General features: G+C 39.4%; 2 protein-coding genes across 3 annotated transcripts; both read left to right on the top strand.

Annotated features, from left to right (window-relative positions):
* The first annotated feature begins 14,210 nt into the window (after window positions 1-14,210).
* Window positions 14,211-20,970, top strand: LOC149818017 (putative flavin-containing monooxygenase 2). Of its 2 annotated transcripts, none has more exons than XM_089984636.1 (5): window positions 14,211-14,860; window positions 14,937-15,174; window positions 16,643-16,807; window positions 19,884-20,121; window positions 20,368-20,970. In XM_089984636.1, exons 1-5 carry the CDS (start codon window positions 14,396-14,398, stop codon window positions 20,537-20,539), a joined length of 1,278 nt encoding a protein of 425 aa, XP_089840762.1. In that variant the 5' UTR covers window positions 14,211-14,395; the 3' UTR covers window positions 20,540-20,970. The 2 variants fall into 2 exon arrangements, with proteins under 2 accessions (XP_089840762.1, XP_089840761.1); XM_089984635.1 differs by having other exon boundaries at window positions 19,881-20,121.
* Window positions 20,971-39,207: 18,237 nt separating this feature from the next.
* Window positions 39,208-71,365, top strand: LOC149818016 (ATP phosphoribosyltransferase 2, chloroplastic-like). Its single transcript, XM_089985068.1, has 11 exons — window positions 39,208-39,673; window positions 39,780-39,839; window positions 43,292-43,405; window positions 67,755-67,820; window positions 67,925-68,032; window positions 68,206-68,289; window positions 69,723-69,824; window positions 69,921-70,034; window positions 70,116-70,196; window positions 70,688-70,807; window positions 70,889-71,365. Exons 1-11 carry the CDS (start codon window positions 39,392-39,394, stop codon window positions 70,982-70,984), a joined length of 1,227 nt encoding a protein of 408 aa, XP_089841194.1. The 5' UTR covers window positions 39,208-39,391; the 3' UTR covers window positions 70,985-71,365.
* Window positions 71,366-72,089: the final 724 nt, after the last annotated feature.

Here is a 72,089-nt window from a genome sequence, read left to right as displayed (position 1 = left end):
AGCTGAAGGCCCATGTTCGAATCCCTCTGTCACATGGGGGGCTTAAGAGATATCTGGTAGGGGTCTGCCTCTAACCCTAGCTTGCCTTTTAAAAAAAAAATGTATCTTAAATGACCAAAACCATTCAAGTCTAGTGTTTAAAAACATAATAATTTGCAAAAATATGTCTCTTATTGAGAAGCCAAATCACAAGTTAATATATCATGTATTTGAAATGGCCAAGGCCACTCATGTCCAAGGTTTTAAAACCTAAATAGTTTGTAACTTTCTTTCTCTTAGGCCCTGTTTCGCATGTTGAAAAAATATTTGAAATAAAAAAAGTAGGATAAAACTTTAAAGAAAAAAAAACTGGATATCCCTATATTCAACTTGCTTTAATTTAATGTTAAAACTATATATGGTTTTTTATTAATCTAACAAAGTTTAGTTGTATTTTTGAGAATTTTAAAAAACACGTGACATCTTTGAATTATGATAAAAATCAGGCACCAATCTGAAAATTAACCTAAAATGGATCAAATAGGGAGCCAAGGAATCTCATATCAGAAATCCGTGGATCTCTAGTGTGACTCCCTATCTGACTACAAATCTCTGGATTTGGAGAGGAAATTGAACATCTGATATGAAATAGGTTGTCAAGGGAAGATGAGGACCCATGTGATTTCACACTTTTGGCGTGCTGCTGCACCCAAGGACGGATCTAGCAGGGGCAAGGAGGGTCTCAAGTCCCTCTTAAAGTTTTGAAAATTTTCACGAGTATAGAAAATTTTTGAAAATTTTCAACTGAGTAAGTGATGCCCCCTTTAAAAATAAAATGAATTTTTTAAATGTTAGAAACCAGAATTTTTTTGGCCCCGAACTTTAAGCAAAAATTTTTGAAAATTTTCAACTGAGTAAGTGATGCCCTCTTTGAAAAGTTTTGAAAATTTTAAATATTAGAAACCAAAATTTTTTTGCCCCCCTTTAAGAAAAAGAATTTTAAATTTTTTGAAAATTTTCAACCGAGAGTAAGTGATAGTCCACTTTGAAAAGTTTTGAAATTTTTAAATATTAGAAACCAATTTTTTTTTGTCGCACTTTAAGCACAAATTTTAGAATTTTTTTTGATTTTTTTTGAAAATTTTCAACCGAGTAAGTGATGCCTCTTTGAAAAGTTTTGAAAATTTTAAATATTAGAAACTTAATTTTTTTTTTGCCACCCTTTAAGCAAAATCACGAATCCGCCACTGGCTGCACCACCATATGCTGTTAGGCTGCACAACCCACAAGCCATATGACACAAACTTTGAAATCACCACCATTCATTGTAAAATGATGACATCAGCACTTTTTGGTGGACCCCCATTGCTTACGGCAAGGCAATGAATGGTGATTGAAATGACGCACAACACGAGAAATTTGTGTTTTGTCAAATCATTTGATCCATCCTCGAAAGATGAAAGGTGGCACACTAAATTAAATTGTTCAATTAGGCTGCACCTAATCAAGTGTCTTGAATGGATGTCATCCAACCATTAGTGCTAAATTGCTTATATTTCATAATTTTGCCCAAAAGGGGTTTGGCCTAGTGGGATGTGTAGGCAGGTAGTCTAGGTTCAAATCTCTTGGCATAGTTTAAAAACTCGCTGGGTTGACTATGTTACTCGGTTGACTCACTGGGTCAAAAAAAATGTGTTTAACTCGCTTTTTACAAAACCCAACAGAGTCATTGACGAGCCGACCCAGTCATGAGTGAGTCAGCTGAGTCGTTGACGAGTCATGCATATATATATATATATATATATATATATATATATATATATATATATATATATATATATATATATATATATATATATGATACAATACAATCATGGCTAGGGATGGCAGTGGACTGGGGTGGCGGCGGAGGACAAGGTCTCCACCGTCGCTTGTCCTCCGCCCCCTCCCCATTTCAAAATTTTGTCTTTCATCCCCGCCTTCATCCTTGCATGGGTTTTGATTTTAACCTTCATCCCCGTTTCATGTCCTCCATCTCCGGTTCAAACGGGATGAGGCAAGGAGGGGCACGTTTCTCCCTCATCCACTGCCATCCCTAAAGTCATTTTAGTTATTTAACTAATGGGGATCGGGGATGGGGCAGAGGCAGGGCAGGAGAAAGCGTAAGTTTATACCCGCCTCCATCCCTGCATGGGTTTTGATTTTAACCTTGATCTCCACCTCCATCCTGATCCAAATGGGGGTGAGGCGGGATGGACCCCATTTTCTCCCGGTCCACTGCCATCCCTAATCATGGCTGGATAGTTCATGGCTCAGATGGGCCCCACGAAAGTCTTGAGAACCCTTCATCATCATGGATGAACGATCTGGACTCAAGGCAAAATGGGCAGGTCCTTGTGGGATTGGAATATGAGACCCTTCAAGTAAAGATGGAATGACAGCATTGATATATTTTACGTATATTTTATGTCATAGAGCCTACATGGTTGAAGTGTTAATTGGTTTATAACCAATAAGTCTAGAGGTCGAATCCCATTACCTACAAGTTTGAATCTATTATTTATTCCATAAACCAGCCAGTTTGAGCTTGGCTTGGTATGTTTAGGATCCAAATTCAATTATAAAAATTACATATAATTTTTTTTATAAATGAGCTGTCTGGTTTAGCTAAGGCTCATCGTAAGCTCAAGCTCACCCGGTTTGACACAAGGAACGAGCCAAGCTTGAAACCGCCTCTCTGTCCGGTTCTTTTGGCTCGTTTTACCAGCCCTGCGGTTAGGGGTTGTCTTGTATGTCGATTATTTACAATATGCATGTACAAATGGCTCATCGTGAGCCGTCCATCAAACAATTTTGACACTGTCCATCTAAAATATGAATGCTAACAAAAAAAAAAGATTGGGGTCCATCCAAGCGATCACCCTTGACCAGATCCGGTCATTTTCATTCCTGTCTAACCTGCCAATGCCGGCAAATTTATAAAATATTTTTTTCCCTTTTTAGGTCATATTTTATGCAGCGGCGCGCTGCTGATGATCATCCATCTCAACATTTCTCGAGATAGACACCACACCCACATCTTAAAATGCCAAGATGGGTGGTGTCAAGCAGGTTGCAGCATACCCACCATGCAGCGTAGCTCTCTCTCTCTCTCTCTCTCTCTCTCTCTCAAACAAATTGATGATCATTATGAAATTATGAAAGAAAACTAGCCTTTGTTTCCCACGCTAGCACTGGATTCGGAACCCTCCAAATATGATTATATCATTAAGAATAATTTACAAAAAAAGTGCCTAACTTATCATCCATCTATAAATGGGGGTGCCTTACATTTTAATTATTACGTTTAACTACCTGCTTTTCAAAGTTATATTTCAAAAGCACGCCTGATCCCAAAATCAGGCAGTTGACCCTGACTTAATGAAGGAAAAAAATAAAATGCCTTCATTTTTCAAAAAACCACCTGTAAAAGAAGAGAGAGGGAGGGGGGTGATGGTTTTCCCTACAGTCACTACCATCTCTACCTTTAGCCTTGCCATATGATTTCTAAATCCATTGAGCAATAAATGAGGGCATTGGTGGTAGTGGTGATGGGGCTTTCTCAAAAATTGGGGCATTGGTGGTGGTGATGCCCTCTCTTTCTCTCAAAAATGAAGACAATGGTAGTGGTGATGGGCAGCCGGACTTCTCTCTGAGATTGATTTTTAGAAATGAGGGTATTTTGATCCTTTCTTTCATTAAGTTAATGTCGATTGACTACTGATTTTAGAACCAAGTGTGTCTTTTGAAATATAACTTTTAAAAGTAGGTGGTTAAATGTAATAATTGAAAACGCCAGCCCCCATTAAAATAATTGATAAGTTAGCCTTTTTTTTCCGCTTGGGTGGGAACAAGATCTCCACCCACTGCTCATATCAAAATTCCGCCCTCAGGGTTTTGATTTTAAGCTCCATTCTCGTTTCATGTCCTCAATCTCCTGTTCAAACGGGAGGAAGCGGAGCAGGGCCTCGCTTCCCCTCGGTCCAGTGCCATCCCTACCCAACACTTGTTGGAATTTTTTTTTTTTAATTAGGTATTGGAATTGTTAACAGCTTTGGGACCATATTCTTGTACGTAGGGATGGCAGTGGGGCGGGGCGGGGCGGGGCGGGGGACAAGGTTTCCACCCCCGCCCCGCCTCAAAATTTTATCCTCCACCCCCGCCCCGCCTCTGCGGCGGGGATGGATTTTATCCTCCACCCCCGCCTCCATCCCCGGTCCAAACTGGGATGAGGCGGGGCGGGGCGGGGATATTGCGGGGAAAAGTGCACGTCCACCCCCGCCCCGCCTCCGCGGCGGGGATGGATTTTATCCTCCATCCCCGTTTCATACCCTTCATCCACGGTCCAAACGGGGCGAGGTGGGGCGGGGCCCCGCTTTCCCCTGGTCCACTGCCATCCCTACTTGTATGACCTCATTTACTCATTACAAAGAGAGAGACATATACTCAAATGAATTGTCCTGTACAAACAAACAACAACTACGCCTTTATCCCAAAACAATTGGGGTTGGCGATATGAACCAACAAAGAAAATCATTCTGGGTCTTCCACATGAATCCTTCTCCTCCAATCATTTCTATCTAATGCCAAGTCCTCTGTGAGGTTCAAAGCATTCCTATCATTTCCTATCATCTCCATCCAAGTTTTCCTAGGCCTACCCCGACCTCTTTTAACTAATATATTTTCCCATTTCTCCATCCTTCTAACTGGAACATCATTAGACCTTCGCCGAATATGTCCAAACCACCGTAAACGATTCTCTCTTATCTTATTTTCAATGGGTGCAATGCCTACCTTCTTACGTATCTCCTTGTTCCGAATCTTATCTTTTATTGTATTTTCACACATCCATCTAAGCATACACATCTCAGCTACACTCATTTCTTGAATATGATGTCTCTTGGCAGCCCAACATTTCATACCATATAGTAAAGCGGGCCTAATAGTCATCCTATAAAACTTTTCCTTCAACCGCAATGGCATTCTATGATCGCACAACACTCCAGTTGCACTTTTCCATTTCATCCACCCAACCTTTATCCTATGATTTACATCTCCATCAATTTCTCAATACTTTTGAATGAAAGATCCCAAATATTTGAAATAATCATCAACTGGCATTTCTTGCTCACCAAGCTTCACTACACTCCTATCACTACTTCGTTGCTTACTAAACCGACATTCCATATATTTTGTCTTACTCTTACTCAACTTAAAACCTCTTGCTTCCAATGTCTGTCTCCATGATTCTAACTTAGCATTAACCCCAGCTCTAGACTCATCAATTAAAACAATATCATCAGCAAACAACATACACCACGGCACATTTTCTTGAATTGATTTCGTAAGGTCATCCATCACTGTAGCAAATAGGAAAGGGCTTAAAGCAGATCCTTGATGTAACCCAACTGTTATAGGAAAATTGGTTGTCACCCCTCCACAAGTGCGGACATTGATTACTACTCCTTTATACATATCCTTAATTATAATAAAGTACTTAAGAGAAACATCTTTCTTCATCATTGTCCACCAGAGAACGTCCCTAGATATTCTATCATATGCCTTCTCCAAATCAATAAAAATCATATGCAAATCTTTGTTCCTCTCTCTATTTCTCTCAATAAGTTGTCTAAGAAGATGTATAGCTTCCATAGTTGATCTTCCAGGCATAAAGTCAAATTGATTCTCTGATATCATGACAACCTTCCTCAACTTAGACTCAATCACCCTCTCTTAAAGTTTCATAGTATGACTCATGAGTTTTATACCACGATAGTTTGTGCAATCTTGTATATCACCCTTATTCTTATATAAAAGTACCAAAGTACTCTTCCTCCACTCATTAGGCATCTTATTTGTCTGCCAAATGTTGTTAAAAAGATTTGTCAACCATTCAAACCTTTCTCTCCCAAGCATTTCCAAGCCTCGATAGGTATACCATCTAGGCCAACTGCCCTCCTTGATTTCATTTTCTTCAAAGCCTCTGCAATTTCTTTCTTTTGAATGTTGCGCATGAAGTCACAATTCATCTCATGAAAAGGAATTGACAAGTCTCCAAGATCCTGAGCATGACTTCCATTAAATAGCTTATCAAAATAATTTTTCCATCTCTCCTTAATCTCCTCATCTTTGACTAAAACCATTTGTGTTTCATCTTTGATACATCTAATCATACCCAAATCCCTCGATTTCCTATCTCTCATCTTTGCAAGCTTATAAATATCCTTCTCGCCCTCTTTGGTATCCAACTTGTCATAAACCTCCTTATATACCTTATCTCTCGCATTTCGAACTACTCTTTTAGCTTCCTTCTTTGCTATCATATACTTTTGCAAATTCTTATTATCACGACTCTTACTTAGATTTCTATAACACTTTCTTTTAACCTTAATAGCCAAGTTGATATCCTCGTTCCACCATGATGTATCCTTACCTAGCGGTGCACCGCTTTTAGACTCACCCAATACCTCCTTAGCCACATTTCTCATGCCACCCGCTATCTTATTCCACATTGAGTCTGAATCCTCCTCGAGACACCAATCAGCTTCCTTAACTACCTGCTCTACAAACATTCTTTGTTTAGCTTCTTTCAGTACCCACCACTTAATTCTAGGATCTATCCTATGTCTATCCCTTTTGTGACATTGTCTAATTCTAAGATCTAAAATTAAGACTCTATGTTGTGTAGCTACACTTTCTGTAAAACCCATGAATTTTAAGGAATTTTCAATGAAATAAAAATGTGTGTTTATGTGAAATAATATAGTTTATGAAATATTCAATATGATTTTGAGGCTTGCGAGCCAGTAGAGCGAACCCGGTAACGAATACTAGAAAAGGTACTTGGATCTGAACTTTAGCGAGATCCGATGATCCGACCCGGTTCACGAGGCCAAGTGGAGAAATCTGATGTTTTCAAGATAATAGCGTGAGATCCGAAGCACGTTTATGGTGAGAGAGTGCAAGTTTAGAACCAACGGGTGAAAAACTCACTTGAAAATGGAAGAAATTCATCAACAAGGTAAAACGTCCAAATATGACATAAAAGGAATTTTCTTGCAAAAGTAAACACCAAGTGATGGTGTGGAGTAGTGGTAGGGCACATGATTGTTTGGAGTCACAACCCAAGTTAAAAATTCATGGTGCGCCCATGTAGAAGTGAAAAACATTATTTTTTTATGAAATCCGGAACGAAATTGAAAAGGTTATATACAATTTAATTCACACCCTTTGCAATGAAAAACAACATAGCACAAGTGGTGGGGCTCATTACTGATTAAGTTGGAAACCCAAGTTCAAAATCCCATGTGCACAAATTTTTCTTTTTACACACACAAGTTAAAAATTTTACAACAACAACAACAACTACGCCTTCATCCCAAAACAATTGGGGTCAGCGATATGAACCAAAAAAGAAAATCATTTTGGGTCTTCCACATGAATCCTTTTCCTCCAATCATTTCTATCCAATGTTATGTCCTCGGTGAGGTTCAAAGTATTCATATCCTTTCCTATCATCTCCATCCAAGTCTTTCTAGGCCTACCCCGACCTCTTTTAACTAATATATTTTCCCATTTCTCCAACCTTCTAACTGAAGCATCATTAGGCCTTCGCCGAATATGTCCAAACCACCGCAAACGATTCTCTCGCATCTTATTTTCAATTGGTGCAACACCTACCTTCTTACGTATCTCCTCGTTCCGAATCTTATCTTTTATTGTATTTCCACACATCCATCTAAGCATCCGCATCTCAACTACACTCATTTTTTTAATATGATGTCTCTTGGCAGCCCAACATTCTGTACCACAAGTTCAAATTTTTACTTGAAAAAAAAATATAAAAAGAGAAAATCGTGGGTGAGTTAAACCCCTACTTTCTAGATTCCCTCCCACAATAAACGTGTGGGAGTTGGCCTTTTTGCCTTCTCTTTTCTAAGAAACATGGAAAATCCCCCCAAATGTGGTGGAGGTACCAATAAAGCAACCAAAAAGGAGAGTTAGAGAAGCTTTTGCTGAAGGGAGGAGGGGGAAAAATTGGAAGTGCATTGTACCCACCTCAAAAATCGTGGGATTGAGGTTGGGTTTGCATTTAAAAATCAAAAACTCCCTAAGTAGTGGAGGAGTTAAAATAGAGCACCAAGAAAGAATCGCCAGCCCACTATTGACGTCTCTCTCTCTCTCTCTCTCTCTCTCTCTCTCTCTCTCTCTCTCTCTCTCTCTCTCTCTCTCTCTCTCTTGGGTGATCAGACCTCCATAGTTGGTGGTGGAGTTTTCTATTGCTGCACGACTGGACCTCCATTGGCAAACGTTGTGTGCTACTCCAACGAAAGGAAGAAGTTGTAGTCGCGTCATCATGAGACTCCAAAGAGGTAAGGGGTGTTATGCTTATATGTTGTATTCCTTGTCGTGTGGTGCGATTATGAGGATGGTGGTCACCAAAACCCAGTATGAAACCACACCCACCGTGGTTGGTTTATGAGTTCCCAACCAAGCACGGCTAAACGTGGGTTCTATATATATATATATATATATATATATATATATATATATATATATATATATATATATATATATATATATATATATATATATATAAAGAAAAATGACAAAATCATTAAGCGAAGAACTGGGTGACGAGGATAGGGTGCAGTTCAGTCCAAACGGCTGATGAAAGTGTTTGGGTGTGGACGACCAGCAGAGTGTTGGCCAATGCAACCACCGTCAATGATAGCCTATTAGCCAAGATGGTCAAAAAGATATATATATATATATATATATATATATATATATATATATATATATATATATATAAAACACGTAGATTTGTGTTGTGACCATGTATGGCCCTGCTATACATTCACGCACGGGGCTGAGGAGCGATGGTGCGTAGGCTGCAAATGGACCACATCTGTTGGGTGATCATATGACGTCGACACAACATGTTCGACTGATTGAAACCGTGAATCACCACGTTGGTGATGCTGGCCTATCCAGCATATAGTTGGATCAACAACCTGTTAATGTTGCTTCCGGCTGAATGTCGGAGTTGTATTTGGAACTCCATGTGAATTTGCCAAATACCACAGCACCCGTGCATGGGTTTGGCAAAAGATTTATTGACCTTGGTCTTTGTTTTTGGTTGCACTGTTGCAACGGATTCCGATGACCTGGTGGTCGTTGTACTCACAGGATGCGGTTAATCATTTTCGCAACCCAATTGACCCACTTTAACCAAGTGGAGGTGTTGTACAACGGGTTTGGATGACAGTTGTGGCGAGGGCCACAATGGCACCGATACGTCAAAATGTAAAGTGTATAAGAAGGGACAACAATGCTTGCCGCCAATATGTTGTTGTTCTAGGGTACAAAAGAGTACACCATAAATGTAAATTGTTGAACGTGGGTTTCGGGCCAAGCCGATCCCAAGGAAACTTCACTCATGGGTGGTGCGTATATCACCCAGACTATAAAAAAAAAAAATCATACTATGTGTGTGAACCCCAAGGCGGGTTCGGGATTTTGAGAATCCTCTGTAATGTGATGACTCGCACAGGAAAATAATTGAGAAATCAAATATGAGATATTGAGGCTCTGGGTATACCTGAAAGAAGGTATATGTTACCGGACCCCTCGTAGTGTGATAGCTCGCACATGGTTATAAAGAAAATGTAAAATGAAATATAAACATAAAACTTTCGAGATTCCGGATATATCTGGAAGGCAGTATATGTTATCGGATTCTGTGGGCTCTGGGTATACCTGAAAGACAGTATATGTTACTGGACCCATTGATCTACCTTGGAGAGGGTCGGATACAATGTCGAATGCTTATGTGTACCCATAGGGTAATGGAAAGATAAACATAAAAAAGTTTACATTGTTCTCGTAGATGTTTGTGAATAAATGTTGTAATCCTTGTAGTGGATCTTATAAATGATAAAAACACATAGTGCATGTAAGAATGAACACACACCTAGTATTTTCTAGTTTCATAGCAAAGTAGAAAGCATGCCTATTTCAGTAGAATTTTCTTTCTTAGCAAGTTATATTGCCTGAAACTTTACAATTATGATATTTGCAAATGTTGCACATATTTGTACACAGGACACTGAGCACAACATATAAATATAATACTTCTTACGCAGACAGGGGAGTCTGACCCTTCTGCATCAAAATTTTTCAGGTAACGCATAATCGAAGCATCGTGGAGTCGTATTTGGAAGTAGTCAAGAGATCTCAGTTTTTCAGTGTTTCCTATTTGAACTTTGATTAGTAGATTTACATTTCTGTTAAGAGATGTAATTAATGACATTAATGCTTTAATTAATGAATGGTATGCTTTTTTGGTACTTCTCTGTTTTACCCTGTAATGCACCCGACTTGTGTTTTTCGCACTTCTGCTATTTCAAAAAAAAAAAATTTACTCCAAAATTTTTACTATAAAAAGTAGGGGCGTTACACTTTCTTCGGGTATAACCTTACTATCAATGCAACAACTCCTATCTCTCTTTCTAAGTAGAAAAAAAATCTATCTGACTCGTATTAACCCCACTTTTAAATGTTACTAGGTGAGACTCTCTCTTCCTAAACCAAGTGTTTGCTAATATCATATCATAGGACAAACCAAAATCTAAAATCCTTTCTCCACTTTTGTTTCTTTCTCCTATACCATAGCCTCCATGGATACTCTCAAATCCATCCCTACTAATGCCTACATGTCCATTAAGGTCACCGTCGATGAAAAGTTTTTCACTATAAGATATCTCTTGTACTACTCCATCTAAATCTTCCCAAAATTGATGCTTAATGGAATCATCTAAACCTACTTGAGGTGCATAAACACTAATAATATTAATAATATCCGTACAAAATACTAATTTAATAAGTAAAATCCTATCACCCTTCCTACGGACCTCAACCACATTATCTATAAACTCACGACTCATAACAATCCCTACTCCATTCCTATTTCTATTTATTCCTGTATACCAAATCTTATATCTCCGAGGTTCTATCACTTTTGCCTTCTCACCTACCCATTTGGTCTCTTGTAGACCTAAAATATCAATCTTTCTCCTACACATAACATCTACTAACTCTACCAACTTACAAGTTAAAGACCCTATGTTCAAAGTGGCTAACCTAATTTTATGGTCTTGGACTAACTTCTTTACCCCCACCCGTCCAACAAAGTGAGGGAACCCTTGCCTATTTGACACCACACCCGGGCGCCGGTGTGACACGTATTAACACCATTAAAATAATATTTAAAAATTACTTTTTAGTATTTTTTTATATTTATTAAAAAATAGCCAATTCAGGAGTGAAGCGTATTTTTTTCTGCCGATATGCACCGATATTGACAACCTTCCCTGAGCTACATTTTTGCAGCCAGAGCACGACCAGATTAAGGTCAGGTACCCAAAAGCCCATGGGGCACCCATCCCCCGATGGCGAGAAAGAGAGAGAGATGTACTTTTGGTCGAAACATCTACACTATACAACCTAATGCACCTAGTTAAGGGTTAGGGTAGGTGGTTTTTACTACTTGCATCAAAGATTTTGGGTTAGGGAGAGGTTGCCGAGGCATTTTAAATGCAATATAAAAAAAAACTGTTAATTTGTTCCTATTCCATAACCAACCCAGGTTAGGGCTATGTAACGTGCAAATCAGAAGTTCTTTTACACAGTGGCCAGTGTCAACAGCTCGGACCTTCAGTGGACCTGGGTGGGCTTGGAACCGAAGCCAACTCTGAAGTGCTGAGACCAGGTTCAGGTTTGACCAGACCCACCAAAGGCAAAACCATACCTGGGTCTTATAAGAGTAACATAAATGAGATCTGGAAAAATACTAATGTTTTATACATTTTACATTAACAAAATGTGGATCTTTGTCGGTCGGTCCTCCTGTTGGACCCTGGTCGGGTCTGAAATTTCATGAATGATACCCAGCTTTGTGTGCTAATCGGATCCGACAGGTCTGACTCACTCGAGTAGTTAAACACCTTTCTTTGTTACCAAACCTTGATCCTTTTTTTTTGAAAGGCAAAAGTAAATTTTGAACTGCAATCTCAAAACAATGGGTTTCGAACTACCCACCTCCTCCTAGGAAGGCTAACACCTTACCCATCTGAGCAAAGCTTATCTAACCTTGATCTTACCATGTCTGGTACAGGTTGGAATCCTATTGTACCTGGCAGTTGGCACCTCTAAGTAGGGGTGGCAATCGGGTCGGGTTGGCGGGTTGGTGTGTCAGCATACCTCAACCCGAACCCGACCCGTTTATTAAACGGGTTGGCTGTGGCAAACACGAACCCGACCCGTTTAATAAACGGGTAACCCGACACAAACCCGCCAACCCATTTAATAAATGGGTTGGGTTGGGTTGGGTAAACGGGTTTTCAGGTTCGCGGGTCAGGTTGGCGGGTCGGGTTGGCGGGTTGACGGGTCGGGTTGGCGAGTCGGGTTGACGGGTCAGGCAGACAGGTTGGCGGGTTGACCCACCCACCTAACCCGTTTATTAAACGGGTCAGCCGGGTTGGCGGGTTGGCATACCCCCAACCCGAACCCGACCTGTTTAATAAACGGGTTACGCGGGTCGACCCGTTTATTAAACGGGTTGGCTTAAGCCCAACCCGAACCCGCCTAAGAGGCGGGTTGGCGGGTCGGGTTGGCGGGTCGTGTCAGAAATTGCCACCCCTACCTCTAAGCTCTTGTCAAATGAGGGTTATAAAACCCATGGGCACGAGAGGAGATCCGGTCATATAGTTTAGGAATGCAAACTGTTTTAGATCTGGAACAGCTAAATACATGGAGATTAGGATTGGAATCCGATCTGAAACAGCTAAAAATTGCAAAATCCTCATCCCTGAATCCGACCCATTTGCATCCTCAATATTGATTTAATATCACCAATTTCTACTAATTAATATCCAGAATCGGATCCTGAGGCGAGGCCCTTGGCTCCTAATGACTCCTTACCAACAACAATAGTAGCTCATTAACTTTTAAGTTAAAGAAACAACAACTCAATCGACATTTATAGCTTATACCTAGTGGGAGCACGAGGATCGATCCTCATACCTTTTACTCGGGATGATAAAAGAAGGCACGTGTGTGGTTCATATTCAATATCACCAGTTTTAGGATGATATTGAATATGACCACAGACAAAGGGTGGATCAGGTGCAATGTGATTGCACACTGTAAGTGTGCTGCTGCATACAGCCTGTCAGCTGTTGAGCCCAACAGCAAATTGTAGGTAACCCATGGGATTTGACCTTCATCCCACTCCGCCAAACCTTTTTCTTTTTTTTTTGACAAGTTGTCATGTGGTTGTTTGTGAGAAAATAATATAAAAGAAAGAATCCTTCGAGTTGAATATATCTCTAACATCTTCCCCGTACAACCTTATTGTCAGTTTTATATAATTTTCTTATGTGTAGTGGCCAACCTTGAATGTCAAATGGGTTCATATCTACTGTTAGATTGTATGAACTGTGTGCTTGTGTGAAATGGTAGGTTGGAGCTTTTAGTTTTCAAGGTTGGTAGGCTACAAACGTGGTCAAGGCTCTCTGGCGATGCCTAACCAATGTGATATGTTCGGGGGATTTTCTAGGAATTTGGGTCAATCTCGTTCTTGGGCAAACGGCTAGGAAAAATAAGTGTTGATTATGAAGGTGGGAAAAGGAGTCACTACAATATGAGAATTGAAAATACGAGAACTACTTTGTGAACCTTGATTTTTATAGTTTTTTTTTTGTTCTTTTTAAGTTAAATCTAATCATAAAGGTGCTACTTATGTGATTGATTTTATAGGGACCAGCTCTTCAATGCATGAACAAGATTTTTTTAAGAATTTAAGATCAACAGCTCATAATCTTAGTAAATATTTATGCAGTTAAAATTTATATTTTTTTCATCAAAAATACATTTCCTAGCAAATTCATCATGCCAAACACATCTATCTACATAGTCGGATTTACAAAAAAAAAAAAAGTGTTGGAACACACCAAAAAAAATCAAGACGATTGGGAGAATTCAAAGTCCACTTTTTTCTTAGAGAAGAAACCACTTTCCCGCTTGGCGGCTTGTGTAACAAACACGTCATAAGAGAATTTAGGAGGTTTGCTTCGACTTTTTCACTTCCTCTATATGTGCACCGAAAAAAGCGGACGACTCGTTGGCCAAGTCCGAGCATTGCAAATTGAAGCCTTTCAATTTTTCCAACTCCTCGACTCCCTTCTACACGCCTTCCTTCCAAACAAAGCAACCCCCTCTCTATATCTTTCAATTATCTTGGTTAGAGCTTCTCCGAAAGAGTATTATATTTCTCGGTTATAACACAAAGCAGAGAGAGAGAGAGAGAGAGACGATGGGGAAGCGAGTGGGAATCATAGGAGCAGGCATCAGCGGCCTAATCTCATGCAAATACATGCTGGAGGGAGGATTCCAACCCACAGTCTTCGAGATCCACAGCAGCATAGGAGGAATCTGGACTCACCCACCAGCAGCAGGAGCAGGAGCAGAGCCTGCCAGGTCTCACAACCCCACCCGACCAAGGCCGGCTTACCAGTTCTCCGACTTCCCCTGGCCGCCCAAATCCAACGAGGAGTACCCAAACACCAACAAGGTCAAGCGCTACATCGAGTCCTACGCCAACCACTTCAACCTCATAGACCACATCAGGTTCAACTCCAAAGTTCTGAGCATCGACTATGTGGGAGCTGCAGATCAAGACCTTCTCTCTTGGACTCTTTGGGGCAATACGGGAGATGCCTTCAGCTCTGAGGGAACATGGCAGATCACCGTCCAAGACACCGAGCTTGAATCCACACATGTATCTTACTCTCTTTCACCGTTTGTTTCTATGCGATTTTTTTTCTTTTTCTGAGGATGGGGATGTTTGTGAGCAGGTTTATGAGGTTGAGTTCGTGGTCTTGTGCATTGGGAAATTCAACAACGCACCGAAAATGCCGGTTTTCCCACCAAACAAAGGGCCGGATGTGTTCAAAGGGAAGGTGATGCACTCCAAGGAATACTTGGCGTTGGACGAGCCCGACGCGTTGGAACTCGTAGAAGGGAAAAGGGTGGCTGTCGTTGGTTCTCACAAAACTGCGTTTGATATAGCTTCCCAGTGCGCAAACGAGAACGGTGCGTCTCTCTCTCTCTCTCTCTCTCTCTCTCTCTCTCTCTCTCTCTCTCTCTCTCTCTCTCGACAGACAGACAGACAGACAGACAAAGCGGCAGACCCCTACCAGTTATACAACCATGGATTCGAACTTGCAACGTCCCAATACAAGGTGACGGTGCACTAACTGTTCCTGACAGACAAGCAGAGCCCCCCGTTGGTTCTCTCTCTCAAAGAGCTTGTCATTAGAGAGAATATGAAAACCACAAGTATGCATTCTAGGCTGCGTTTTGAATTTGAGAGGTTCAAGGAGCTAGAATGGTTTTCGAGGTTGAATTGAGGGGATTTGGGAAGCCCACTCTGTTCTTTGGGAATATTGTTGCTTGGTCGATTTAGATGCCCAAATCTCCTCTCCACTTAGAATTGGGAATTCTGCTCTGTTCTTGGGAGTACTATTGCTCCATTAGATGCCCAAAAATACCCTCTCAACTTAAGGGTCCTCGACTCTGAGGACCCTTAAGTTGAGAGGGAATTTTTGGGCATCTAATTTGGTGATCCCTCTGAACTTGGTGACGCTCACAGGTCTCCCCTAGTTGAAAGGAGCGGTTGTGGTCGGTAAGGATGGGTCGGCTGAGGTCAGTCATTGGATGAGGACGGCCATTGTTTTCCTACTGAGTCAGCTGTCTCCTTGCTGGATCGTCAGAGTCGCGCTATCTAACGCTTGGGAGTTACTGGTTTAGAATCCGGTGGGCTACCTACTTCACTTTCCCATTAATACAAAAAAGAAAGGAAAAAAAAAATGGGATAGGTCTGACTGTGGCATGTGATTTAACTAAGCGTCAAGTTGTATCCTGGCCCCTCCCTCAGGCATTAGTTTGAATCTCTTATTATTTTGGCCGAAATGGTTAGGAATGACAGTGACCCCCTTTGAAGGCGAAGATGAAAAACATGAAACGGAAAATAGATCAAGAATAGATGTGAAAATCAAAACTAGTGCAGGAATTGATTTTACTCTTACCCCTGCTTCATACTCAATCCATATTAATGAAATTACTAATACTCTTTTATTATATTATAAAATGATATTTAAATCTTTATATATGTATATTTAGCTCTAAGTTCCCTACTTCCTAACCCCTTTCTCTCTTCTCTTCTCTTCTTCTTCTAACAACTCTAAAGAAAAACCATTTACCTTGTACTGTACTGAGAGAAAAGGGAGACCCCTCCAAACCTGTCCCATTTGGGGATGAGAAGGAGGACATGAAACTGAGAATGAACCAGGGATAACGGTGAAAAATCAAAACCCGCCATGGGAATGGAGGGCAAAAATTTTGAGATTGGGCGAAAGCGGAGAGATTGTCCCCGCACCCGCCCCGGTCCACTGCATCCCTTGAAATGGTACATACAAAACATGTTCAATTTTATGATCATTCTTTAACTGAAATATGATCTGGAGTTGAACTTTCTTATCTTTTTCCCTTTTGTTTACAGGGTTGGAGAAGCCATGTACAATGGTTATCACAAGCCCACACAGGAAGAATATCTCTAATTTTATTCCCAAGGAGTTGTATGGTGACCGTTCAAATGGTACCATCATCTCAAAGTTGTCCCCCCAAAAGGTCACTAGCGGACTCCTCTCCCTCTTGGGCACCTCTGGTAAGCTAATTTCTTCTTTTTTTCCTTATCAGTATCTTATGACTGATTAAGTTTCTAACTTTCTCCTTTGTTGAATGAAACTAATAATTATTTGGAAACTTTCTACTTAGAGACCATGATTTTTTGCTTGATATTTCAGAAACAGTTCCATGTTTTTGAAAGACATTTCAGACCCTTTTTTTTTAACTGAAACTGTCAAATAGTGCCTTGAAAATAATTTCATGGTTCAGAACTTAAAGTTCATATACAATATCATTTCTAAAGTTTGTGGGTGCTTTACCCATCTTACTATGCAATAGAGACAGCTTTAATAACTTTATTATACATAAACTCATGGTTAACCGGGCTTTCTCCAACTGACGTCTCTGTTTGACAGATTCGAATTTCAATGAAAAGTTGTCCTGGAATGTCTTTTGGAAACGTATGAGTCACTTTCTGTAATATAGGCTGCATCACGTTGAAGGTACCTCTCACGGTAGGTGCGCTAGATACCGTTCATCTCAAGATAACCAAACTACCAATGCGTGGGATGCGGATGAATAGCCTCTCTATTAGTATGATTTCAAATCTCACGGTTGGAGAAAAAACTAATCATATTTTATATGGTTTCTCACACCAACCACCTTTTTTTTGGTTGACCATAAGATTTGGGGTCGTATGAGAATCACCTCATTCAAATGACAGAGTGTTTCTCATGTGATCCAACCAAACCTGTTCTAGTATCTTATTTGCATGAGATTCCAAATCACATGTTTGGTTATATGTGCAAATGAGATTCATTTTCTCATTTTTCTCATTTGCATGCTATTTCAAATCACATGTTTTGTTAGATATGCAAATGAGATTTATTCTCTCATTTTGCATGAGATTCCAAATCACATTCTAATGCAACGTATCGGCAGAAAATCGATAGGCTTCACCCTTAAATCAGTTATTTTAAATAAATGCAAAAAATATTAAAAAATTATTTTTTAAATATTATTTTAATGGTTTTAACATGTGTTACATTATGATTGACAGGTAATCTTTTTTTTATTTTTTTGGCCGATACATAATGATTCACTTGAGTATCGGTATTGGCCGATACAGCTGAATCGGTGGCCCTAGATAGGGGTGTCAATGGGTCGGGTTTACTTTGACCCGACCCTTACCAAACCCTATAGGGTCCAGGTATGGTCATAAATATTAAGAGCCAATTAAGACCTGGATCTGGACCCAAAGGTCCGATTAATACATAGATCTGGGTATAGTTTGTGAAATTTTATACCAGACCCAGGCCCGACCCGAGTTCCGTTTAAGACTCACAAATTTACAATGTCAAAATGATTTAAAATATTATTTTATCGGGTATGGTCCGGGTCTGGTTCATGTAGTTCTTATCGGATCTGAGTATAGTTTTTCTTATAGTAGACCTGATTAGACTTGGGTCTGGACCCGATATCATACCCAAAAATCAAGCCCAAATCTGGTTCTCTACCTGGGTCCCAACCAAACCCGACACTTTGAGATCCTACAACATGGTTCTAAGTTCAAAACTGTTTACTTGTATTCTTTTTACCAGGATGAATGCGTGCTTTTCAATTTTCAATGGACAGTACAAGAAGCTGAATCACGTTTTTCAAGATGATAGATGTTGACTTGGTGTCCCTATTTAACTCATGATGGTGGTTTTCAATTGTATTTGAACCACACAGCAAATCCTCCTAATATTCTTTTGAATGGAGGATTTGGCATCTATCCCTTGATCCGCCAACTTTATAATTTATATAAAATACATAAATATATGTATATATTATATATAATATGCATTATATGATATTTTTATAATATATTTAATATATAATTTTATTAATATATGTATAATTATATATATATATATATATATATATATATATATATATATATATATATATATATATATATATATATATATATATATATCATGACTCGATCATGACTTGGCCGACTTTGTACTCATTTTTTACCCAACAGTCATTTTTCTCTCTCTCTTTTTTTTTTACCCAGAGAGACTGCCCATGACAAGAGACCCACTGCACTGTCCTGGCAGCATAAAACACTCTGAGAGGTTTTCAGAATGTTGTAAGTATATCGGAGATACCATACTAATCTGAATTGATTATTTTTAAAAAATATATTAAAAATTAATTTGTAATATTACTTTAATGGTTTTAACACTTGTCACATTCTCATTGACAAAATATTTTTTAACCGATTCAGAATGATTCACTTGCCGATTCACCTGAATCGTTGGACAAACGGTTCAGGGCCTATACCAATACTGACAATCGGATGGACAGAGAGCAGGTTAGTGTTAGGGATACAGATGGATCGGACCCGGATCAGTTAAATACATGAGAGTCTCGGATTCGGATCGGAATAGCCAAAATTTCAAAACTCCCATCCTGGATCCCACGGATTTGCATCCCTAGTTAGTGATTGTGGCTTCCCATCTTTGTGAGCACCTTGTGGACCTCATGGAAACGACACCTGTTTTGAAAATGTCCCTGTGGTAAGGCACCGAGGGAGGATCTGGTGCAATGTGATTGCGCACTTGCGTTGCTGCACTTCATCACCCACATCTTTGTAATGCAGCGTGTCAGCTGTGGATTCCAACCGAAGATGGTAAGTGAGCAAGTGCAGCGGCGGCAGCCGGGCAAGGGGTGTGCCACTGGGGTTTACACCATTCGGACAGCGACTGTAAGTACAGCAGGCTTAGCCAGCGCTACTAGGTCTATGATTTCGATGATGGTTGCTGTTATAAAATAAAAACTCCAATTTTATAATGATGTAATATTCTTGGGATTTTCCCTTCCTAAATGAATCTATACAAAATCTAATTTCTAGCTCTTACATATCCCTAGACTTTGCATAAAGTCCCCTTCTTTCTTGTTGCTATGGTTGTCATTGGTTGTTGATATTACCCCCCCCCCCCCCCCCTCCAAACAGGGACTTGATCTCAAGATCCCTTGGTTAGGATATAGGTATTTCTTCATTGGATACAGTATACAAAAGCAGCTTCGCCAATGAAACGTGTTTTCATATGTTTCTGCAGCAGTGTCGGATGATTTTTACACGAGAGTTGAAGAAGGAAGCATCATCATTGAGCAATCTACAGAGTGGAGTTTCTGCGAGGCGGGTTTGGCACTAGGGACTGAAGATTCACTTGTGGAAGCCGATGTTGTAATCTTTGCAACGGGATATGGTGGAGATCACAGGCTCATGAGCATGTTCAAGTCCCCAACAATTCAGAAGCTCATTCTGAGTTCAACATCTGGGGAGATTCCCTTCTACAGGTATGCTTCTTTATTCACTAGTGAGAAAAAAAATTGAAATAAAATTTAAGAAAGAGAAACGTGCAAAGTTTCTCTAATCTGGAGTCTAGAATGCTAGTTCGAACCAGGACTTGATTGCCATACTTGAAGTGGGTCTAGATTGAGGCCATATGTTCTTGGTAGCTCAGATCTGCTCGTTTTTTTCTTGATGAAGCCACCTGGTTGAGCTTTTGTTAGTGATTGTGTTAATACTTGATTACACCGCAGTGAATGCATCCATCCGCGGATTCCTCAAATGGCGATCATGGCAACCACAGAAGGCCTGTCCATTATACACAGTTCGGAAACGAGAGCGCAGTGGCTGGTTGAATTCTTTCAAGGAGGTTTCAGGCTGCCTACAATAAAAGAGATGGAAGAGGAGCCAAGCAGATGTGAATAGCCCAAGTATATGATAATACAAGACACAGGCTGCCTTGTGTTCCATAGTGTTTGCAACTCCTTGCTACCACAAAGATATGGCTGCAACCAATGCAACCAGAGAGCAACCACTTTCTCAAAAGCCTTATCCTTCATGCTGATGCTTGTTAAAAGAAATGAACATTGACAAGATTTTCCATCTTTATCATTTATTTTACAAGAAACATTCACTCCCCCTTCTTTTTTGGTACTTTTAATTCATGAAAAAATGAATAATTGGGTTTAAAGCTTCTCATTCATGTGGTGTTCAATTTGCCTTTTGAGGGGGAGGGAAGTGGTCACCATGAAGGCCTGGTTTATCGAGTTGTACTGTAATTATCAATATCCGTGTGGCTGCAAAGTATATATATAAGAAATTCTCATGCTTTATCTTGAACTGGGAATAGTTTTCTTTGAAGTGGTATTTTGCATTTTCCTCTCTTCCTTCTTTCCTTAAGTTGTCCTGCTCAGCTAGCTTTATGGTATCTGAGCCCCAGAGCCTCTAAGATGGTGCTACTCACCATCCAATGTTCCTGTGTATTCCTCAAGATTTCAGGAGAGGTAGAGTGCCTCCACTGAACAAGTTTGGTACCGACTTTTTGTGCTATCTACAACGTTCAATTTTTGGCAGGCTTGATCCAATGATCCCAATGGAACACCTGCATTCTCTTTCACTCCCATGCCTAAACTGGGGTTAGGCTATTTCCCCTACTAGTCTCCATAATAAGAATAGGTTCAGAGACCATCAACATGGGAAACCCAATTGGAAGGCTAACTTTTCAGTCAAATATAACCAACTAATCTCCCAAATTTTATTTCTAGGAGTACAATTTGGAGTTCTATTGAGAGGGTTACCCACTCAAGTATATCCAACTAATAAATTAAACCATGAAAGGTAAAGGGGGGAATCATCATTCACACTCTATTGTGAAATGTGGTTGCACCTGATCTCGAGCCACTGCCACATAAAATGCTTGGATCGCCCTTGTCTTAAGTGGAAGTGTATGATACCAAGAGCCAGGGAGAGTGACCATGCCAAGACACTGAAGATATATTGCCTGATCTGCTTTATGTTTTTTCAATTCAATGTTTGACAAGTCATACAGTAAGGTATCATTTAGTAATTGTGGAAATAAGAAAAACATTTTCCTTGTTCTCTTTTCAATTAAAAACTATTATAGTGTTAGAGGGACAATCCTACCGTACATTCCATCAAAGAAGGTAATCTAAGAAAAAAACTCTATAAAAATTAAAATGTTTATGATTATTCCTTTCTTCTGCAAAGTGTGGCCCATATTTAATGTGGAACACACAAGTCACTGAACATACCCTTGTATGGTTGCTGCCTTAGCCAAATTGTTCAACTTTGCAATTGCTCCTCCAAGTTTGCGCAATTGAATTTCAGTTCAAAATGTTTTTGTGCATGTTATAATGACATCATGCCAGATTAAGTTGACCATTTGGTTATTACTTGTATTGATGATACTTTAATTAATTTCGTGTCAATGTAATATTGATCAAAAGACAGGTAGGGAATTGCATACAGACCTTCACTCAATGCCTTCATCGAGAAAAGAAAGTGATCAAGCAGAAAACTTGTCCAATTCATCACAGGAAATTTTGTGAGAAAACAATACCTTAGTGAGCCAGATAGTAATAGGTTAGAGAGAAGTGCAACTACATTGTACGCCATGAAATCTATGAGTCTTAGAATGCATAGTCACTTAATGCATCTGGCCTTGAAAAACTGACATAATTTGGCTGGTTTATTTAACTTGCGAAATTTTAAATCCTAATGCAGTCATTGGTCTCATTATATTGTACTGTTTAACTCGAATTTGCTCAAATTTTGGAAGTGTTCATGTGTATACGTCTGTGTATGCATGCGTTGGACTTTGGTGTATGGGTGAAGGTGCCTTACCATGCTCGAAAATGGTTGTAAATTCACGTTGGATTCCTGTTAATTGATGTAGATATAAAGCACCTATCAATCAGTCAATAAGTAATGTTGCGTTAAAACTTTATGTTTTTAGCAAAACAGTCCCTTCACCCCTCCTAAGGGTAACTGTTAAGAACAGCAAAGTGATGGTTCTGGCTTCGTTGAAGGACCTTTTTGAGAAAAAAACTAATAAGGCGTGGATGATTTTGCAAAAAAAGACTAAAATGACTGTTTTACCGGGGCAGGTTATATGCCCCCCCCCCCCCCCCCAACATGCACTGTAGCTACAGTGCGTGTTCGGGGGAGAAGACGCAACACCCACTCCTGTTTTACTCTCTACTAAATGTTAATTATATATAAAAAAGAATAAAAGGGATGAACATGTAAAAACAGGCCGCCTGGTATACTGATCATTTTGGATTGCCAAGTAATTAACCATGGTCCTGACCATGGTTCTCTAATGTCACCTTCACAAAAGGTGTCATAACAACAGAAAAGGCAAGTCTTATTTACCAAAACGCACAAGGGAGGGCTTCTTTTAATAAATAGCCAATAAGGCATAGACAATTTTGCTAAAAACCTTAAAACTTTACCCTAAAATGAGCAACCACCTGTTACCCACATGCCCACGCTTCCAAAAGACTCTCTTGGTCCATGGAGTGTCAAAGTGTCGTTGGTGCAGTCTTGCTCAAATCATGCAGTTCACCTGAAACACTTAAAACGTCACACATTCTAAGGCTTTTTATTTGGAACCCTTATGCATGTGTTGAGAGAGAGAGAGAGAGAGGATCAAAAGAAGGTGCAATTTCTTGCTTGTATTGGTGTTTCTAACAGGCCAAGCCATTGCCATTAATTAGCTCCACTACCAACGACTGCACAGATAAATGCCTTCATAACTGCGGGCTCCATATGGGGAGTAGTACTCCCTTCTGCAGTCGACTATGGAACCAGCAGCAGCTGATGATCTCTTCCCACAGCCACAGCACCTCTAGCCCTAGCCCTAGATCACTGCTGAATGTGAAGACTCACCAACTTGCGTCCCTATAGTATGAGGCTGATGGAGATTGCAGATTGCTTGAAGTTTGATTATGGCCTTCCTCTGGAGGGGTTGGCGAGTAACCCTCTCTATCTTAAATAGAGAGTTTTCATTGGAAACTTGCGCCCTCCTGAGTAACCGGTAACTCAGCGTGAAAACATGATAGTTTCACGATGCGAGCTTATCCAGGGTAAAGCGTGCTTCATCCCTGGATAAGGTTCACAACAGGACAGTTTCACCCGTTAAGGAGAGAGTGGCCCCTTCTCTCTCTTTAACGGATGAGATCCTCTGTGAAACATGGCCATGCTGATCTCAATGGGATCGACATCTCCCACTTAGCTATGTGAAATAAAACCAGATACAAGATTTAGCCTCCCACTATTGGAGTATTTCTCTTGCATCAACATTCCTGAAATGAGTCATATTTTGAGTTTTTCATCCAGACAAGTCTTTATTAGACATATCTTAATCCCATATAGGATACATGTTTCGAGAACATTTCCTCTGATATACCCTTTGTTAAAGGATCAGCAATCATATCAAATGTAGGTAAGTAGCTGACTTTGATTTCATTTCTTTCAATCATATCATGAATGTAATGGTATTTTACCATTATATGTTTACTTTTGAATTATCAGCTCCACTATTTATAAGAGCGATGGCAGCCTGATTATCACAATAAATCTGAACGGACCCATTAGTTATTTCTTACTTCAATTCATTAATAAAGCAGCTTATCCAAACGACAAATATGGCAGCTGCATTACATGCAATATATTCAGCTTTCTGAGTATGCTAAGCTACACAACCTTATTTTTTACAATACCAAGAAACTGCTTGTCCTCCCAGGAGAAAAACATATTGAGAGGTGGATTTACTATCATCTCTATTGCCTACAAAGTTAGCATCAGAATATCCAGTTAATTCTAAAGAATCACCTTGAAAACATAACTTCAAGTTTATAGTCCCTTTTAAATATCAAAATACTTTTTTACTGCTTGCCAATGTGGCCAACCAAGATTACTCTGGTAGCGACTAACGAGGCCAACAACAAAGTTGATATCTGGTCTGGTGCAAAGCATAGCATATATCAAGCTTCCGATAGCTTGAGCATAAGGGACATTCAGTCTTAACTGTCCATCACCTAGACTATTATTTTTACTCAACTTGACACCTTTAACCATAGGTGTTCTAACTGACTTATAATCAATCATTTTAAATTTCTTGAGTATACATTTAAATATCTTTCTTTATTCAAGCTTAACAGTTTAGAGCTTCTATCTCGAGTGATTTTAATTCCAAGAACATAGGATGTTTCCTCCCATGTCTTTTATTTTGAACTGAAAATTTAACCATGACTTGGTTTTAACAATCATATTGTTGTCGTTTTCATTCAGAAGAATGTCATCTACGTATAGTAAGAGATTAACAAATTTACTCTTACTTTTTCATACATATACACAATGTCAAACTTATTTGCCACAAACTCTAACGACATAATAGCCTTATGAAACTTTAAGTACCACTGACGTGGTGATTACTTAAGTCTGTATAGGGATTTTTTTAACCTATTATGATCATTGCAAAAATTTTCCTCTTTTCCTTCTCTTTGCCTTTTCAGCCTCTATTCCCTTTTTGAGGGGGAATAAAATATAGAAAAGAAGAGAGAAAAGAAAAGAAAGAAAGAAAGAAAGAAAGAGATAAATTATTTTGCAAAGGTCTCACTTGACCTAAATTTTGAAAATGTTTGAAAATTACTCGCCTCCGTTTTGAAAATTTGTGGGAAAAATGGAGAGACGGGATTCGCTCGTCGATACGAGGTTTGATCATTCCTGGTGCCTTTACCAGGAGTAATCGAACCAAGGATCAAAATTATGCCTTTTGCTTTGCCTAAATATTGTCTAAGAATTTATTCTAAGTCTAAATGCACAAAGAATCATGCTTGTGCGAATGCAAAGATGTATGCTCATTTTGAGAAAATAATTTAAAAATTTTAAGATTTTCCAAGTAATTCTGAAGTAACTTTGATAATGTAGTGAAGAAATGATTTTTGAAAGCTGAAGATTTGACTTGGAAAAGTTAGATTTTGAATATAACTTAAGACTGAAAATAGATTTAGAAGAAGAGACTTGAAATTCAAGTCTTGGAATAATCAGAGATTAGAATATAGCTCTTGAATTTGAAGAAATGAAGAGAAAATGAGAATTTAGGAATTGAGGTAGAATTTAAAGTAAGAATGAGATTTCAAAGTTAAAATGAACTTTGAATTTGAATCGATTTTCAAGAATCGATTTTGAAAAGAGATTTTTTATCTGAAACAAGAGCTGAGTTTGGAAGTTAAATTTAGACTTGGGAAAAAGTGAATTTTGAAAATAGAGTTGGAATATGGATTTGAAATATGGAATCCTAGAGGGAATTTGATCCAAAATCTGGAATCCTAAACGAAATTAGATCCGAAGTCTTGAATCCAAGATGGATTTGAATCCGAAGTCTGAAATCCAAGATGGAATTGAATCTAAAATTTGGAATCCAAGGTGGCATGAGATTTGAAATCCGGAATCCAATATAGAATTGGATCCGAAATCTGGACTGGAGAATGGATTTCAAAAATGGGATTTGGATTTTGAAAATCCAGATGAGACTCAGAATTAGATTTGAGAAATCCTAAATCGATTCTGAAATGGAGATGGATTTTAAGAAAAATCGATTTTCAGAGTGAATACCAAGTTTTGATCTTTTAAAGTTTGATTTCAGACTTAGAATTTTGGAGTTTTGAGAAATAAGGAATAAATCTTGAATTCAGACCTGAATTCTGAATTTAGAAGATGATCTAGAAGATTTGAGAGCCTGAAGAATAAAGAATAAAACTTGATTTTAAAACTGGAATTTTTGAAATCAGATGATGAATATGAGAATTTCAACGTTAAATTGAACTTTGAAAGTTTGATCTGAAATGTTAAATTGTATTTGAAATTGAATCCTGAAAATGAATTTGGAATTTCAAAGTTGAATTGAACTTTGAAATTTGATTTGAATTGAAAATTGAATTTTGAATATATATATATATATATAGATATAGATATAGATATAATGAACTTGAAATCTCAAAGTCAAACTGGACTTTGAAATTGAAGTTTGAATTTTCGAAATAAGATAGAATTGAGAATGGAGTTTGAATTTATAAATAAGAATTGATTTGAGAAATGAAAATGGTATTTGAAGAATTATCTCAAAATCACTTAGATTTTGAAATGATATGAAAAGAATTTTGAAAATATGATATAATTCTATCCTAAATGATGAATGAATTTAAAAGGAATTTGAAAATTGAATTTGAAAAGCATATTTCATTATTTAAGTGATTTAAAATAAGATTAAAAATATAATACATTTCTAACTATGGTCATAAAACATATTATATAATAATCATATTTAAATTCAAATGAAGAATAAAACATATTTTAGTGCCTTTATAGAGTTTAAAATGAAATAAACTCTCAATACATCATAACTATGACTATTGATATATATTTTGAGTTAATTTTAAATTAAACTATGATAAAGGAAGAAAATATTTAGAAAATATGATGATTTTTTAAAGGGGATCCAGTGTTATCCCATAAAAGATGAAAACCATAAGTTTTGTTTACACTTTTACTATGACCATTGATGCAAATCGTCAACTTAGGATTTAATCACCTTTTATTAGAATGTTACATGTGCCATTCGTGTTTCCATTCATGATTTTTTGAGATAAAAGAGCAAAATGATATAAAACAAACAATTCTAGAAGATATGTATGCTCATTCTAATCTAGGACTGGAAATGTAAATATTCTCATTGATCTAGCTATTACAAGTCTTGAATGAAATTGAGATTCAAATTCCTAAATTAAGAAGAAAAATAAAATTTTCCACCTAATTCCTGCAAAGTTCAAGTTAGCACAAGATGAAAGATATATATAGAAGGAAATTGACAAAATAACATTTTCTAGCAAACTGGATTCGCTAGGAAAAAAAAGATTTGATAGCCATCTGCAAAACCAAAATGGAAGTCGTGTCTCACTGTGTCATTTCTCACATATGAAGAGGGGCTAACTTCCTTTTTAAACCTGCAGTCAGCCATGCTGGTGGTATTCTTATTCTTGGCAAGCCCTCTTTGCATATCTTCCAGCTCGATGAGGGCCTGTTTTCTCTTTTGTTTGCCCTTTCCTTCAAAGCGGGGGCCTCCGCCGCTATGGTCACTGTTGTCTATGGCCTCAATCAATCAGACCTTCGGTCGACATTATGGTCTGATTTGAGCAGGATTATCAGTACTTTCGGGGAGCTACACCTTCTAATGGGGATTTTAACTGCTTGCTATCTATTCATGACTCTAACAATCCTGTTACTTCATTTGCCTCTATGCGGGGTTTCCAAGAATTCATCCAACGATATCAACTTTACCTGATTCCTTCCTTCGACGAGCCTTTCTCGTGGTCGAATAGGCGAATTCGATTGTGTTGCAGGCTTCTTGACAGAGTTTTCGTCTCCCCAAATCTGCTGGAGATCCTCCCCGATATCACCTATTTTCTGCTTCCGCCTTCTATCTCGAATCATAGCCAGGTGGTAACTCATTGAGGGGAAGGTATTAACGCTGCAAGGAGTTTCATCTTTGAGCAATGATGGCTCAAGGAGCCAAACTTTGAATCGGTAGTCTCCTTTTCGTGGAACAAGCCTTCCTCTGTGGAGAGGGCAACTATTCGGTGTCATGAGAAGTTATTTAGCCTAGCCAACGACATCAAGGCTTGGCTTCTTAATCATAATGCCAGTAAATTCCAGCAAATGACCGCTTGGGAGCAAGAGCTATTGGTCATTCATCATTCTATGTCTTTCTCAGACCCCCTTTCTGATTCGTCTCTTCATGATTTAAGGGCCAGATCCATTGAACTTTCATCTCTTCTACAAATCTAGAGGATCAAGAATGAAATTTGATGGAAGCAACGAGCGAGGGTGAATTGGCTTGCTGCCAGTGACAGCAATACTAGATTCTTTCACTCTTATACTTCGCATCGTCATAGGAGGAACGTTGTTCCATCTATCTCTATTGGGGGAGTCACCTACTCTACCAGCAATGTCTTATCTATGGTTTCTCATTATTTTAAGACTCTTTATGCTGCTCTGACTTCCACGGAAGGCTTCATTGGCCCTGTTTCCATTTGGACTATCGATCAGGCTCAGACCAGAGCTATGTACATAAAGTTTGCTGACGTTGAAATTATTTTGGCTATTAACAGTCTATTGGGTTGGAAAGCTCTTGGCTACGACAGTTTTCCCATGGATTTCTTCCATATATTTTGGTCCCGCATTAGAACTAACGTTATCAACATTTTTGTTGAGTTCCATCGCAACTGCAGGTTGTCGTTCCATATGCACTTAGCCATTATCTCTCTCATTCCGAAGGGTGAGTCTGCATCTGATATCTTGAGGTTTCGTTTGATTTTGGTTATGTGTGCTTTATACTGTATTATTGCTAAGGTTTTGGCAAATAGGCTGAGAGTCGTAGCTGCTCAAATTTTCTCAGATGCCCAGTTTGCTTTTATCCCCAACAGGAGGATTCAGTACTCTTTCATCTTGGCCTCAGAAGTCATTCACTCTTTGCATATCAACAGTCAACCATATTTCTCTCTCAAGCTTGACTTCCATAAAGCCTTTTGACTCAGTTCATTGGCCTTTTTTATTCCATATGTTATCCAACTTTGATATTGGTTGATGTTTCTCTCGTTGGGTGAGCGAGTTGGTGACTAATGCTCACTCTATGATTAAGATTAATTATGTCAAAGGTGGGCAGTTCAAGCTTGAGCGCGATATTCGACAAGGCTGTCATCTCTCTCCCTTGTTATTTAACGCCATTGCAGAGGGTCTCGTTGTGTTGTTCAAGCAGGCAGTTGACAAGCACATAATTGACCCCATCGACATCCAGGAATTCCCTTATCATATTCTTACTTATGCTGATGACATGATTCTTTTCGGGCGTGCGTCCGTGTGGCAGATGCCGAGATTCAAGATCATCCTTCAGTTTTTTCTTTCCCTTTCGGGTCTATCCCTTAACGACAGTAAATGTTGTTTGTCCATGTTCAATGCTCACACTTCTATGTTGGCTGCTGGGCAACAAATTTTTAACTGTGCGACATCGAATTTACCTATTTCGTACTTGGGTCTCCCATTACAAGTGAAGCACATTCCTTCAGCCGCATGGACTACCACTATTCAAAAAGTCAAGAACAATTTTTTTTCCTGGCAGTCATCCTACCTTTTTATCACTGAATGATTTACTTTTATTAGACATGTTCTGTCCATTATTTCGTAATTCTTTATGTCCATGTTTCTTATGCTCATGGGTGTGGAAAAGTTGATTTCTCGTTTGATGGTGGATTTCCTTTGGTTTGGATGCCAACTCTAGACTAAACATCACCTAGTCGGCTGGAACACGTTGGTGTTACCAAGGCGTATGGCTAGTCTGGGATTTTCCCTCCCAGACACAGGAGTATTGCTCTTGTTGTGCAACAATGTTGGTTGGCTAACCGTCTAGGCAATCAGTGTGCTCCTCTGATCCAGGCTAAATATGGTTCATTCGACTCGCTCCTTCATAGCCATCGACCCATCGGTCTGCAGCTCTCGTACCTGTGTCGCATGTGGCTAAAGGCCCTTTCCTTCTTTAGAGTCCAAAGTGAGGATTTCGGCTTGGCTGCACAATTTTTGTATTGAGCAATTGTGCCTAGCGGCGCTTTATGCACCAAAAATTTATATCAGTCTTTACTTCCTCCTGAGGTTGTCTGGCTTTCTGAGCGTATTTTATGGGCTAAGAGCCCACCCCCCGCTCTTGATTCTTAGCCTGGTTAATTTTGCACGACAGGGTTCAGACAGACAACTTCCTTAAAAAGGTGGGTTTCCAATATCCTAGCAGGTGTGTGTTTTGCCAAGAGGCAGAAGAGTCCACCTACCATATGTTCTGGGCCTTACCCAATCTTTGTGGACCTTTTTAAAAGTATGTAAAATAAGTTGCACATCATTGTGAGACAGGAGTCTTTCGCGCTAGACCTTCTGTTGGCCCCCCCATGGATTCGAAGTTGCAAGCGATGGAGGCTGATCTGGAGAACTTGACTTCTAACTACCTGGTGGGTTGTTTGGACGACTCACAATAATGCGATTTTTGTCAAATTTTGGTTCTCTTCAATAAGCACGTTCATTACATCCTAACTGATGTTTACGCAATCTTGTGCTTGTTCTTCGATGTTCTCCTCCCCCCTCCCCCCACCCCCACACACACCCCCACACACATACACCTACTGCTCTCTTCTCCTAAGGACCCTGGCCGATCCTTGTGTTTTGTGTTTGCCTTCGAGCTCTTGGCCAGCTATTTTGGGTTTTTTTTACTTTCTGTCTATTGTATTTTGTTTTCTCTGTTCGTGGGCTCAACTTTTTGTTGATCCCCCGCCATCGTAATGTTGACCCTTCTTTCGTCTCTCTCTCTCTCTCTCTCTCTCTCTCTCATGAACCAGCCTAGCATGAAACCAATGCACCATTTAATTCTGATGATGCTCAAAACATTTACTTTCACCCAACCTTCTTCAGGAGCAATGAACCCAACAAGCTCTTTGCGAGCTGAGCTCCTCCCTAACCCTCTCACACTCCAAGAAATAATATTAATTGGTTAACAGAAGAATTAGTGTTGTCAATTAGACTCACCTGGTTATTGATGTTTTCACTTGCATGAGTCTCCTTCAAAATCCGGTTCAAACGAATCTCCTTAACACACGATTTCCCTCTTCTTTATCTCCAACATGAGATTGGATTTGGGTCTTGAAGATCCTATCTTAAAGAGTCAAGACTAACTGCCCCACTTGAGATTGACCAAAATGACGTTTTCTATGAGTTTTGTAAGGAAAAGGAGGAGGGATGAGTGAGGGACCAACCTTGGCCATTTCTTTCTTCCCTGTTTTATCTGGCTCTCATAGATTCTCTATCCATATCCCCACTATTTCCATTTGGCGAGGAACCATCACCATTACAATTACTATTAATTCCAAAATTGAGGATGCCCATTTAGAATTTGACTAGGCCGATTCATCGCCTCAATTGAAGGCTCAAATAACAAGTTGATTGGTAACTTTAAAAAGTTGAGACTGGCCAGAATTTTGACTGATTCCAGGCACAACCTTTATTTTCGGTGAACTACCCAACTACTTGGACTTGATTTCCGTTTGATGTTTGTCGTTAAGTTGTTGCTGATCAAGTTTTTGCTCAATCAGAACACTAGTATTTTGATCACTGTCACCGATATCCCAGATATTTTGAAAATATTGTGATATTTTCTATTTTCGGCTATTTCAAGGTAGCTGATAATAGCAGGAATATATCACGATATTTTCAAAATATCGTCAGAAACAAAATATAATGATATTTTTTGAGATTTTTTTTTATTTTAAATTTGCATTTCTTAGTTTTTCTGTTTCATTTATATTTTAAAACCTCTAAAACATGTTTCTTTATATTTTTGAAAGAAAAACAATGTGAAACTTATTACTTTCTTAGTCTTTTTTGTTGTTATTTATATTTTTTCAATTTTTAAACTTCCTATATATTCTCGAGATTTATCAACTTTTGAAAATCTCTCCCAGAAATACCCTCTCCCAGAAATTACCTTTAATGATACAGGTGACTATGTTTTGATGCATTAACTAGCCTCATTGACCAATACAAACTTATTTATGTCTAAAATCGGTGAATATCCATTAGATTCTTTGCTTGGGACTTCAAATCTATTGCTGGACACTGGCCTTTGCACCACATTCTCCTTCTTCCTCCAAATCTTTTTGCTTCTCACACTCTGCAATGACTTTCGAGCACAGCCTCTGTCTCTGTGGTATGTGGAGCCACAGAATGAACAAAATGAGATGATGTTCTCGTATTTGATTGCTTGAACAAACGTCCAATGACCAATTTCCACATCTAATATTTATGAAAACTAAGCCTACAAGCTACCTTATATCCAATAAAATGGAACAATTATCACATGCCTCATCTAAATATGAAATATTATTTTGCTCTAAGGTAGTCGTCTAATGAAGATTCATTGAGGTTGAGACATGTTTGATTTTAAAACTTTAGGCTGTGTAAAAAGCATCCTGACATGGATGTCAAGCTGGGTGTACTCCCTAGTGAGCAAGGGCCTAAGGTTTTATACTAATGAACTCCATGAATGAGGTGTTCCTTCCTTCCTTTATCAGAAAAAAAAAAAGTATAAACACTTGAAAGCTAGATTTAAAAGTTAGGAGGCTCAACATCATTGAAGTGTGACCTTGTATTTTGATGGAGGGCAGCTATTGTCATATTGTATATGCCATTATATTCAATCTCCACCGCACATTACACTTGGGAATCTTGGGATATGTGAGAGTAGGGCATGATATGCAACAGTGATTGAATATAACTCCGTATACAAAATGACAGTAACTGATCTGGTAAGGCGTTCTTTTAAACTTTACCAAAAAACAAAGAGGAATAGGGCATAGCAAAAGCGGGTCTAAAGTACATTTTTTCATTACAACTTTGAAAACTAGAAAAAGAAGCCATGTTCTTTTCAGAGTATCAACCAAGACTATTCTTTCCAAAAAAAGAAAAAAAGAGTATCAACCAAGACAACTCACTCTTAAGCGCACGAGAGACTATCTGATCATGAAAACTTGGATTAAAAAAAAAACTTTTTCGAGAAAAACTCAAATATGGAACCAATTTCGTCTCTTTTTTGAGAACAAGAAAAGAATTTTTTTATTAAGACGAGTTCATCAAAGACAAACAGGTTTCGTCATGATAACAAAGAATTTACAAATGAAGAGCATGATGCAAATAGGTTGCTTGATTCGCGAAGATCTACGCTACGATCTACACTATCAACTATGAAAAGAAATTATGAAATAGGGTTGAGAGAAAGAATGAAAAAGAAAAACCAAGTTTAGAATAATTAATCAATCTAACTCCCCTAAACATTTAGATTTCTTATCTTTTTTAGATGAGAATTCGTAATCAAAACAAATAAGTAAATGATAAACTTTAATTAAGATGAGTTCATATTTTAACTAACTTTCTAGTTATATACAAATCTCATGTATATTTAATATCCAAAATACAATATAAAGAAATTAAAAAATGAAAGATGGATCCTACTGGATCCTTTATAGACCTGGGTCTTATGCTTTGCTTCTGCATTATTCTCCTTGGGTAGGAGAAGACTTATCCTCAAGTTTGGTTCTCGCTTGCACTTTTTTTAATTTTGTTCAATCTTGTGGGTTATGGGCTAACAATGTGAAATTAGATCTCGAGGTTGATTTATAAACTAAACGAACCAACCAAAGTCACGCAAGATGCCTTTAATGTAAAACAGGTCAAACAGATCTGGAGCATATGGTTGAGATGAAATTTGAATTCACTTTAAAGGAACATCATCCATAGCTGCTTGTGGAAGTCCATACTGATCTGGTTTTAGCAAGTCCAAGGTCTTAAATGAGTTTGGGTTGTGGAATATGAATATAAGACAATCTTGGATCTGGTTATTAGGGTCTGGATCTTAAATATATTTGAATATTAGTAGAGTTTGTTGACGGTCACTCTGGATTGGGTTAAGTGAGTCTAAGGTTGGATCTTTTGGACCTAAGGTGAGTTTAAGCGGATCCACTAAAATAGGTTTAGATCTATGAAGAAATTTTGGATCCAAATCATTTTTAATTGGGTATGAGACTTCATTTATATCTTGAATGGATTTAAATGAAGGTTCATTTGGGATAAGCTCTAACAAGATATTATCTACTTGGGTTTGAGTATCTTTCAAGCCAAAAGTGAGGGATAGTTGATCGACAAACCTGACCCGCATTAATTGCTTCATCTCTACCCATGTAAGATCTTTGTTCATTCATTTGCTCTCACGGTTCTTTTGTAATTCAAGCTACCACATCTTGGCTACCAAACGGAGTTGATAGATGCTCAAATAACTTTGCAAAAATTTGAGATCAAATCATCCATCATTCGAGTTCATTCAATGATGCTAATTGGATCGTGATAACTCTGGAAGACCCAATTTCGTAGCAAATGCTTCATTGTTATAAACAACTTCAATCTTGGATGCATTTGATAAGTTTGAGTCATAGGGTTTTGAGTTGGATTCGAGTGTATTAGGGTTGGGTGGTGGATCGGCTGGAGTTGGATTTGGGTCAAATAAGGTACGATTTAAAGGAGTTTGGGCCTGATCCAAGTCCAAAACAAAAAGATGTTGGTTGTGAACTTGAAAACCGATCCACTTGGGCATACAATTGGTTTCCTTTTTCAATCCGACACAAGGAAAATAATTAAAAAAAGGGGAACTGGTTCTTACCCAAACTAGTTCCAAACTCTTCTCTCTCACCTCGATAGGTTTGCGAGAGAGTTGGAGGGTTGACACAGTAGGGTTTTGAAACCCACTCGAGGTCACCACTGTAGTAGAGGCTGGTGAAGGGGTTTCGGTTGGCGGGTTGGGGTCCCACCGGTCCGGCCCGGCCTGGCCTGACCAATGATAGGTGGTCGACTGGCAGAGTGCCCCTTCCATGCAGAATTTAGGTGGGCAAAGGGAGGGTGTTTGACAGAGGTATGGTGGGTCTTAACGAGGGTGGTGGCAGGCGAGTGTGGATGAGAGGGAAATGAAGGGGGTGGCAATGGTGGAAGGAGGGCCGATGGCCAGGATGGGTCCATAGTAGTAGGGATGGATGGTGGTGAGAGAGAAGAAAAAGGGGATTGCGAAACAAGTGGAGAGGTGATAGGTGGAGGATCAACGAGGATCTTGGGGTTTGACTAACTAGACTTGGTCGATGGCCAATCTTCGGGCAAGCGTTGGCTGGTGTCAGTGCCATCTATAGCTGGATTTGAGTAGAGAGAATGGGAGGGACAAACGGAGTTTTTGAACCCACTTGACTCCATCAGATTAGTAGTGGCAGACAAAGGGCTTCTGATTGGTCGGTTGGGTTTTTGCTGGCTAGACATGGCAGACAACTTGATTGTGTTCCTGTAGGCAATGTTCTCCGTGTTGGCCCTGTTTTCATTTTGACAATGATGGGTTCCGGTCAGGGAAATAGGAGCTCCGTCGATTGGCTTAACCCAACCAAAATGCATGGTGTTCCCCACACCAAAACTTTTGATATCGAAGGCGCATGATTGAATCATTTCAGCATGAAAGTGGGTATTTCACCATAATGAGCAATGACTGTCGAAAATTGAGGTTGTGTTGGAATGTGCAGCCAGTGAGAGCTGTTGAGCGACGACCAAGAGTACCATTGCTCTAAAAAAAAATCATCGAAGAGCTGAAAGCTATATCTCGACCAGTATTTGCTCTCTCAATGGAAACCTTTACAACCAAAGAAACCAAGGAGAACCTGACTCTCTGATACCAAATTGAAGCAAATCAATTGCCCGATTCGTGAAGATCTACATCTACAATCTACACTATCAACTAAAAGAAAGTAGAGAATAGAGTCAGGAAGGAAAAGGAAAATCCAAGTTTAGAATAATTAATCAATCCAACTCCCCTAAACATTTGGATTTTTCATCTTTTTTATAAATGAGAATTCGTAATCAAAACAAATACATAAGCGATAAAATCTAATTAAGATGAATCTCTATCTTAACTAACTTCTTAATTAAATACGAATCACATATATATCCAATATCCAAAATACAATCCCAAGAAATCAAAAAATGAAAGATGAATCCAACTTATAGACCTGGGTCCTCTGCTTTGCTCCTGCATCAGAGCACAACCAGATCAATCATCAATCAATATAGCTAGACTAAGGTAAGGACCCAAAAGAAAAGATGGGTCCCAATCCAAGAAATATTCTTGTGCGACTCTGGTCGAGTGAAAAATATCCGATTGAACAACAAACATCACTCGATTGATGTGGTGTTTTTTGTCATTGAAGAATCTGCTATTTTCTTCCTTCCAAACCTGCCAACAAGTCGATAGGAGCCACCATTTCCATAGCATCCTCCATTTCTTTGGAGAAATTCACAAAGGGAGGTCCCAAGATGAGCTTCTTGAAGCACAACATCGGATTTAGCTGCAAATTAAGGTCCTGCCAAGCCCAAATAAACAATGCCTGAAAAAAGGGCCAGGACCAAATCATATGTTTAGCATATTCCAAATCTTACTCACACATACAACACTCATTCACAAGTTGGACACCCCATTTTTGAATTTGGTCCAGGGTGTTTACATGACCTGCCAACAGAACCCAAGCCAAAAACTGAGCACTGGGTTTTATCAAATCTCGGATTCAAGTCAGGTTGAGTCGTATCCTATAATTCATATTTCCTACTTTGTTTTGCAAAGAAAAAAATAGCATATATACGTCCGTTTTTTACCTGCTGAATACGGATCTCCTGAGTATGCCGTGGGCTTGTGCTATTTCCAAACTTTTAATGCGACCATTTTCACCGAAGCAGGTTATATGTTACCCCACCGAACAGGGCATCTCATGCTCGGGGGTCCAAAAAAGCACCACGTATTTAAGCATATGTGTCTCGTATCCCCATGTTTGTCAGCATTAATTAGCATTGGAGTTTGATGCGATTGCAAAGACTTAAGTACCCTCTCCTCCATTGGTGCCAAAAAAAAATGACGATTCTAGAAAAGGAGTGATTGTAAAGACTTAAGTGCCCCGAAGATGATTATTTAAGACCCAGTCTCTACACTACAGGATTATCCGAGAAAGAAATCTCCCCTGGAGGATGCCATGAACATCAACCCTCTCACACTCTCTCTCTCTTCTCTTTATGCTTCTGTGCACATCCAGCAGAAGATCCTACATTGCTCCATCAAGCACCGACTGACCTGCACATTGACTATTGTGAAGCCTGATTAAGAGTTTTTACCCTTACAGGAGGAGGGTTTGGGGGATCCTCCCAGTGTGGGTAGCATCATTCAACTAAATGAGTTGTGGATCTTGATTCAGAGTTTTTACCCTTACAGGAGAAGAGTCTGGGGGCTCCTCCCAGCGTGGGTAGCATCATTCAACTTGAAGAGTTGTGGAGCCTGATTCAAAGTTTTTACCCTTACAGAAGAGGGGTCTGAGAGCTCCTCCCAGCGTGGGTAGCATCATTCAACTTGATGAGTTGTGGAGCTTGATTCAGAGTTTTTGCCCTTACAGGAGAAGGGTTTGGGGGCTCCTCCCAACGTGGATAGCATCATTCAACTTGATGAGTTGTGGAGCCTGATTCAGAGTTTTTGCCCTTACAGGAGAGGGGTTTGGGGGCTCCTCCCAGCGTGGGTAGCATAATTCAACTTGATGAGTTGTGAAGTCTGATTTAGAGTTTTTGCCCTTACAGGAGGGGGGTCCGGGGGCTCTCTCCCGAACCGGATAACACTATAAATTGTTGTTGGGCTTGTTGGAGACCCGAAAATACTACAAATCGTTGTAGGAAGGCCCGACAATACTACAAATCGTTGTTGAAAGATCAGATAACACTATAAATCGTTGTGGATCTTGTTGGAGACCCGAAAACACTACAAATCATTGTAGGAAGGCCCGATAATACTACAAATCGCTGTTGAAAGGCCGGATAACACTATAAATCGTTGTTAGGCTCGTTGGAGACCCGAAAACACTACAAATCGCTTTAGGAAGGCCCGACAATACTACAAATTGATGTTGGAAGATCGGACAACACTATAAATCGTTGTGGAGCACGTTGGAGACCCGACAACACTAAAAATCGCTGTAGGGGAGTCATTGAAAAAATCGTGGGAAAGAAACAGAAAAAGAAAAATAAAAAAATTGTGGGAAGGGGTATTACGAAAACCTCGAGCAAGAAACAATCGAAGGAAACATGAGCCCCATGATTAAACAAAACGCTTTATTGCTCTTTTCGATAGTTAAAAGAGGGAAAAAAATAAAAAAATTATACAAGGCCCCAAAAAAATTTGGTCCGGGGGGCGCTGCCCCCCGAGCCCCTCGCCAGCGGGACCCGTGCTGGGGGCAGCCCCCGGAGGCAAAAACTCTAAATCAGGCTCCACAACTCATCAAGTTGAACGATGCTACAGTCAATGTGCATGTCAGTCAGTGTTTGATGGAGCAATATAGGATCGTCTGCTGGATGTGCACAAAAGTAGAAAGAGAAGGGAGAGAGAGTGAGAGAGTTGATGTTCATGGCCTTCTCCCGGGAGAACTCTTTGCCTTCTTTGATTTCTTGTCTCTCTCGAGAGAGTTTTACAGTGTTTTACGGAAAAGTAAGAAGAAGAAGAAGGAGAAGATGATGATGAAAAGTTCAAACAAACATTTTTAATGGCTCAGGTTTGTTTCGCCGGATGATCATCGGATCGCCGACTCACCATCGGATCGTCGACTCACCATCGTTTTGCTGGATCACTATCGGCGAAACAATTAATGTTCGTTTCGCTGTGTAGACTTTGAAGAGTCAACATCATCCTCGACTTTCTGAATGGAGGACATGTGTATCATTTTTTTGAACCGTTTGTTTTTTCTTTTTCGAATGAAAGACATTTTTGTTATTTTTTCAAATTATCGTTTTATAAAAAGAATAATGCTAAGTGATGTCAACATAGACGGGAATACCCATGTGCTTGTATACGTGGTGGTCATTCGTACCCCGAACACAGACTTAGGATTTAGTGAATCATTAGGGGAGAACATACACCACCCTCCTCCACTTTCACCGTACCCTCCTCCACTTTCACCGTATCCATTACATTGATTTCACGACAGCACTGTTGCAGTGCAGCACCTTGTTAAAGCCGCCGGCTGTGTGCTTGACCCCAACGCCGGACGCCCCGAGAGAGCGATGGCGTCGTGTCAGGCCCCAACAGCGTCGTCTGCTCCCTCCACACCTCTCTTCTGCGCCGGCTTCCACCGCCGGCGCTCTTCCCCCTTCCCCTTCCCATCATCGTCTTCGTCCTCAAGAAGAAGAGCTCCCCTCCTCCTCCTCTGCCGCTCGTCCACGGAGACCCTCCCCGTTGTCGACAACGACGTCGTCGAGAAGAGGGTCCGTCCGGAGAGGAATTCCATCCGTCTGGGACTACCCAGCAAAGGACGGATGGCCGCCGACACCCTTGAACTCCTCAAGGTGTTTCTGCTATTCTCTCTCTCTCTCTCGATCTTCCTGTTTCGTTGTTCTTTTGGATTGATGATAATGGTGTTTCTGTTTTCTTATCGTTTGGCTTCTTCCAAAGGATTGTCAACTATCCATCCGGCAGGTGAATCCGCGCCAGTACGTCGCCGACATTCCGCAGGTGGTGATCTTTCGATTACACGGATCTCTCAATTTTTGCTTGTTTTTTGATTTCTTTTCGTGCCCCTTTCGACATGGGTGTGGCTGGAGTTGGGTTGTACTAAATCCTGTTGATTGTTTCGGGAGGTTTTCATCAGTTATGTGTTTTGGGGAATGGTGCTGGGAGGACTAGGATTTCTGTTAGTGAGAGCACCGTGTTGTAATAGTTCCCTTACCAACATGATGGGGTTTGCTTCTATTAGGTTCAAGCGAGATAATGCTTGAACTGATTCACTCTTTTTTTTTTCTTCCAATTATTGCGCTCTCAATTTGATGATGTTTGAAGTATAATGATGATTGATTCACATGGGTATGGCTTTTGGACACAGATCACTTCGTAATTAACTTTCATCCCTTTGGAGATGGAAATAAGGAGCAGTAAACAAAATGGAGTACCGTCCAACATAGGTTTAGGAGGGCTGTTACTCAATGAGTTATTAATATTCTGCATTTGGGTCTGCTATTATCTGGTTGAGATTTGTTACTTCAACTGTCAACAAGATGCTTAGTTAGAGAATCTTCAAGGGTTTAGCCTTTAAAAGATATTATAGTATATAATCAAACTAACTCTATTACAGACGTCATGGTTAATTCTATCTTACAACAACAACAACAACAACAACAACAACAACAACAACAACAACAACAACAACAACGCCTTCATCCCAAACAATTGGGGTCGGCGATATGAACCAAAAAGAAAATCATTCTGGGTCCTCCACATGAATCCTTCTCCTCCTATCATTTCTATCCACTGTCATGTCTTCGGTGAGGTTCAAAGCATTCATATCCTTTCTTATCATCTCCATCCAAGTCTTCTTAGGCCTACCCCGACCTCTTTTAGCTAATATATTTTCCCATTTCTCCATCCTTCTAACCGGAGCATCATTAGGCCTTCGCCGAATATGCCCAAACCATCGTAAACGATTCTCACTCATCTTATTTTCAATGGATGCAATGCCTACCTTCTTACGTATTTTCTCGTTCCGAATCTTATCTTTTAGTGTATTTCCACACATCCATCGAAGCATACACATCTCAGTTACACTCATTTTTTGAAAATGCTGTCTCTTGGTAGCCGAACATTCCGTACCATATAGTAAAGCGGGTCTAATTGTCATCCTATAAAACTTCCCCTTCAACCACAATGGCATTCTACGATCGCATAACACTCCAGCTGCACTTTTCTATTTCATCCACCCAACCTTAATCCTATGATTTACATCTCCATCAATTTCTCCATTCTTTTGAATGATAGATCCCAAATATTTGAAACAGTCATCCACCGCTATTTCTTGCTCACCAAGCTTCACTACACTCTCATCACTACTTCGTTGCTTTCTAAACTGACATTTCATATATTCTGTCTTACTCTTACTCAACGTAAAACCTCTTACTTCCAAAGTCTGTCTCCATAATTCTAACTTAGCATTAACCCCAACTCTAGACTCATCAATCAAAACAATATCATTAGCAAACAACATACACCACGACACATTCTTTTGAATTGATCTCGTAAGTTCATCTATCACTATAGCAAAAAGGAAAGGGCTTAATGCAGATCCTTGATGTGACCCAACCGTTGTAGGAAAATTGTTTGTCACCCCTCCACAAGTGCGGACATGGCTAATTCTATCTTGGTGGTAGAAAAACATTCATGGCTCAGTATCTTCTTATTTGCTGACTACCTGAATGGGTAAATGACTGAATTAATAGCCTATGGCATAGCATCTTCAATTAGTGAAAATCATTACCTAAGCCCCTCCAAAGAAAAAGCTCTGCTTGAGGTGGGAATTGAGATTGATTAGCCGCATCATTACTTATGTACAACTGGACCAAGCATCTTTCAAGCTGAAGTTTTTAACATGTTTCTCTCATGTATGTTAACCTTATAAGGATTGTATCATGATGGCATAGGAGTTATTAGGCACATGCTTATCAGTTGACAATTTCTACTCAAGTTACCAAGAGGAATGATGAGTCTGACAACAGTTTGGAGGTAATTTCTTTAAATTATTCTTAGCACCTATGTGCAATTAGGAGTCTTTAGGAAAGGTAGGGCTGGCAGAATCAATCCAGTTTGTGAATGGCAATACACCTCTTTTACTGGGTAATGTTTGCTGTCATAAATAAAGTGCAATTTAATAAACATCTCACCATGACAACTCCTTGAAAAATCTAATAACATGAGGCAAACATGTAAATCCTTTGATGCTTTTGTCTCCCAACAACATGAAACTACACAAAAATGATCTGATAATCCTACTGAGCTTGCTTCATAGGTCATCCCAAATATGGCTGTGGACTGGCCCATGTGCCCCTATGAGGTATCTGTTTTTCTCCCTGTTGCCACTCAACAATCCTAGCAAAAAACTCACTTGATGGAAAACCTGAACTGATAGGATGCTGTTGCCCAAATAGATACAAAATATTTTTATTGTGTTGTTGGCAGGCTATAAATGCAGTCACATTCTCCAGGCAGCCGATGAACATGGTCACATACTGCAACTTGTAATTTTGCTTCAAAATTGTCATCACAATTGCTTTAACATCTTTCAAGAGTTTGGGCAAGAAGAAAAACTTATTTTGGTCACTGAGATCATGAAAATTGCACAGAATTTTCATGTTTTTCTGTGAAAAATAACGTTGTTGCAATTCTGATATTAGCAGGCTTGTCTTTCTTGTTCTAGCTGAAGCTCTCAAGCTGCACATGAGCTCACTGACTCTTCAAACTTGAATAGAATTGGTAATGAATCATTTTGAACCAGTGTCTGTAATGAAGACTGGCATGCCAACTATTATGGGCATTGCTTAAGTCTTCACTAAGCAAATAAAGTCTCTATCAGGTTTACATGAATATCAATGATCTCCTCCAGTAAATTTATGACATGGATTAATGTGGCTGCTCTCATTAGTCTTAGTGACGTCTCAAAGCACCTGTTGGTTATTCAGACAACTTAGGCAGGTCGAACATATTCACACGCTTGTTAAATTGTCTGAGACCGTATGATAATTTGGAAGTTAGTATCATTGTGCATTTTTAAGATCATAAATCAAGCATGTGGCCTCAAATGTTACTCTTTCTTCCAAACAATCAAGAATCTTATCTGGCTCATTTAGAGATAGATGCAGTCTGTTGCAGTAAAAAACTTGGGTAGCTACACAAAATTTTCATTGTAACCCTTCATGTTTCACCACTCATGGTCTTGGTCATTATTTACTCAAGTGCTTGTTAGACATTTTTACATTATCTAAGTGTACATAAACTATGGACACTTCTTAGGAATAGCTCATACATTTATATCATGCATATTGTTGAATTTTGTGCTCCTTTGAAGTTGTATAATTTTTGTCTTCTATTCAAAAATGCAATCTTTGGCTTGGAATTTTAAATATTTCAATTACTTTGTGCAGCTATCAGATTTAGAAGTCTGGTTTCAGCGTCCAAAGGATATTGTTCGTAAATTGCGCTCAGGAGATCTGGACCTTGGAATTGTTGGTTATGATACAGTTTGCGAGTATGGACAGGTGATCTTTGTCTTTTTCAGTAGTTGTAATTCCAGGGACAACATTTATATGAAAACTGTAAACTGACATTAGTATCTCGCATTCTGTAACAGCTTCATTTATTACTTGGCTTATTGTTCTTATTAGATGGTTTCCTTAGTATTTTCTTGTTTCAAATTCCAGCTCTAAATATTGTTCTCTTATTATGATCCGTCCTTCTGTTAAGATTAGAAAAAGTATGGTTATGTAACCCTGAAGTTTCGGTTTATTATAGTGGCTTTGACTGTTTAATCTTGTTGAAACTTGAAAATTCATGTTGTAGTAGTTACAGAGGACATGTCTAGAATTGCTCTCTCTTCGGACAATGATATTAGGTTGCTCTTTTAGAAGGATTCTTGGTTGGGCCAGAAAGCTTTTAGATTGTAGTCTCCCAACATTCTCAGATTGGCCATGAATGGGGATGTATTGTTGATAAGAGTTGGTTGGATGGAGGGGTTTGGGGTGTCCCTTTTCTAAAGCTGTAGGCCATAGAGTAAAAAAAGTGGCTGAAAATATGCATTGTAATGAACAATAAACGGTTCATAAGTCATGAAATTATTTCGGGGAATTGAAGATCTACTTGAGTGACAGAACCTGACTATTGTATCATCACTACTGTTTTGATTGTATGAGGCATCTGTTAATTGTTTCTTTTGAATAACCCTACACTCATTTGCCTATGGTTGGCTGGGACTGAGTGTCATGTTGTCTTGTTTAATCAACTGTCTTACTGATTGGCTCTTATGTATCTACCTCTTTCTCTAATTCAGACAGAATGGTGACTTGTATATCCAAAGTTAATTTGATATGAAATGTAATGAGAAGGATTAATTTCCATATATCAATCAACAAATCTTTTTGACTCAACATAAACTTTTTTTTTTGTGAAGCATGATCAGAGATAAGCAGTTTGTCATGAGATGGATTGAAGCTTTAGTGCCTTTTTTTGGGCACCAGCAATGCCATAGAAACACATAAAACAGCTTTTGAAGGCAGTTTGTTTCCTTTATGAGAAAGATAATATGTGCAATCAAAGACTTGAAACCTAGAGTAATTTGGAATATATCCAAAAGCCTTCTATTTTTGATTTTTAGCCTGTTTTCGATTGTGAGGACGAAAATGTCTGATGAATAATTCCGTTGCAAGGAAGAGATGCTCTAAATTCATATAACATCTATTCACCTCTTAAGCTGATTTTAGGATATGAAATATTGGTCCCATATTGAAATTTAATATATTCAAGAAACTTAACCAACATAAAAAAATTGTATTTGTGTTCCAGAAAGTATGCTAAAGTGTATCTAGAGTAGTCATTAGACATAATAAGCATGCTCTCCTTTCGAAACAATTGGGATTGGTTCCCAGATATCAATGTGAACAGCAGTAAATAAGCAAATGGACATGGCATTGCTGGAAGCAAAAGGTAATGCCCTGAGCTTTTCATTCATACAATGATCACAAACAGATTTTTTGATGCAATCTTTAAATTTACAAAATGACTTATATGAGCAAATTGAAAAAGTTTTGAAGAACTTGGACATTGTAGTCTTCTATGCCACATCGAAAGGCTGGGATCAGAATTAGATGCAACAAAACTAAGGACTGAATGTGGTTTATTTGAAAAAGATGACCAACTCTATAGTTTGCCGTCATTTCCTCGTTTATTGATGATCCTGCCCATGATATAACATGTATTCACCCCTTGTAGCTGATTTTAGGATATGAAATATTGGTCCCATATTGAAATTTAGTATATTCAAGAAACTTAACCAACATAAAAAAATTGTATTTGTGTTCCAGAAAGTATGCTAAAGTGTATCTAGAGTAGTCATTAGACATAATAAGCATGCTCTCCTTTCGAAACAATTGGGATTGGTTCCCAGATATCAATGTGAACAGCTGTAAATAAGCAAATGGACACGACATTGCTGGAAGCAAAAGGTAATGCCCTGAGTTTTTTTCCACCTCCAAGCCCTAATCTTTTATATTAAAACACTTTTACAATGGGGACTAAATTATCATATCACAACAACCATATTACAAAAATGCCATTAATGAAAAAGACGTCAACATCATAGTTAAAAGGATTGACGCGTATGGATCTGGATCCAGATCCATACGCATGCTCTATTTTAACACCCTCCCTCAAGTTGTACATGGTTTTGGAGCATGTACAACTTGATCTTCAATAGCCAAAATTGACGTCCTATTAACCTTTTGGTAAACAAGTTTGCCACTTGATCTTCTGTTCGAACATGACGTAGTTCTATCTCTTTCATCTCGACTTTCTGCCGTATAAAATGTTGATCAATCTCAATATGCTTTGTTCTGCTATGCTGAATAGGGTTAAATACAATATTAATTACGCTTTGATTGTCGCATAGAAGTAATGATCGAATAATTGTCTCCCCAAGATCACTCAATAAGTGTCTAATCCATGTAACTTTTGCCGTGCCTGCAGCCATCGACCTGTATTCTGCATCTGTACTCGATCGTGCCACTGCCTTTTGTTTTCTACTGTTCTAAGACACTAAATTGTGTCCAATGTATATACAATATCCAGAGACAGATCGTCTCTCATCTGGATCCCCTGCCCAATCTGCGTCTGTATAAGTGATGAGTTCATGTCCTTTATGTAGGTTATCGTTCTTGCGATAAACAAGTCCGTCTCCTATAGTTCCTTTTAAATAGTGTAGAATACGCTTCACAACTTCTAATATGACCTTCCTTTGCAACATGCATAAACTGGGATACCTGATTGACAACATAAACTATATCAGGTCTGGTAAAAGTCAAATACTGCAACATCCCTATAAGACTTCTATATGTTGTAGGGTTGACGCAAAGGTGACCATCTTCAAAACTTAGCCTTTGATGTAATACACTCGGAGTGTTGACTGGTTTGTAATTCGTCATCCCGGCTCTTTCCAGAAGATCAAGAGTGTACTTCTGTTGCATTAGTGTCAATGTGTCTTTTTGTCTGTCAACCTCCACACAAAGGAAGTATCTCAACTCCCCTAAATCTTTCGTCTTGAAAGTTTTCATCAAAAACCGCTTCACTTCTTGCACATGATTATCTGAACTCCCAATGATCACAATATCATCAATATATATATGAAGAAGTGTAACGATGTCTGTCTTTTGGTAAATAAAAAGCGAGTGGTCCAGTGAACATCTTCTAAAACCATAGCCTTAAATTTGCATGGAGAAACTTTCAAACAAAGAGTGAGACGCCTGTTTCAATCCATATAGAGATTTCCTTAGCTTGCACACCCAGGCAGTAGAATCCTTCTTGGCATACACAGGAGGTTGCTCCATATATACTTCCTCCTTAACCCCATGCAAGAATGCATTTTTAACATCCATCTGGCTAAGCTTCCATTCTTGGTCCACTGCGAAGGATATGATGACACGAATTGTGCCCATTTTGACTACCAAACTAAATGTTTCATCGTAATCTTCACCATATTGTTGCGTGAATCCCCGAGCAACAAGTCGCGTCTTATATTTGTCAATACTTCCTTCGAGCTTATATTTTGTTTTATAAACCCATTTTGAGCCAACTACATTCTTTCCTTCTGGCAGAGGTACTATTTCCCAAGTCTGGCACTTGTGAAGAGCCTCCATTTCTTCATTCATAGCCTCAATTCAATGACGGAATTGAATAGCTTGATTAAAACAAGTGGGTTCATTTTGCTTTGTGAGCTGAGACATAAACAATTGAAAATTAAGAGAAAAGGTCTCATAACTCACCCATCGCTGAATAGGATGCTTGATGCATGACGACCTTCGAGTCGGATCACTAGAGACGATTTCCACATCCCTCGGCCCTGTATTTCTGTCCCTTCTAGTGTAGATCTGTCCAGAAAAGCGTTCAACTAGAGGTGACTCAACTGAAGATGACTCTGAAATGAAATGGGGATCTTCGAAACACGAGCTTAGATTCACAAGGGCAAGTGTCAAGAATGACACTAAAGCATAACCCTTAAAAAGGGTATAACTGGAAACAAAATAAAAATAAAAATGTATTCTTTATTGATATGAAAAACCAATTGCTTAAGAAGCATTGGAATAAAATACAAGAGGGGCTGCACCCCGTTATATACACAGCTGAAAGAGGACTCAATAGAGCTGTTGGACTGTGTCCATCAGCTCTATTGCTAGTCAAGTCTGGACAGGACTTGACTAGCAACAGTCATTCTAGTTCAAACTGAACTAGATGACATAAAGACAAAAAATAAAAATAAAGGAAAAAAATTACAGAAAAGAAAGAAATGAAAAATATATTTATATATATATATAATAATATTATATATATATATATACAATTTTACATTTTAACACTCCCCCTCAAACTTACGGTACAATGAGCGAAAGTTTGTCTAAGAGAAAGTGAAATCGGGGAGCAGTGAGAGGCTTTGTAAAGAAATCTGCTAACTGATATTCTGAAGTGACATATGGCAAATCAATTATCCCGTATAGATATTCCTTTCTGACGTAGTGACAATCCATTTCGATGTATTTGGTGCGTTCGTGGAATGTTCTGTTACTGGCAATGTAGATCGCACTTTTGTTGTCACAACACATTTGTGAAGCCTTTGTTGCTTCAGCTCTCATGTCAGCAAGCAGTCGTCAAAGCTAAACTACTTCCATGGTCGTGGTTGCCATGACTCTGTATTAAGCTTCGGTGGATGAGAGAGATACCTTCTGCTGCTTTTTACACCTCCACGAGATCAATAATTCCCCTAAAAAGACACAAAAGCCAGTGGTTGAGTGTCTGTTATTGAGATCACCTCCCCAATCAACATCAGTATATGCAATTAAATTAAGAGAAGAGGAGGAAGATAAAAAAAGTCCTCGTGAAAGAAAGGACTTGATGTATCTGATAATACGCATAACTGCTCCCATATGAACAGAAGTAGGAGCATGTTGAAATTGACTTGCTATGTGAACAACATGTGCTATATCTGGTCTGGTAATGGATAGATAGGAAAGTGCCCCGACAAGCTATCTGTAAGGAGTAGGGTCTGTAAGAAGTTCTCCATCATCAATCTTCATTTTAACATTAACAACTTCTGGAGTGTCAACTTTCTTATCATCAGTAATACCAGACCTGAAAACAATATCAAAATCAAATTTAGTCTGAGATAATAAATATCCTCTATGAGAATAAGCAACTTCAATGCCTAAAAAATATCTCAATAAGCCCAAATCAGTCATTTCAAAATGAGATTTAAGAAGTGTTTTGATTGTTTCAACTCCCTGTTTATCGCTTCCGGTGATGATCATATCATCCACATAGAGAAGAAGCACAATGATCCCTGCATCAGAATTCTTAATAAACAAAGCAGTATCAGTTAAATAGAATTGAAAACCCATATCAATCATAACACGACTAAACCTATCATATCAAGCTTTTGGTGTTTGTTTAAGTTCATAAAGAGCTTTTTCTAAGCGAAGGACTTTACCTTTAGGAATACTTAGACCAGGAGGGGGTTCCATGTATACTTCTTCAACTAGCTTTCCATTTAAAAAAGCATTTTTGACATCCATTTGAAAAACATACCATTTTTTGATAGAAGCTAAGGCAATTAAGGTTCAAACAGTTGTCATATGAGCCACTAGAGCAAAGGTTTCTTCATAATTAATCCCATATTCTTGGGCATAACCTTTGGCTACTAAACTGACTTTATATCTTTCAAGAGTACCATCACTTTTGGTTTTAATTTTATAAACCCATCGACATCCTATAGTTTTCTTCCCTGGAGGAAGATCTTGAATATTCCATGTAGAAGCCTTTTCAAGTGCATCTAATTCAGCTTTCATGGCTTCTATACATTTGATATCATTTTTTGCTTGAAAATATGTCGATGGTTCTTCATATGAGTGAATTAATACAATAACTGCCCTATATGTGGGTGAGAAAGACTCGTATGATACAAACTTTCCTGGAGGCCTTGAGACTCGGGATGATTGTCTAGTTGGAATGTTAGAATATTTTTCAAGTGCACATGGAGGATTAGACTCTTGTCGCCTGGAATATTGAATACTAGTATCTCTATGAACTTATTCATTTTCAACATTAAGATCAATAATTCTTTGATCATCATCAAAGTTATAGTCAAGGTCATATTTATCCGATGTTGATGTTAGATCTAGCAAAAAAGAGTACTCAGTGACGTCTTTTAATTTTCTAAAATCAAAGAAGCTCTCCTTTTCAAGAAAGGAAACATTTCTAGACACATATAGTCTATTATTTTTGAAGTCAAAACATCTATAACCTTTCTATTTTTCAGCATATCCTAAATGTTGAGACTAAGAGGTTTTTTGTTAAAAGTTTTTCTAAACTAGAGGTTATTTGAATTTTAATGTTTAATGAGGGACTTGAGTGTAATTTCTTTCTTTGGACTCTCTCTATTTAATATAGAGATTAGCCCTAATCTAAAGTAACGAGTTCTCTTTTTCTATACAGCCGTCTCTCTCTCTGCCTCGGTTTCTGTATTTGTTTTCAGATCTTCTACATGGTATCAGAGCGGTAGATCTCGGGAGCGTGATCGATCTACACCAACAAAAAAAAACCAAATAAAACTGAAAGGGTTGGAAACAGGTGTGCTGCTCTTCTTTTTTTCTGATGACAGATCTGTGACACGATGATTGTGTGTCATTAAGATCTGGATATGACAAGTTTTTTTTGGTTGCTCGAAAAAACAAACAAACAAACGGAAGTTTCTGGCTGCCATGATTTATATGGGAGCAACTGTCGTGATTTCTATGCTTCTGCGTGCGCATGTTATCGTGGGTCGTGAATCTGGGTGCCGAGTTCTCCTTAAAATATATTTGGGTGTTTGATTTCAGACGTGATTCCCTGCTGTGTCGTGATTTTTTTTCCAGCCGTAACATGCTGTCGTTGGTCGTGAATCTGGGTGCCGAGTTCTTCTCACATCTTATTTGGTTGTTCATTTTCAGAACATGAATATTAGCAGTCGTGATTCCTGCTGTGTCGTGATTTTTTTTTTCAGTCGTAACATGAGTGTTGTGAAAACAGAATGTTAATATCAATTTTTGTTTGTGGAAGAAGCAGGCTGTGTCGTGATTTTTTTTTCAGTCGTAACATGAGTGCTGTGAAAACATAATGTTAATATCAATTTTTTGTTCGTGGAAGCAGCAGGCGTGATTCCCTGCTGTGTGGAAACATATGTTGTTTGTGGGAAGCTTTTAATTAGTACTGCTGCTGGTCGTAGTATTGGCTGATGATTGTACCACACACTATTGTTTGGGTCACTTGTCGCCTGTCAAGATTTCATTTATGGTGTGGCAGCCTGTGTAGTCGTGGACTTGCCTGGCGTGTGATTATAACACACGCTGTTCACGTGAGTAAGTTTGATGTTTTTTGAAGCTGAAATAGGATTCAATATTCAGTATGGGTGAAACTTCGAAATGTGATTCCAAAATTGAACATATTGGGGAGTATAAGGCTTTTGCAAATCCCTTCTCGTATGGTTCCTCTGTAAGGTTGAATGAAACTAACTATGCCAGGTGGTCCAGAACTTTTATGATGTCGGTATCTGGACATCGTAGAAAACATATTTTGTTGGAAGATGAACCTAATGAAAAGGTTGGAAAATACGTTACTTGGGACGAAGATAATGACATAGTTATGTCATGGATCATGAATAGTGTCGAACCCCATATTGCAGATGGTTTAATTTACTATCATACAGCCAAACAAATGTGGGATAATCTTCGAGATACGTACTCACAAGAGACCAATGTGAGTCGTATCCTGTAAGTCGAACAAGAGATATATAATTTGCAGCAGGGAGATCAGACCTTGGCCCAGTACTATGCCTCTGTCAAAGCTGCGTTTGAAAGACTCAATGCTCACAGGCCTCTTTGTTGCTCGAAGCAAAAGGATCATCAAGAACAAACTATGGTTGCTCGGTTTCTTACAGGTCTCTCTTTAGAATTTTCTGTTGCAAAAGTCTAAATGTTGACTGGATCGGATGTACCTACTCTTGCTGATGCATACAATCGTCTGAGTAGACTTGCGATTTCTCTTCCACAATCTCAGCCCGTGACTCAGTCATCTGCTCTTGTTGTCTCATCTGGTTATGGGCGTGGAAATATTCAGAATATCAGAGGACGAGGTCGTGGACGAGGTATGGGAGGCAGAGGAAAGCTTCAATGTACATTCTGTGGAAAATCTGGACATTTAGAAGATCGTTGCTGGGATAAGCATGGTCGGCCAACCTCTTCTTCATCAAAGTCATATGCTCCTAAAGCAAATGTTACTACTCTAAAAGCAACAAATGTATAAGATAATATTTCTGCAAGTGACAGTAGTATCACCCTCAGTCGTGCTGAATATGATGAGCTGATAGCTCTTCGCCCTTTGAGTTCCACCCCTCCTGTAGCTGGTGTTGCCTACTCAACAGGAAATCATCTTCATCCGACTGACAGTAGGTGGATTATTGACTCTGGTGCATCCAGACACTTGTGTGAAAATTCACTTGTTTTTTCAGATCTAAAGGATATTACTGTTTATCGAGGAGTCTCATTAGCCGATGGGAGTTCCTCCCCGGTTGTTGGTCAGGGAAATATTTCTATATCCTCCTCCTTACAGTTGAAAAATGTTCATGCTCCAAACTTTCCTTAAAGTTTACTCTCTGTTAGTTGCCTTACAAAAGAACAAAACTGTAGAGTAATATTTGATTCGATGGGTTGTCATTTTCAGGATTTGCTGACGGGGAAGAAGATTGGTGGAGGCTATGAAGAAAATGGAGTCTACTACCTACATCATCCAGTGGGTAATGTTCATGCTGCAGTGGAACACTCATTCAGTCCTGTTCAGTGGCATCGTCGTCTTGGTCATCCTTCATTGTCAAAGTTTCGTTTTGTCTTTCCTCAAATTCCTTCCACTACATCATTTCAGTGTGAAGCATGTCAGCTGGGCAAGCATCATCGAAGTTCGTTCCCTTCGAGTCAGAGTCAGTCTAGTAATAAAGTTTTTGAACTTCTTCATGCAGATGTATGGGGTCCTAGTAAGATTCCTACTAGGACTCAGTGTCGATATTATCTTGTTATTGTTGATGATTTCTCTAAGTTGTCATGAGTGTTTTTAATAAAAGAACGATCTGAAGTTCCAAGTATTATCAAATCCTTAATTCTTGAAATAAAAACTCAGTTTGAATCTATTGTCAAGATTGTTCGCACTGATAATGCTTTTGAGTTTAAATCAAAAGTTCTGTTACAATTTTACCAAGATCATGGCATTCAACCCCAAACTTCCTGTGCCTATTCATCTCAACAAAATGGGGTGGCTGAGCGAAAACATCGGCACCTGCTTGATGTTGCCCGGACCATTATGATTCAATCCAATGTTCCTGCGTTATACTGGGGTGATGCGATTACCACTGCTTGTTATCTGATCAACCGCATGCCTTCATCTTCTGTGGGTGATCAAATTCCATTACATATCCTAAAACCTAATGCCCCACTCTTCGCTTTCTCGCCAAAAATATTTGGATGTGTTTATTTTGTACACAAACTTGGCCCTGACCGTGATAAATTAGCTGCTCAAGCTAAAAAATGCATCTTTATAGGTTATCCCAAAAATCAAAAGGGATATCGATGTTATGATCCTATTTCTCGCCGAAAGTATGTCAGTGCAGATGTATCTTTCTTGGAATCCACTCCATATTACTCTAGTACCGGTTCCCCACTGCAGGTTGATCCAGCTGAGTCTTTTCCATTACCTATACCTCATTTTCCTTTGGAATCTGTGCCCTCATTACCGAACCAAACTTCATCCTCTTCAAGATTTAAAAATCCTCCATTGGTATATGTGCGTAGAGCTCCACCTCCGCAAGTGCCTTCATCTTCCCCTGAGGTAAGTTCTACTGACAATAGTGATCTTCATGATGATGATAACAGGCCTATTGCTCTACGCAAGGGGACACGACAATGTACCTTATATCCCATATCTCATTTTGTCTCCGATGCCAGAATTGAAAATCAGATGAAAACTTTTATTTCAGCCTTATCTGCTGAAACTATTCCTCTGAACTATCAACAGGCAGAGCTTGATAACCGCTGGAAGCTGGCTATGCAAGAAGAAATGAATGCTTTAGTATCTCAGCATACATGGGATCTAGTTGATTCCCCAGCAGATGCTGACATTGTTGGATGTAAATGGGTATATACAATAAAGTACAAATCTGATGGTTCAATTGAAAGGTACAAGGCCAGATTAGTAGCAAAAGGGTATACTCAGACATATGGTATTGATTTCTTTGAAACCTTTTCTCCTGTTGCACGGATAGGTACCATTCGTCTTGTTCTCTCAGCAGCTGTTCAACATGGTTAGAGCTTGTGCCAATTAGATGTGAAAAATGCATTTCTATATGGGGATCTATCTGAGACCGTTTACATGAAACAATCTCTAGGATTCGAGGTTGAGGGGGAGTGTCAGAAGGTGTGTAGATTGAGAAAGGCGATTTATGGCTTGAAACAAAGTCCTCGTGCATGGTTTCAAAAGTTGTTTGAAGTGATGTCACGCTTTAGCTTTAATAGGTCAGCGGCAGATCATACACTATTTATCAAGAAAACTAACTCAGGCATAGTTGTTATGGTGGTATATGTGGATGACATCATTTTTACAGGAGACAATGTGAAAGATATTGAAGCCACAAAGGCTCATCTTCAAAAACACTTTGTTACAAAAGACCTTGGTTCACTTAGATATTTCCTGGGTATAGAAGTTGCTAGGAGTCGTGAAGGGATGGTTTTGTCTCAACGGAAGTATGTTCTTGACTTATTAAAGGAAACGAGAATGTTGGGAGCTAAACCAACAAATGTTCTCATGGACCATAAAGTTCAGTTGTTTGAAGAAGGGTCAAAACCGGTTGATAGCAAAAGCTATCGCTCCCTAGTAGGGAAGCTACTGTATGTAACTGTGACCAGGCCGAATATTGCTTTAGCAATAAGCAAAGTTAGCCAGTTTATGGACAAACCAACTGAGGTACACTGGAATGCAACTATAATGATTCTCAGATATCTAAAATCTTCTCCTGGAAAGGGGTTATTGTTCAGGAAAGGCGGAACTCTGGAGATAGTGGCCTATTCTGATGCTGACTATGCAGGATCTGTAGTGGATAGAAAATCTACCACAGGATTCTGTGTGTTTCTGGGAGACAACTTGATTTCTTGGAGAAGTAAGAAACAAAATGTGGTTTCTAGGTCGAGTGCAGAATCAGAATATCGGGCTATGGCCCAAACAGCTGCTGAATTGATGTGGGTTCGTACTGTTCTTCATGATCTTCAGGTGAAGGTTTCCTCTCCTATGACCATGATGTGTGATAACAAGGCTGCCACATATATAGCGAACAATCCTGTCTTTCATGAGAGAACAAAGCACATTGAGGTTGATTGCCACTATGTAAGAGATATGGTTCAAGCTGGTCATATCACTACCAAATATCTAAAGTCGGAAGACCAAGTTGCAGATATGTTTACAAAGCCTCTTGCTAGACCAAATTTCTCAAAATGTTGTGACAAGCTGATCATGATTGATATCTATGCTCCAGCTTGAGGGGGAGTGTTGAGACTAAGAGGTTTTTTGTTAAAAGTTTTTCTAAACTAGGGGTTATTTGAATTTTAATGTTTAATGAGGGACTTGAGTGTAATTTCTTTCTTTGGACTCTCTCTATTTAATATAGAGATTAGTCCTAATCTAAAGTAACGAGTTCTCTTTTTCTATACAACCGTCTCTCTCTCTCTCTGCCTCGGTTTCTGTATTTGTTTTCAGATCTTCTATACTAAAAAGGCACAGGGAATCACACAAGGGGAAAGTTTATCATTTTTGTCAGTAAATATGAAACATTTGCACCCAAATATTCTTAGTCTAAAGTAGTCTGGAGAAATGTTCATAAGTTTTTCAATGGGAGTGATATTTTGTAACGAAGAAAATGACATCCTATTAATGAGATAGGTGGTAGTTAAGGCAGCTTCTGCCCAAAAGTCTTTCGGGACTTGATTTGCTATTAATAAAGTCCTAGTGGTTTCTATAATATTGCGATGTTTTCGTTCTGCCAGTCCATTTTGTTGAGGTGTATAAGGACAAGATCTTTGATGTGTGATGCCATGCAATTTAAGATAATTTTGAAAATCTGTGGATAAAAACTCTCCCCCTGAATCTGTGCGAAAAATAGTAATATCATTTTGAAACTTGTTTTTAACCATATTATGAAAAGTTTGAAAGTATGAAAATACTTCAGACTTATGTTTGAGAAAGTACATCCATGTATGTTGGGAGAAATCATCGACAAAAATAACATAGTAAACAAATCCTCCTTTAGAAATTACTGGTGCAGGACCCCAAACATCCGAGTGTATTAATTCAAGTGGTCTTGAAGAGAAAAAGATTCTGTTTTGAAATGGTAATTTTTTCATTTTGCTGAGAATACAATCTTTACAATCAAATGATTCAGAGTTAAAAAATTTCCCTAGATTTGGAAAATGTTGGATTTTGGCTATATGTGGGTGACCAAGTCTCTTATGCCACAATTCCAATTCTATTTTTTAAATATTATAACAAAAAGCTTTCTTCGGCATTTTCAAAAAATCCATGTAATAGAGTCCTCCTTCTCTATGGCCTTCCCTAGTCAGCTTGCCTGACTGGCGATCCTGTACCCAACAACCATGAGAAGAAAATGAAATATTACACCCATAATCAGAAATTTGAGATACAGATAAAAGATTTAAATTTAATTTGGGAACATGTCCAATTTCTGGAATAGAAAATTTCTTTGTTTTATAAAATTTTTTCAAAATTTCCTATTCCTTCTATTTCAAGAGAAGTCCCATAAGCAGTAAAGAACTTTGACACACTTGTTTTATTTTTAGCACATTTGGATCGACTTTGATTATTTGGGGTCATATGAAAAGATGCACCAGAGTCAAGGAGCCAAAATTTTTTACCTGGATCAGAAAAAGATGAGGTTGCTGCGCCGGTTGAAGCTTCAGATGAGGAAGAGGCAATTTTGATGAGACTGAAGAATCTCCATTAGTTGGGCTAGGGAAACTGGTGCATCTTGATCTTTAGGGTCCGATTCAGCAATTGCAACTCTTTTTTCTCTCAGCTCCTTAAGTTTGGGACATTGTGGCCTGTAGTATCCCGGTTCATGACAAAGATGACAAATAACTTTCTTCTTATCATAGTCACCATTTTGTCGGTTAAAGTGAGGAGGCCTATATGATCGAACATGATTCCCTGGTCTAGACACGGCTAAAACGGAATCATCTTCAATTTTTAAAGAACCTTTTCAGAGACGATTTTCTTCCATTGTTAACTCTTCAATAGTTTCAACAATAGAAGGAATTTTTCCTCGGTGAAGTAGGGTCGATTTAGTAGTTTCAAATTCCGGCCTTAATCCAGTGATAAACTGGTAAAAATGTTCAACATCGAGTTGTTTCTGACGAAGCTCGATGTCTTCGGCACAATGCCACTTTGGTTCTAAAAGGGAAAGTTCTTCCCAAAGTTCGGACAACCCATTGTAATATTCACGAATAGTTTTGTCTCATTGTGTCATCATTCGAACTTTTTCTTAGAGGTTGCACACGTGCAATATCTTTAAGGGAATACATATTCTTAAGGTATTCCCATGCCTTATCGGCATGATCAAATTTGACAAGACTTGAGCATTTTTTAATGTTTATCTTCGCATGAGATATTCTCCATTCTTTCCATTTCTTCTCGTATGAGGCAATAGCCTTGATTTTCTCTTCTTCTGATAGAGGGACCTCTTTATCTCCCTCTTTTTTAGTAAGAGATAACTTAGGTTTCGAATCAGAACCATTCACAATCCCCCATATGCCTTTTCTTCATATATGGTGCTTCATGATTGAAGCCCATGTTATATAGTTCGTATCGCTTAGTTTCATAGGCATGATGATGACTTTATCATTGTCATCCATCGATTACAAGAAGATAAAGAATAGGGATAAAAGAGAAACAAGAAGGAAAATGAAAAAGAAAGAAGAAAAAACAATACAACAAGATGTGAAATCTTCCCCAATGAAGTGATAAAACAATTCTCTTCAAGTGGCGAACACTTTTGCAAACGGGCACGGAAATCGATGCAGCTTTTCCTCAAGATTTAGTACTTCCGCGGCTCTGATACCATGAAATGAAATGGAGATCTTTGAAACACGAGCTTAGATTCACAAGGGCAAGTGTCAAGAATGACACTAAAGCATAACCCTTAAAAAGGGTATAACTGAAAACAAAATAAAATAAAAATGTATTCTTTATTGATATGAAAAACCAATTGCTTAAGAAGCATTGGAATAAAATACAAGAGGGGCTGCACCCCTTTATATACACAGCTGAAAGAGAACTCAATAGAGCTGTTGGACTGTGTCAGTCCAACAACTCTATTGCTAGTCAAGTCTGGACAGGACTTGACTACCAACAGTTATTCTAGTTCAAACTGAACTAGATGACATAAAGACAAAAAATAAAAATAAAAGAAAAAAATTAAAGAAAAGAAAGAAATGAAAAATATATTTATATATTTATATATATATATATATATATATATATATATACAATTTTACATTTTAACAGACTCGACATGCATCTGTGAATCACCCAATTCCCTACTCGAATTGAAGGAAGGACAAGTCGCCTGACATGTCTCTCCTGTATTGGCAAAAAGATCTGCGCTCATCCATGGATCATATACCTCTACTTTTCGAGACAGCAACTGTTCGGAGTCATTGATCTGAAAATGCTGCTAATCAAAAACATTCCTAGAGGTCCTAATACGTTTTGTAGTAGAGTCATAGCATCGATAGCCTTTGTATTCATCTGCATATCCAACAAACTGCACTTAGTGGCCTTGTCCTAAAACTTATTTCGCAAAGATGAATCAATATGTACATAACATACACAACCAAAAACATGCATCTCATCATAAGAAGGATATTACCCACACAAAGTATAATAAGGGGATTTTTGATCCAGAAGTGCCATAGGAAGATGATTTATGACATGAACAGATGTGTGAAAAACTTCTGTCTAGAGACTATTAGAATATGGATCGGATATGGATTCAGTAGAGGATCCATATGGTTCACGTGTATGTTATATTGTAATATATATATTGTAATATATATATTGTAATATAATATACATTATTAACATAGGGCAGTTTTGTCCATGTAAAAGAATTGTAAAACTTATTTATCTTAATGATGTTTTAGTGCAGCCACTAAGAATGATTGTGGCTGCCGATTCCCAGAAAAAGAACGAGTTCTCTTCTCTCTCCTTTCCCCTTTCATTCCTTCATGGTTTTCAGGACAAAGTCTGCCAATCAAAGGCAGTTTTATCATGGTATCAGAGCATCGCAGGTTCTGGGCGTGAAGAGTTGTCAAGACTTGCTCCATCAACGTGAAAGGTCGACATGTCACATTACTCTCAAGATATTCCTTTTTCTTTCAACGTCATCATCTGTCTTCTTCTTCTACTTCTATTTTCACTTGTTGAGTTCCTCTGTCGCAGATCTGAAACATATTCAGATCTGCTGTCGTCCCTTCTTGTTGCCTCCTTCCTTTCATGTAAAAGTCGAGTTCCTTTCCAGTTTCATAAAGCCGAGTTCCTTTCCAGTTTCATTCTCATATCACGTGATCTGCCTAGTCACATGAATCTGGTTCCATCCTTTCCTGCAAAAGACCAGACTCGCTTTTCCTCTCCTCTGAATATCTCGTTACTGCTGGGCACATCGATTTATTGTTTCTGTTTTTCCTCTCGTTCTTTTTCTTCTTCATCTGTCTCTAGTTTTCTTCTCCATCGTTTCTGAATATCACGTTACTGCAGGTTTGGAATCTGCCTGTCATGCCTGCCCCTTTCTCGTTCATTTTAACTTTTCGTCTCTCATTCATTTTCTGTCAGTTTTTTTTTTACACTCACAAAAATATTTTTCTCTTGTCGTGACATTGTTTCCTTTGTGCCGATTTCTGTCAACTGTGTCAGTTTATGATAAAACAACCCAGTTTTAGCCACTAGTGTCTTTCGTTTCAATTTCTGTCAACAAGTCTATAAATGGATACTTCATTCAATTCGGGTCTTTCTTCCAATTTCCTGAGACAGCTAGTTTCAGAAAAGCTGACTACCAACAACTATCTGACTTGGGAAAGGCAAATTGCCCATTTTATTCGAAGTCAAGATCTTTCAGATCACTTGGATGACTCCACTTCAATGCCTCCAGAATTTATCACAACCGAAGCCAAAGAGGATGGAGGATTGCCGAATATTATTCGCAACCCTGCATTTGTTACTTGGATGAAACGCGATCAGGCCCTCGTCGCGTACATCACTTCCACATTGTCACAAGAAGTATTGATTTCCATTCCTGATGATCCCACATCTAAAGTTTTGTGGGAGGCTTTAATTTAGACCTACTCTCAGATATCAGAAGCTAAAGTGTTGTTTCTTAAACGCGAATTTCAGATGTTAAAAAAGGGGGCAATGAGCATTATTGAATTCTTAAATCAAGTCAAAAGCATCAAAGATCAATTAATCATGGTTGGGTATCCAGTGTCAGATAAAGAAAAGGTGCAACAGACACTGAATGCCCTGGGATCAGAGTATCATGTTCTTGTTACCTCTTTATTAGGCTTGCCTACGTTGTTCAGTTTTGAGGAATTATGTGCCAAACTCTTTCAGTACGAGATGACTCTGAAAAGCATGTCTGATGCTTCAGCAGGACAATCATCTACGCATGAGGCTCTTGTCACAGGGATGATAGCTGATCGTGCACGAGGAGAACGTGGCAGAGGCAGGGGAACTCCAATCTAGGGTGGACGTGGGTTACTACCTACACCAAATTCTACTGTCAGTTTTTCAAGGAATGTTCCCACATGCTATCAGTGTAACAAAAGAGGTCACATCAAAGCCAACTGCTGGTTCAACCCATAAAACCAGAATAGAATGCAAAACAATAGAAATGTTGCTGCATCAAGAACTGCAGGTACATTTCAGGTCAGTGATGATGCTAAGGATCTTCTCTTATCTGCGATGGCCAATTTGAATTTGAAACAGAATGATGATGGAATATGGTATGTTGACTCTGGGGTAGCAGCTCATGTCACTGGCAATGCAGGTAAGTTTTCTACTTTGACTCCCTATTTTGGTAAATCTAATATTGTAACTGGAGATGGGACTCACCACCCTATTTCAAACATAGGCAACGACCTTATTCCTTTGTCTGAGTCATCTATTCCTTTATATGATGTTGTTCATGCACCAAATATAAAGAAAAATATTGTCTCTGTTTCTAAGCTTGTTGACTCTACCAATTCATCTGTAGAATTTACCCCTACTTCTGTATTTGTCAAGAATCTTCAAACGAAGGAGATGTTCGCTAAAGGAGAGCGACATGGAAACATGTATGTCTTCAATGAAGACCCAACCTTCCGTGTCCTGAAGCCCAAGTCTGATCATGTCTCTAAAAGCGTCCTAAGCATATCCAAATGTAATAAGCCAGATCTTTGGCATTCTCGTCTTGGTCATTGTAGTCAAGTCTTTATTGAAAAGTTAGTGTCCAATGGTTTTCTTTCAGAGTCTGTTTCACCTTTATTGAAGGATAAAATGTGTCCCAGTTGTTAGGTCTGCAAAAGTCATGTACTTCATTTTCATCAAATAAATAAAAGAGCCTCCATGCCCTTTGAGATAATATGTTCTGATGTTTGGGGCCCAGCCCCAATCCTTCTTCTTCTGGAAGTAAATATTATGTATCTTTTATTGTCAGTTTTTCTCATTTTACCTGAATATTCTTTATGAAACACAAATCAGAGGTTTTTCTTATTTTTCGTCACTTTCATGCCTATGTTAAAAATCAATTCTCCCAAAATATTCAAATTCTCCAATGTGATGGAGGTTGTGAGTATTCCTCCACAAAATTTTTAGATTTTCTCCAAGATAATGGGATACATCGTAGAGTTTCTTGCCCGTACACTCCACAACAAAATGGAATTGCTGAACGTAAACACTGACATATTGTGGAAAGTGCAATGAGTATGATGCATGGTTGTAACTTGCCCATTAGTCTTTGGACAAAAGCTTTTCATACTGCCACTCATGATAAATCGTCTTCCTATGCCTATCCTTGAAAATCAGTCTCCTTATTATGTTCTCTTTGGTGTACACCCTGATTATGATGAGTTACGAGTTTTTGGATGCACATGTTATGTACATATTGACAAATCCATGAGAACTAAATTTCAGGACAAAGCCTCTATGTGCCAATTTGTAGGTTATGCAGATGAACACAAGGGGTACAGGTGCTATGACCCTGCCAATAAAAAAATCAAAATTTTCAGAAATGTTTTTGATGAAAATAGTTTTTTGAAAAATAAAGCAAACCATAATCATGAACATGGTGACGCAGCTGACAGACGTACATAGCTAAACGAGTAGCATACCGAACTACTGAGCTAACAAGCAAGCAATCAATTCACGTCACAACACGCATATCTCATGATCATGTGTGTAAGTTATATCTTGTCTCATTATGAGCAGGCCGTTGTGGGTACGCACAAGGAAAAAACGTAGAAACAACCGAGATCGATTCGGGGGTCTATTATGCTATGCATTTTATTATACCCCGAATGACTGACTGAGTCTGCTTTCTAAGGGGACGGCTAGTGACCAAGAGAGTAAATCCCCAAAGGCAAACAAAGGCCCATGGATGCGCATCCGAACTTCTGCAGAAGTGGCCTGAAGGATTTCCCCTAACCTCCGATGACTGGGGAAGTCAGATCTTTGCCCGAGATTGCCATTAATGATTGTCCATCGGAGTTTTGTACCATCCATCCTCTCTCTTGATGAACCGTCCCGAATGAGCATGACGGGGGGTTTCTTAACCGCCGTCCTATTCTACATGATCTGGTCTTTCAACCCAATCGAGCATCTTGCCTGTGAAGGCACATCATTATCATTTATGTGAATTATACACGACATTGCGCGTTCGAGGCAACCATACACCTCTCATCCTACTCACCGCAGTACGCAACGTACCTGTTCAAAAGTACAACCACGATGAGAGGGGTTAACTCATAGCGAGGGTAGAAACATCACTCTTGAGATTTCAAACACATGCCATTGCATGTTCGAGGTAGACATAGACCTCTCATCCTACTCATCGTAGTACGCAACGTACCTGTTCAAAACTACAACCACGATGAGAGGGGTAAGGATCTCTCGCAGAAAATTCCAACACATCTACTTTGCAGAAGTACACAGTGAACTCATTCAAGTTCCAACATATCGTGCTCGGGTCCTTTAGACAATCGCAAGCATTCTGCCTGTTAGGCGAATATCAACATAACAGGATTTAGCTTAATGTGTCAATACACGTTTAGAGGTTACTACAGACCTCTCGTCTGCTCTTTGTAGTTCAAACATATCGTGCGTGACTAAGGGTACAACTACAAGAGGAGGCACATGGATTCTTCGAAAGAATCCAACAACAATACCTTCACGAAGGAAGGAAGGCGCTACAATCTTGGTTTGATCAGAAAGCCTAGAAACTAGGTCTCGCATCAGAAGTGATGTAACGCCGATCTAGCGATAGCGCAAGCACCTCAATAGGATTCCCGCCCTACTCGTACACAGACTCCTAAACAAGGTTATCTGAGTCGTATCGGATAGGCGAACTGAGGTTGCAACACACTTCTCTCAAATACATTGGCTTGAGAGATCCATCCGCTATCTCTGCTTTACAAAGCTATACATCCTTGAAAATAGGTTTGCACCTAAGACTACCATCTTTGGAGAACCGAAGTGCATAAGTGTGTGTCATGGCTTTTAAGACAAGTGAAACAATATACACTATACACTCGAAACTGCACTCAAGGAGTGTAAGCTGACAGGGGGCAAACCCGTGCACATAGTAATACAATGATAAATCGAGGGGCAAAACTCGATGGGCGAAGCTGCACCGCGAGGGTAGAACCCTAGAGTTACACACGAAGTATGAAATCATACCTCGATCATCGAAACACACAAGCAGACAACTATGCAAGCAACTCACGAAGTATGAGATCCTATACTGACTAACAAGTGTAAAGGACGACTCACGAGGCATAGGGTTGCACCTTGATTAAACGATAAGCGTAAGCAAGTAAATGAGCATACGACAAAGATAAGAATACATGCACGAGCAAAGCATATGCACGAAGTGCAGCAATAAGGTAAAGACGAACACATACGAAAGTAAGTGTGACAGCCAACACCACAACAATAGAAAAGTAAGGTACGAAGAGTAAAGCAAGTAGCAAGGCCATGACACATAAAGCGCAGGGCAACAAGTAAATGCAAGAAAGCAAAGTGCGAGAACGTAAAGGAGGACCAGGATTGCATCCTGGAGAACAAGGCAGACATATACAAGTAAATGCCATGGCGCAAAGCGCGGGGCAGTAGAAAAGTAAAGTACAAAAAAGTAGAGATGACATGGATCGCGAATTCGCGTCCTTGAGTTAAAAGACATGGAATGTAAAGACAGGAATGAAAAGCCTAGGCACATATAGCGCGGCGGCAACAGAAAGAAAAGTGCGAGAAAGTAAAGAGGACAAGGATTGCGAAACCGCGTCCTTGAAGGTAAAGACATACGTATATATATTATACGTATACATATATCATCCTCTTTTAATTATCTTTTTTTATTTTAGCATTTATCCGTTCATTGTCCTTTCACGCAAGAATCCCCTACCTTAAGGGGTTGCGGGTCCTCGTACGCCAGCGGCATAGGTAAGCACGAGCTCGAGCCACAAGGGCGAGCTGGATCCACCGTTCAACCTGGAAAGCTTAGAACATTAGTATATGCCGTAAGATAAACAAGAAGCAACAAAGGCAGCAAGGCCTCTCGCAGGCTGCAGTGCCAGAGGCAGGGGCCTCAGCCTTGCTTGGCAGCAACAACAGATGCATGGAGTAGGAGCTCCCTGTCTGTCAGCACAAAGAAAGGCAGGGGAGAGAGCATAGGCTCCCCGCCACAACTGCCGCAATGAGGCATGCCACAACAAGACGGGGGGGGGGGGGAAACACCCCCTGTCAGAACAGGATCTAGGACAGGGGCACCGCCCTGCTGGGAACGAAACAGGCAGGGGCTGCCGGCAGCAAGAACAAGGCAAGGGGGCAAAGCCCCTTGCCGGAGAACAAACACAGTGTAGGGGGCAAGCCCCCTGCTCGAAAGCATAAAGAAGACAGGGGGGCTCCACCCCCCGCTGGGAAACCAATAGAGGCAAGGGTGCCTCGCCCCCTGCTGGCAAAACGCAGGAGGTAGGGGGACAGAGCCCCCTGCCGAGGAGCAACAGAGGGTGCAGGGGGGCTCTGACCCCTGCAGGGAAAACGACTGAAGGCAGGGGGGCCTTGCCCCCTCCCGGCAAACAAAAGAAGGCAGGGGGGCCGAAGCCCCCTGCCGAGAAGCAACACAAAGGCAGGGGGACCTCGCCCCCTACCGAGAAACAACAGGAGAGCAGGGGGGCTCCGCCCCCTGCCGGGACGGCCCCCTGCCAAAAAACAAGAGCAACGACATGGGGGCCTCGCCCTCTGCCGGGAAACAAAAGAAGGCAGGGGGCTTGTCCCCTACCGAAGACAGGATGGGGTAGGGAGGCAAAGCCCCCAGACAGAGGACGCCAAGAGGTAGGGGGCGAAACCCCTGCCGAAAAAACAATAAAGCGACAGGGGGTGGAGCCTCCTGCCGACAAGAGGCGACAACAGGGGACTCAGCCCCCCTGTCGACCGACTGCAAAAAGGCAGGGGGGTAACCCCTTGCCGACAAGAGGTGACGACAGGGGGCTCAACCCCCCTGTCAACCGACTGCAAAAAGGCAGGGGGGGTAACCCCCTGCCGACAAGAGGTGACGACAGGGGGCTCAGCCCCCTGTCGACCAACTCCTCACAAATAAGAAGAAAAGGAGGGGAGGGTTTTACCTCAGAAGATCGCAACAACGGGGCCGTCGGAGGGGTTCTGGCGCAGCCGACGGGGTCGCGGGTGGCCACCGAGAAACCGAGGTCGTAGGTGGCGACGAGTCTGGAAAGGCGTCGAGGACAGGGAGTCGCCGACGCTCAGAGACCGTCGATCGCAACAGAGAAGAAGAAAAGGTGGTCGACAGCGAGTTGTCGGCGTCGGCTCGAAGAGGGGAATGGCCGACGACTGCGATCGCCGACGGGAGCAGAAAAAGGAGATTGGGGGCTCACCGGAGCTCGAAGGGGGGAGAATCGCTGGTCGTCAGAGCTCAGAGGCCGTCGTCGGCACCGATCGCCAGCATCCTGCGACATAGGGGACGAAGAGGGGAGGATCGCTGGTCGTCGGGGATGCCTGCCGGACTAAGAGAGGAGGCGATCGGACGGAGTTGCTCGCCGGCGGCAGCGTGAGAGAGACAGAGCAGAGGAGAGAGAAGGGGCGAGGGTTTTGGACCCTCAGCCGAGACTCCTGTGTCTTTTAAAAGACGCAGGTTCTCGAGGCTTCGAGAACCCGGGTCCGGGTTAGGCTCGGGTCCGGTTCGGACCCGGATCCGGGCCCGACACAGCGGACCAAACCCTGACACATGTCTGACACGTGCAGGGCACGTGTCTGACACGAATTTTTTTAAACGGGCTATTACAGTAATTTCCCTTATGGGGCAAAAACGATGAAGGAAAAAAGAAACAGGGAAGAAAATCAGTCTTGTTTGATGGAACATCTCCACACTTCGGAACTGACTTTTAGAAAAAAATCTTAATAAACCAAACCAGCCTGAATGCATGGTGGAGCACCTCAAATGAGATTTGCCAGATTTAGTTTTTATCTTTCGTTGTAACTTGCAAAGGGAAAAGAATACCAAACCTTATTTAGATGGCCTTCAACAATTCTGACAAAGGCCTCATATGTCGTTGGAAAAGCTTTGATGAGTGAAACCAGCAACTAGAAAAAGTGGATCCTATATGGAGAACATGATGAACCCTGATATTTGTTTCCTTTCTGGTATAGGTACAGAGTTTGGACCATGGTTGCCAGTTGAGGAAGCGATATGGGAAGCGGGAGAGGGAAGCGAGGCACTTTCAAAATTTTAGGAAGCGGGAAGCGTGGGACCACTTAGGAGCGATTCAGAAATCGTCTCGGAAGCAACCTAGGAAGCGAACCGGAAGTGACCTAGGAAGCGAGGGGGAAGCGAAAAAAATAAAAATAAAAAATACAAAAAAATTGGGAAAATGGGGGAAGCGAGGGGAAGCGCGGGGTGAAGCGTGCTTCCCATAAAAGTAAAGTGCGCTTCCCATAAAAGGGAAGCACACTTCCCATTTAAAAGTAGCGCTTCCTCGCATGCTTCGGAGCGCGACGTTTCGCGCTTCGGGGAAGCGCGAAACCCCTTTTACTTAGGCGCTTCCGGTAACTCTGGTTTGGACCTATGTCACATAGATACGGCTGCGGATACGGGATACAACCATTTTTATGAAGTTTCTAGTATTACTTGTATATAAAGGGATACAGAATGGCAGTCCAAATGGAGTATCCATGTGACAGGTTTGAATGCGCTCACAAACAACGATCTTCAGGTGAGCAACTAAGGGTAAAAAGTTGAGCAGATTGAAGGGTTTTGTGTCAATGCTTCTTTTGGGAGAAATTACTTCCTTGATTAATCTTCAACGAATGCTACACTTCTAAGTGTACAGAATACAATGAACTAAAATGATCTTAATTCCAGATGGGGTTTCCATAAAGCTTAGTTTTAAGTGTTTGTATGAAAGCTATGAAAAGTGCAACCTTGTCCTGTTAATTGTGGAACCCCAAGATTGCCTTTAAAAAAAAATACAATGAACTAAGAATAAAATATTCTTACAAAAGGTAAAAAACTGTCATGACCTAGAGAGAGAAACTAACTAATCTAACCTTGATAAGAATAAAGAGATACATACGTTCACATGTATGTTTAAAAAATCTATGCCCTTGTATAGGTTGTGGGAATAAATTATATTAAGTTTTAAAATTGTGCATTAGAACTGATGCTTTCTGTTTTTGGATGCTTGCCGAATGCTTCAAAACTTTCATGCATCCTGTTACATCCTTAAAGTCTATTACGATATAATCGGTTTATTTATATGTATATAAACTAGGTTATTGATTCTAGGTGTGTAGTCTTAAGGGTCATAAGTGAAAGGATGCTTAAGGATTAGGTAATAAAACAAGAGCAATGAGATAATGTCCTTATCAAGCAGCTTCTCCATCAGTTCTTTTTTCAATTCACATAATATTATTATATGAAACAAACTGAATTATTGTTTGTATATTTTGCAGGGTGATGAGGACCTGGTTATGGTTCATGATGCCCTTGAGTATGGGCAGTGTCACTTGTCCATTGCAGTATGTGTTAATGAAATTTTGTATTTTGAACCTAGTGGGCACCTTTTCTTTAGTAGCCTCTTATTCTATTTATTCAAGTGACACCTGTGGATTTAACTTTTCAGATTCCTATGTATGGGATTTTTGAAAATATTAACACTCTGAACGAGTTGGCACAGATGCCTCAATGGACTGCTGAGAAGCCTCTGCGTATTGCAACTGGGTTCAACTATGTATGTGTTAAGTGATATGGCCATCTTTCCCCACTGTCTAGATTATTTGTTGATCGAGTACAGTCTCACCTTTGATGGGTTATTCTCCATTTTGTCATGTTGTTGGTATATGAGACAAGTTCTAAAATTTGTTAACTTCATTGAGTGTGTTGGTGTGCTCTTTCTGTCTGCAGCTTGGTCCAAAATTTGTTAAGGAGAAGGGTTTACAGCATGTCATTTTCTCTACTGCTGATGGTGCACTGGAGGCTGCTCCTGCTGTAAGAATTCATAAATGATTATTTAAACTCTTATAGAAAAAATTTCTTATTGTTTAAAATGAAGCATGCCGGCAATTCTATGATTGCTGCCAGAGAAATGAAGGCCAAATGTTTGAACAGTCCCTTTTGTCTGTCTCTGCAATTTGTAGACCTTGTATCTAAATTGGTCCTTTCCTGCCTCATATATGACCATTTACTTTTCATATATAGAGTTAGTTTTCTTTGTGAAGAAAAGATGGAAGTTTACTTTCTCCCTTTCAAATTTGTTTACTAGAGACATGAGCCTCTACTTTTCTTATTTGCCCATTATACCTTCCAGTATACATCATGTGCTTAGATGATTATTTCCACATATAAACTTGTCGCGTTTTGGTTATTTGATGATTTATTAGTTTTTTCTATAGTTAAATTGAAAACTATAAAACAACAAAACAAAAAGCCTAAAATTGATGTTTTGGAAATTTAAAAAAAGTTATTCTGCACATAATACATGCTGGGTTACTAAAGAAAAATATGAAACCACTTTGTAGTAGTTGAAAATTAATAGAAGTAAATGAGACTGTGAAACAAAGATTGGTTTATTCGACAAGTTTACTTATCTATCAAAATATTGCACTAAGCAGTATACTCTGCAGCAAAGCAATATCTGAGAGGGGGAAGGATTAAGGAGGGATTGCCATTTGAATTAGTGATCCTACTCTGATAACATCAATATTCTAGGAAAAAGAGAGTAATCTAGGGTTTGTTCATCTAAGGGAATCTTTTCTTTTTATTTTTAGGATGTACTGGAATTCTCGTTCATTAATATGAAAATCTAATCATTTGTGGGTTGAGGAATTACATCTTTTCTTTTCTTAATGCACTGATATTGTGAGAATCTCCTAGGCTTATATCCTTAGCAATTCAAGCTGTTAATAATTTGCAATTTTCTCCCTGTTTATATCATTAGTTTTGTGTTTGTGTACCACTTGGACATGCTATTCTGTTAACTGCTGCCCAGATTATCATGCCCTTTTGTGTCAATTTTCTCCAACCAGATTATTATAGTTAGGCAGGTTATCAATTAACGGTCTAAACACTTGATGCTTCACACTGATGACCAATTAATTTGTGAGGGAACAACTCCTATTCTTTTTATATGGTCATATGCAAAACTTAGAGAAGATTGCAGGTTGACTGATTATTTGGCTTCTCTAGCATCTCGTCTACCTCTGTATCGAAGGGTTGGTATATAATTTGTCTAAGGGAATATCATAATGTGCATTAGTCAAATCAACAAGTGGTTCGACTTTATAATGATTTTATGAACTTCATAAATGATGAAATTTAGTGTTCTATATTTTATTATGAATCTTGCTTGTTAGAATATCCAGTTTTATCTTTATTTTTTACTTGAATGTTTTTTGTTTTCATGTTGCCTTATGCTGCCTTAGATGGGTATAGCAGATGCTATACTTGATCTTGTGAGTAGTGGAACGACATTGCGTGAAAATAATTTGAAAGAAATTGAAGGTGGAGTCGTATTGAGAAGCCAGGTAAACTGCCATTTCCTGTTATGTTTATGAATGTATTTTTTTCTAAACTTTACATGAATGTAGAATAGTAGCTTCAGGAACACGACAATTTTTCAGGCTGTGTTTGTTGCAAGCAAGAGATCTCTGATCCAACAGAAAGGCGCTCTTCATACAACACATGAGATCCTTGAAAGATTAGAAGCCCATCTGAAGGCAATTGACCAATTTACTGTAAGTGCTTCTTCGATGTATGGTTCTCATCCCATTGTGTTAGTCGAGCACACTTTTTATAGCCACTGCTAATGATATCAGGTGGTTGCAAACATGAGAGGAGGAAGCGCAGAGGAAGTGGCTGACAGAATTCTAAACCAGACATCCTTATTTGGATTGCAGGTGAGACTCTATAAAAGGGAAGCATGAAAATACCACTGTACCCAATTACATCTAAAAAGATTCTTTTGTGGTTTCCAGTTGGATAAATTACTGACGACAAATTATTTGCTGTTTTTCTTGCAATGGCAATAAAATAGTGCTAATTCATTTTTTCCATAAAGTTATGGGATTTCCTTTATACAACCCATTGGAACTTGTGATATATATATCTGGCTCTGTGATATAATGTTGGTAGATAAAGTTGCATTGTTTTTTGTTTAGACATTTTACGTATTATAATTTATTTACTTTCATGACATTATTAAATATTCATTAGATGAAATTTAGTAATTTCTTATTCGTAGGACCAAAGTGGCTTGCCTGTTTCTGAATGGTTTTGGTTATATTTTGCATCATCTTTTTCTTTTGATATGAGGAGAGCTTGATTTCAAACCTGGATGCAAGGTGAAACATGGTTTTCTAAGCAGTAACATCTTAGTTTTGAAACTCAGGGCCCTACCATAAGTCCAGTCTTCTGCAAGCGTGATGGGAAAGTGACTCCTGACTATTTTGCCATTGTCATCTGTGTACCCAAGAAGGAACTCTACAAGTCTGTTCAGCAGTTGAGAGCTGTGAGTGACAACTCTCAAATTCATATATATTTTTTTTCTTCTCGTGTTATGGTAACTCACTGAACTTTTCATTACATGCAGATTGGGGGTAGTGGAGTTCTGGTTTCTCCCTTGACATACATTTTTGATGAAGAGACTCCCCGTTGGCAGAAGCTGCTTACTCAGCTTGGACTTTGACTCTTAGATGAGGAACTTTCAGTATCTGTTTTTTTTGAGTATCGTGTTTCCAAAATAATAATTCAGCAGAACTCTGGCAATGAGAGTTTCAAAAGATGCGATGTAATTGTAGAAGTGGCTATTGCTTTGGCCCACAATACAATTAGTCAGATGTGAACTTTCATACTAGTGCACTATGGGCTAAAGGGGAGAGGGAAAGAGGAAAATTTTCGAAGATTCAAGCTGTTGGAATGGTTTTATAGCTCTTGACAGTAGTTAGATTGTCCCGAGCTGCAGGTTATTTCACTGTCCCAGTTTGTTTTGTAAAATTTGTTCTTTTATCTCAATGAATTGATTTCCATAATTAAAATGTGTGATAGATAACTAATCATCTTTTCGACACATTTGCAATTGTCTGCTTACCTAAATGAATCCATACAAGTTTTCAGTGGGAGGCATCTGCTCAACTAAATATTCTAGGAAGCATTCTTTACAATCTGCTCATCTATATATAAGCTAGAAGTTTAGGCTAGAAAACAAGGCATGTATTATCAAGCTTTAGACTTCTACAAGTTATTGTACGTATTACGAGTTAGATTATGCAGTTTTGAGATTGAGCTGGATCCTGAGCTATGTTACCTGGACACGTCCAGCCATGTCCAACACAGACATTGACACTTCTTAAGACAGTTTGCACATGACTATTTTCAATCTTCAAAGTGTTTGTTACTGTTCGACATGGCTATATCAAAGTCTCATGTTTTGATCCTCTTGTTCTATGACCTATCTAGCATGTTTCTGCATTTCAAAGGGTTGAAAATCTGTGTCATGTTCCAAAAATTGGCTTGAGTTTCACTTGACATTTGTTCTTGTGATTTCCTGTGGTGACTTTATTCATGAAGTTTCTGGAGAATGGCAGCTCTGCTTTAACCCTAGATATGAGTTATACCATAAACTGCATTGGAAGATAGCCAAGGGAAGTATCAAGAAAAAACCATGGTGATCCATCCTATCCCAAACTATATTTCTTTATGGAAGACTCGTAAGCCATCCAAATGTTGACAAGGATAAAGAGGTCAACAAGGCAATCTGTCCAAAGGATTATCCAGATAACTCCCAGAATGAG

This window comes from Nuphar pumila, chromosome 13, assembly GCF_984573655.1.
Source record: "Nuphar pumila chromosome 13, dmNupPumi1.hap1.1, whole genome shotgun sequence".
Lineage (NCBI taxonomy): Eukaryota > Viridiplantae > Streptophyta > Magnoliopsida > Nymphaeales > Nymphaeaceae > Nuphar > Nuphar pumila.
The sequence above is the reverse complement of the archived record's forward strand: the minus strand, read 5'-3'. Positions and strand labels throughout refer to the sequence as shown.

Bases quoted from the DNA above. Each gene is read 5' to 3' on its own strand.
- LOC149818016 (XM_089985068.1), top strand. From the start codon at position 39,392: ATGGCGTCGTGTCAGGCCCCAACAGCGTCGTCTGCTCCCTCCACACCT. The intron at 68,290-69,722 runs GTAAGAATTCAT...ATGCTGCCTTAG, and splicing joins CACTGGAGGCTGCTCCTGCT to ATGGGTATAGCAGATGCTAT. The intron at 70,035-70,115 runs GTAAGTGCTTCT...TAATGATATCAG, and splicing joins AGGCAATTGACCAATTTACT to GTGGTTGCAAACATGAGAGG.
- LOC149818017 (XM_089984635.1), top strand. From the start codon at position 14,396: ATGGGGAAGCGAGTGGGAATCATAGGAGCAGGCATCAGCGGCCTAATC. The intron at 15,175-16,642 runs GTGCGTCTCTCT...TTTTGTTTACAG, and splicing joins CCAGTGCGCAAACGAGAACG to GGTTGGAGAAGCCATGTACA. The intron at 20,122-20,367 runs GTATGCTTCTTT...ATTACACCGCAG, and splicing joins GGGGAGATTCCCTTCTACAG to TGAATGCATCCATCCGCGGA.